Source organism: Mercenaria mercenaria, unplaced genomic scaffold, assembly GCF_021730395.1.
Source record: "Mercenaria mercenaria strain notata unplaced genomic scaffold, MADL_Memer_1 contig_3714, whole genome shotgun sequence".
NCBI classification, from domain to species: Eukaryota; Metazoa; Mollusca; class Bivalvia; order Venerida; family Veneridae; genus Mercenaria; species Mercenaria mercenaria.
In genome coordinates this window covers 1-61,684 of record NW_026461880.1, presented here as the reverse complement: position 1 = coordinate 61,684, position 61,684 = coordinate 1, and the positions used below count along the sequence as shown (strand labels likewise).

The 61,684-nt window shown below is 35.4% G+C and overlaps 1 protein-coding gene across 1 annotated transcript; it reads left to right on the top strand.

Moving 5' to 3' along the window:
• Positions 1 to 2,964: 2,964 nt before the first annotated feature.
• LOC123535869 (interferon-induced very large GTPase 1-like) lies at positions 2,965 to 40,574 on the top strand (the record flags this gene model as incomplete). The annotated part of the gene is made up of 6 exons (XM_053534473.1): positions 2,965 to 3,147; positions 3,379 to 3,603; positions 14,893 to 15,027; positions 35,301 to 38,486; positions 39,414 to 39,675; positions 40,133 to 40,574. Coding segments are annotated over 6 exons (4,433 nt in total), but the record flags the coding sequence as incomplete, so codon positions are not given.
• Between the last annotated feature and the right edge of the window lie 21,110 nt (positions 40,575 to 61,684).

Genomic DNA, 61,684 nt, shown 5'->3' with positions numbered 1-61,684 from the left:
AATCAAATCCAGGGCCAACTACTTTAGGTATTGTCGGTTGAATTTTGCAAAATGTTGAATCATAAAAACAAGCTGACATAGCTATTTTATTTTATTGAGATGAATTCAATACTGATGCATTCCTTTGAAATTATCAAAGCCGCAAACATGATGCCGCGAACATACTCATTCGTGGGATATTTGTTGCTAGCCGCGAACATGGCGCGATTGATTTCATACTAGTTCGTGGGATATTCGAGGTAAGACCAATGATTGCGTAATATTCGCCAGAAGAACATGGAAGATTGTTCTTTTGGTAAACTGTTCACAACATATTAGCGAGCTTTGATTTTATTAGATCAATTAATCCGTAACGTTATCTGTAGGTGTAGTAGATGTTTTGACACATATGTACAGGCAAAACTACTTGTTAAAGACTTTTATACTTCAAATGTGCACGACATTGCTTTATGGTTGGAGGACGATGTTCCATTATGGTGGTACGTAAGGAAATTTTTAAATTATGTATTGTGGTAAACGCCTGGATAAACATAAACAATAGACAGTTGCTTTGGTTGATAAAATAATTCAGAGCATTTTAAAATGGAATAGGTGTACCTGTTATTTTGCAATGAGATCAAACAGAAATGCAAAAATATATGTTTGGTAATTAAGATGTAAAACTTGACTTTATAAAGATTTGTCAGAATTTTACAATACTTTTTTTTTCAGTTGGCATAAGAACTTTATTGCATTATAACATATACCAATTACTATTACATAGAAACTTTGAATTTTTTACTTTGGGTTTAACACAGTTGCACAAACAAAATTATAGGTCATATGGCAATATTCCAGCTTTGATGGTGGAGGAAGACACCAGGGGCCCCTCCGTGTATTATTTCATCACGGGCGGGCACCTTGGTAGAACCCCTGACCTTCCGTAAGCCAGCTGCAAGGCTTCATCACATGAAGAATTCAACGCCGCCCTGAATGAGGCTCAAACCCAAATCGGTGAGGAACAAGTGATTTGAAGTCAGAGACCTTAACCACTCGGCCACGGAAGTCTCCCTAGTGAGGCTGTAGAATAAATTTATGTTCATAATTCTTATAGATCTATTTCCTTCGTCTACACTCTTTTACAAGCTAAATTGTTGGTAATTCCTTTCAGAGTTTCTGTATGTAATCGTTGTAATTAGCTTGTTCGCAGGATCTTCAAAGCAACCTTTTTATAGAATGTCCGCAACAACATGTTCGCAGGATTTTCGTGGCAACTTGTTCGCGAGATGTTCATAGCAACTTGTTTATGTTCATGTGATGATAACGGTTTGCAAATCTGTTCGTAGGAAGTTTCAGCTCTGTTCGTGGGAAAATTATTTGCATATGAAAAGTGAACACCAAACGAATATTTCACGATTAGTTTATGTAATTCATCAAACGAGTTACTGCATGTTCAACTGTTCATTGATTCGCGGCATGACTGCGACAAGTGTTAGCGGCAAAATATAACATTTCCGTAAAGATAGATAATTCAAGTAATTTCTGTTACTAAACATGAAGTTTTAAACAATAAAACATTAAGTATCTACGAGGGTCATTCAACAAATAATGCACCTGTCTAAAATCCGTTCACAGTGTATTGATAAATTTCATACAAAATATTTTTACTAGTTTTCTGGTTGAATAATATGCAATGAAAGGCGTTTTTGGGTCACAAATATGGACATTTTGTCAGAGACGACGAAATAAAAATATTTATAACAATTCAAATTTGTTATTCTTGTTGTCAGTGACTTTATAGTTACTTGTTTTAAAAAGTGTTCGCCTACTCAGTTTGAAAAACTTATCTATCAAAACTTTATTGGGGCTTCCCACGTAGGCCCATAAATGTCACGCCGCTAGAAAGGATTAAGAGGCATTCTTTCGTTGCTAGGCAACCTAAAACCCTTTCAAAAGTACTTGTTAACTATCAAAGGAAAATCTAATAAGGATATACATTTAATCAAAGCTTTATCTAAGACTGTAAAGAATTTGTAAGTATAAGGTCAGTAATTCGGTCGAAAATATGCTTTCCATACTGTAGTCGAAAAAAAAGTCAAAGGATCCTAATATTTCCATGTTTGCACAAATTCGTGTAGAACGAGTGCTTTCATCACAAGTTTTCACTGCTAGAATACAATCTACATGAAATGACATGATTTTCATGTTTATACACCCCATGTGGCAAGTTTTACAGATCGAAACCGAAAGTAGGGGTTTATTGTGCGAACTAGAGCAAAAAAGCACCATTTTAGGTCGGCAGGCCACAGCTGACTAGCATTTTACTAGGAACTATTCAACCCCCTATTTTTCCGTTAATTTATGATGGAACTTTCATGAAAAATAGGCGTAGGAAAATGTGATATTCTATAAAGATACGTAAACACGACCTGAAGTTGTCGATTTTTATATGAAAGAAAGAAGGATTTCAATTACTGACCTTCAACCTTTAAGCAATGATTGCATTATGTATTGAATGTCCAGAAAAACTGTGATAAAATAATTTCAAGTTGGGATTGAATTTAAAATGTAAGAAAATATCAGTCTAAAGAAGGCCCTGTTTTTTTACATACTCGTTTTTATATTCCGTTAAGTTACAATGGAACCGGATCCAGCTAACGTTTGAATTTTGATATCGGGAGTATGACGTCATTTTAATGAATCATTGCGTTATTTTTTTTTATCTAAGTCATTACTGCCAATTTTTCAGACCATTGTACAAATTCACAAGATTAATAATTATAATAATATTATCTGTAGCTATGTATTTAACAAAAATATTTTAGCTTTTCGTCAAGAAATATGCATCCTTACGTCGCGCAATATTTCCGCTGCTGAACTCTGGGATATTTTTGATAGATTGCGTATAAATATTAAACACACTTCGCATGTGTGCATAATGAAACTTGTATTTGGAAGTTTAACGGGTATAAATTACTTTTGCAGGTTCGTGTACCTGTTCTTCTCGGCCTACAAAAATAAAGGTTACCGGGTTACCAGAAAACATAGATGAAGAAGATCTCCAAAATATCTTTGAAAACAAACGAAGGCAGGGCGGTGGAGATGTAAGACATGTCCAAGTTTTTGAGAGCCAAGGAACAGCAATTATTGAATTTGAAGAGAGTGAAGGTAAGTGATTTCTATGAATGTTAGCAGAGTGTTCGTAGTTTACTGCAGCATGTGCCACGGAAAATGAAAAGAAATATTTTGATGCGGAGGATGTTAAAATGACTACACTACTGTTCAGCCCATTTGTTTTATTAGTATTTGTTCTTGCAATGTTTTTACCAAGTTACAGTACAATTTATCAAAATAAAATATTGTGTATCTCTCATAATTCCATTTTTATTTTGTTTAAAGCTGTTGAAATAGTTCTTAAAAAGAGACCTATTTCTATCAAGAAAACAAAAGTCAGTGTGTACATGTTTCATTCATCTAATACTGTGGAAGTCAGGAACATTCCAACAGACGTATCAATTGAAAGTCTCAAAAAGTATTTCGAAGAACAAGCCTCTGATGAGGACAGTATTACCTGCATCGTTATGGAAGCTGACGTTGCCTTCGTGACATTCAAAAATGAACAAAGTACGTCTTCAATTATATTTTCATTTAAGTTGTGTGAGCCATCAGTTTTTAAAGAAAAATGCTTTGGTAGTTGAGTCTCTAATATGTATGACAGGCTGATAATATTTTAATATTGCATCTTCCTCACCGTGACAGCCATCGTAAATAAACGTATAGAAAATTTAAAACCTTTGTTTTTATAATAAATGTACAATGTACGTTTGTAAAAGCTATTTTTATAAACAAATGGTGACAAATCCAAAATGCTAAAAAGTCTATTCATGTGACTGGGTAGTCTATATTCTAGGCCAAGAGAACAAAAAACCGTCATTTTCTTGAAAGTTTACTGAGACAATATCAAAAAACAGGTATGATTATATTTTCCATAGTTATTTCTGTCACTTAATTCAAACTTCAGCTTCATGAAGACTATAAAATAGAATGCATGCTTACACTTGAAAAGATACTATTAATAGCGTAAAATAAAAACTAAAGACGGGAATGTGGAATATTGCGACCAAGCTTATTATATATATTGTAGCTTTCTTAGAGACTAAAAGAGTAAACTAGAGTATGTAAGCTTCTTGCATGACGTCACTTCAGGGACCCATTTTTTGAATATTATCTAAATACAGCAGAAATATTTTATAAAAATTTTGCACATTTACACATTGTGTCTTTTTGCATAGGTTTATCTGAAGTTCCGATTCTAATGATTTTAGCAACGGTGACTTTGAGAAACAAGTTTAAACCTCTCTTGAGAAATTTCGAATTTCCCTGGCGGACAATACACTCATTGTCTTTGGATGTACTAGCAGTGTACATGTACTGCTTATATAGAGTATTGTTCGCTTATTGAGCAGTATTTAAGTCTTTAGAATACATTTTGATTCTTACTCAATGGAAATCTAATGTACAAGCTGAAGTCGCAGTATTTCTAGCAACAATAATTGTCCGGAAAATATTTAAAAATACAAAACAAGACAAAGCTCCGCCTGGGTAGCCTAGTGGTAGAGCGTCCGCTTCGAGAGCGGGAGGTTGTGGGTTCGATCCCCGGCCGCGTCATACCAAAGACGTAAAAATGGTACTAGAAGCTTCCTCGCTTGGCGCTCAGCATTAAGAGAGCAGTGTTAGGACTGCTAGGACTGGTCAGTATAATGTGACTGGGTGGGGTATCATGTCCCGTTTCTACGGCGTGATATTGCAGTGATGCAGCACTATAAAGTTGGGCATTGTGCTCACTGCTACAGGTAGACACCGTCGTTTATATGACCGAAAACTTGTAGAAAAAGACGTTTAACCCCCCCCCCCCCCACACACACACACACGCACGCAGGCACGCACGCACACACACACACACACACAAAACAAGACAAGTAATAACTTCTGTCGTCTATGACAAAAAACACGAAACCTCGCAAAATACCTTATTTTTCGAGTTTTCGTGTTTGTGGCTATGAATATGGCACCATTTATTAGTCCTCTACTCACTGTATGGTAACTACACCGGTATCCGGGTGTTTGGATCTGTCCAATATGGCCTCTCCCAAGCACAAAATGTCAAAAACATCATGTAAGTTTTGATGTTTTCTACGATTAAATACATATACATAAAGATTTCTTCCGTTTTCAGTTTTCATTCTAAGGTTTAAGTTATTCGTTATAAAAAGATCAGATTAATCCAGTTTTAATTACTAAGTGATAAAAAACGTGCAGATTCTGGGAATCAAGAAGCGAAAACGAAACTTTTAAATGATATTATCAAACCCCTTGCAATTGTATAATCAGAAAAATCAGTTAATAAGAAGAAACATTTTCACATATCTTGTCATCGGTCTCTTAACTGAAAGTTTGCGAAAAAAATACCATCTTTAGTCAATCATATGTATCAAGTGTGTAACGGTTTGGATACTAGTAATTGAAAAGCAGTTAACGGTTTTGATTAAGTATATGCACCGGTTTGGATAGCAACTTATTTCACATTCCTGCACAAAAAAATCGGTATCAAAATTGATAAAACTATATATAACCGCATCTATCTATGGTAAGCTGGTACCTCACATACTACTATTCGAATGAAATGAAACTTCAAACAATTATCCGACATGCAATGCACAGGCTCAAAGATTCTCATGTTTCTTCAAAAATATTATATCGCTATTTTGACTTGTCTTAGCAAGTTATGGTTAAGTTCATGTATGTGGGTAGGTATCATAGTGTTATTTAGCATCAGAAGAGGGGGGATTTTTATGACTAAAACATACGTCTTAACAGAATTCTTGGCCATTTTGTAAGTGTTTATGACATTGATCCATTCAGTTAGCTTTCTTTAGTGACATGGCATTTGTATAGTCGATATTTATTGCCCCCGGTTAAACTTGATATTTGACCTTTTTCATCGAAATGTATATATAAACAGTCATTGAAATCAAAACAGAAGTCAATATATTATTAAATTAGCTAGTGAATCATTTCCGTTTAAAAACTCTGTTTAGAAATTTGAGATCGGGAAACACGAAACAAAGCTTTTAATGCTATCCTACTATTCAATTAACAATCGTGCATAATCAAAAATAGTATGTATTCTTGCACTTGCGGTCTATCTTACTTAGTAATAGGCCTGTGCGTCTGAATTTCTTACTAAGATGAATTGTGCTAACCATTGCTTTTCGTGGCTATTCCTCTCCCACTGGTGTTTTATATTGGAAAATTTCACTGCTACGTTTGAGAAAAGAAATTATAAAAAGAAAAACATATCCAATAGGAGAAAAACACAAAAGCCTACAGCAGTATATGCATAGATGTGAAAATTATTTGACTATTCTCAAAATATATAGACATACTATAACGTATATTTAACGTAGAAGAAAGAAACAAAGAAACATCTGGGCGTTGCCTTGGCACTGTCAGTAGCAAAGCCACCACTGGGGTATAAACCTGTTAGTACATACTGAAAGGTGATAATGTGCACCAGTCATGTGTTAACCCTGTATAGCAAACACTATCCGGTCGCTTAACGTATTTCCGGCAGATCATGGAGCTATATCTTTCAAGGGGATGTTCATTTGGGCAATTGCTAAAACAAGTATTACCTGTGAGGTGTGCGTCAATATGTAACGAATTGAGGCAATCTTCAGTATGCATTGACAATTTGCTCAGTTTTAACACATTTTTCTGGTCATTAGCAAGGATATGTGTATACTCATTTCAAAAATTCTTGAATGAAAAGTGTGGTTTCAACATTGTTAGCAGTAACATCAGTTTGATTAAACACACTAGAAAAATGAGCGTTCATATTGATCAACATATGAGTGTATTTCTTTAAATTATACATTCCTATTTTATAAGCATATACATTTAAAATAATCTAAAATAAATGCTTGATGACCATGCTTGGTTTGCCGGAAGACATGTGTAAAATACGAAAGCATTACTTAGAAACAAACATTATTTTAAAATTGTGATAAGAAATTAAAAGTGTTAGTCCAAACCGCAAACATCCAAAGAGATTCAGTCATCCAAACCGGTGCACACTTGTTACCAAACCGTTACATTCATGATTTCACGACACTATACGTTTCGTGTCCTTTTGAAGCTTAGGTGCTATGTACACATCACAGCTTATGTATTCGTATACTAGAGGTTATCATATAGTATATTTACATCCATCTAATCCAAATAGTTTGATTTTATAGATAATAAAAATTAAATTTTGGAACATCCGACGCAAAATTGAGCAATTTCCATGAGTTTATAAGATATATTTATGCTAAATACGATTCCGATTTTCATGTCAGTCCGGTGATTACTTCTTCGTACATTACCAGTGTTACTGAACTGAGTTTGGCAATGAAACGTAGCAAGACTTATTAAATATATGTATGAACTTACATGACGTTACGTTGTTTTTTTGCTTTGAGTGGCCATATTGGACAAATCCAAACACACGGCTACCGTTGTATTTACCATACAGTGCTATGGTTGAAAACCAGTTTCGCGGGACTATAGCAGTGCGCTTTTCCATCCGTCCGTCGGTCCGTCCGTTCACAGTTGTGTTTTGGTCTATAATTCTGTCGTTCATCAATATGGGTTCAAGCCTAACTCGGGGCGTTGAATCATTCATGTGAGGAAGCCATGCAGCTGGCTTACAAAAGGTCGGTGGTTCTACTAAGGTGTCTGCTCGTGATGAAATAATGCACGGAGGGGGACATTTGGTCTTCTGCCACCACCAAAGCTGGAAAGTCGCCATATGACCTATAATTGTGTCGGTGCGACGTTAAACCCATCACAAAAGATAAATAAGATAGACTGTTATTCATCAATGGATTTTATTATTACTTAGCACAAATGTTTCTCATGGTAATACAACGTGTGGTGTGCAAAACACGTTCCCTAGCTCATTTCAAGGTCACACACTAGGAGGTCAAAGGTCAACAGTGTTTTTTCCTGTCCGGTCTGTAACTCAACAATCAATAAAGGGATTTTAATATCACTAGTCACATATGTACCCCACAATAAGACAATGTGCTGTGCACACATTTCAGACCACTAGCTAAAAGGGCAAGGTCACACATGGCGGTTAAATGGCATGAACAGGGTCTGTTTCATTTCTGGTCCAGAACACTGTCATCCATCAAGGGATTGCAGTATTGTTTGGCATAAATGTTTCCCATAATAAGACAACATGTCATGGGCAACAAGATGAACCTTAGCGTTAAGGTTAAGGTCACATTTGGAAATCAAATCTAAATAGTTTTTTCCTGTCTGATCCATACCTTTGTCATGCCAAAAGGTTTAAATTAATAGTTGGTACAAATATTCCCCAGGACAAGACGTTGTGTCATGTGCAGAACCTAGACTCCAAGCTCAAATGTCAAGGTCAAATTCTGAAGTCAAAAACCGACATAGATTTTTTTTTTTCTGTTCAGTCTGTAGCTCAACAATCCTTAAAGGGATTTTAATATTACTTGGCACATAAGTTCTTCATAAGAAGACAACACGTCATGCTTAACACTCATACTCCTAGCTCAAAGGCCAAGGAGTTCGATCTGCTCGCAACACGTCTGTTTTCCTTGACTATTTAATAATAGACATTGTGTCTGAAATCATTCGTCCTCCATCGCTGATTCATGTGGGGAAGTTGGCGGAGAACAGGTTTGTACTGGTACTGAATCTAAAAACACTTGTTAGGTTAACTGCCCGCCGTTACATAACTGAAACATTACCAATTTAAGTGAATCTCTCGGTACTGAACACTAGCTGGGATATAAGCAGCGACCGGGAATCGAGGCCTGTCCAGCCTGCTAACCACTGCACAACTGACTACATTTATACAATATATTTATCTTCATAACTGCTATCAATTTATTCATCATGTTTTGCATTATTTCTGTACACACTAGTTTGTTGGCAGTAATTACTGGTTAGGTTATGCTTGGTAATCAAGGTTCTTAGCCTTTATGCGGCATGTTCACAATAACTTGTTCGCGGTAAATCTAATTTACATGTGAATATTGAACATTAAACGAATGCCCTTCATTCAGTTATCTTTTTCATCAAAAGTGTTTGTAGCATGTTCCTCTTATATTAGCAGCACAGTCACGAAAAACTAGACTTACTATTTCCTTAAGGGCTGACACAATTAATAGAAAAAACTAATTAGGTAAATATGCCCTTTTCTCGTTATTCCGAGCCCCTTAACTGGTATTTCAGTTCTGGTCAGTAACAGATTCAAGTTTCAAAAGAATATTTTCAATAGTTTGATACTCCGACATCTAAACTTAAAAAATCCCCACAGGGAAAAATTCTAAGGATTGTTGTCAATGAATAATCCAGGCTTTCACATGATGACCCTTACTCTCTGAATCAGCCAGATGCTTTCTCGTTGAACCGAGACTTGTGATCATTTGTACTAGCTCTCAAAAACTAAGGCTTTTTCTGAAAAAATTCTTTTTTAAAATTAAGGGCAGATATATAACTGTGTTTTCAGACAATTGTTTTTTACAATAAGTGGTATCTTTTTCCTACAAGAAGGTTAAATATTACCCCAGTGATTTTAGATAAGCAAATTTTGTGCCAAAATTTTCTGTTGTGTATATTTCTATTTAATGTAAGTAATACTATTTTATTTTTATTCTTGTTTAACTGTCATATAATTTGCCACAACATGCATAAAATTTAGAAACAGGAAATAGCTGCAAGTGCAAATTTCCCAAAGGCTCGGATCAATGAGAAGGCTCGGAATTACGAGAAGGAGGCATACAAGTAAGCTATGTTTTTGAAAGATTTATCTTAACGCTTCAATTTGATGTGCCATTGGCTAAAACGTTGATGTCATACTCATTCAAAATAATTGGAAAAGAAAGGTACAGATTTTCCTTTCAAATAAAAAGCGTCTAATTATGCACCCCTTCGAGGAACGAGGGATGCATTGTTTTGCTGTTGTCGGTCGGTTCATAGACCAATCGGTTTCCGAATGATTACTCAAGAAAACTTAAGCCTAGGATCATGAAAGTTAAGATGGAGGTTGGTTATAACCAGAAAATGACCCCTATGGATTTGGAGGTCAGTAGGTCAAAGGTCAAGGTCACAGTGACGCAGAAAAGCGAAACCGTTTCCGGACGATAACGTGAGAACGTTTGAGCCTAGGATCACAAAACTTAATAGGGAGGTTGATCAGAACCAACAGATTACCCCTATTTATATATTTAGGTCAAAGGTCAAGATCACAATGACCCAGAACAGTAGAACATTTTCTGCCAAATAACTAGAATACTTCGGACTAAGATCACATTTGATACGGTGATCACTTATGACTGTGTACATAATTATTGATTTGAGGTCAGTACGTCAGACGTCCAGTGCACAGTGACCAAATAGTTTCTGTTCCTTGTGCAGTTACTGAATGCATCAATGGGGCATTCCGTGTTCTACGAGTTCTTGTTTCATATTATATTCACTGTAGTACACTCCCTTCTATAATATATACTTCAGTGATATAGTAACAGACATCATAGTAAGGGTCCTAGCCACTTCCAAGAGATACATTAAATTGGAGTAACAGTAGCCAGTAAAGATGAAAAAATACATCTGGTATCATACTAAAAATTACTTATATAAGTAAACCACTGATCTATCAGATTTTCTCACAGGACTTCGCCCAGGCTGGTCGATCATCAATTAAATAAGATTATCAACATGCACAATCATTTTATCCTCCATGAAGGTATTACGAACTATTTTTTTAATACTATTCCACTTACCTTATGAACACATCTGCGGATGTCTCTAAATTGTTTTGATACTTGTATTGTCCGTTTTAATCGACCTGGCGGGGCGGAGTTAATCTCCGAAGTATGCAAATAATGGTAATCTCAAAGAAATCGAGCTAAATAGGTAGTCTAAGAGCAATATAATTGTTTAATCCCGTAACCAGCGACTAATATTCAGCGCTACATTGGTTACAATGTAAAGTAGATGGCCACTGAATAAGAAATAAGGTTGCCGATATACTACATATCCTGCACAATATACTGTGGACCGTCGCAAAACTCCGCAACGCCAGATCGATTAAAATGGACAATTACATGTGTAAATGTTTAGATCTGCTCAACCCGGGGCTAGAGAATGTGTACGGTAGCATGCATGCCCGCTACCATCCATGAGCAGGCTCTATCAAACCGAGCTTGCAACAATTTCAATTTTGTGCTGAGCGGTCTGTGGAGTTTCCATTTTTTTAATTCTACCAAAGACAAGCGATTTTCAGCATGACATTGCCAGTCTCTTACCGACCATGTAGTATCAAAAACATATTTTGAGTTGACAGTTACTAATTCGGTATCCATTGTTTACCCATTCCATTTATCGGAATTAATCGCGTATTTCATGATGTTTTATAATGTGAAGAACAATCAGAAAAAAAAGAAACATAAATGTAAAAAATACACAACTATTTGATTGTTATATTAATATAATAAAGAAGTCAAAGCATTAATCAGAATAATATCGAGTTTCACTTTCAAGATTTATTTTCACTTTCAATTGGCATCAGCGTTGATTAAATATAATTCCAGCAATTGCATAAACAATAGAGCATTAACAACAAAATTAATAGATTCTGCTTGACATATCTATTCCAAATTTTTGATGGCCGCCTTTTTAGTTGATGTTGTTGAGACGAGCCCTCTGATTGGTTAAATGAAAATAGCTGTTTGAAATTGGTCAGATGATCAAACAAGCCTTGTCATGTGATTATATTCTTCCGCATAACTGTTATTATTTTACCTGTTATGCTTTTGAAGTTTCTTTAGTTGCTGAATTCAAGACAGAAATGTATACAGCTCTACAAATAATTCTTGCAATTATAATATATTAGCAAAATGTGAAAACTGGTGTTCTGTGAAAGCTATGGAAATTTGTGTGTTGTCAGGATGGTCAATAGTTTGACGCAGCCTAAAAATTGACACACTGTTTGCTTTGGGGGCATTGCCCTAAAACCATTCAAGTCATTGACATTAAACTTGGCATATAGGTAGACGGCGATGCAACTATGCGCAGAGTTCAAACTTCAGGTCGATATGTCAAAGGTCAATGCAATAAAAATGGGCTCAAGGGTCGAATTTGACATTATATTTCGTGTCTGGAGTAGATATAATACACCGTGAAAATATTTACTTCATATTTGGTATATGTGTAGATGGTGATGATGAGATCTGCAGAGAGCATACATTGATTTCGGTGGGTGAAAGGTTAAGGTAACCTATTGACTTCAATGGTCTAATCGGACCGTCATACTATATGTCTGAACCATAACTTAAAAACCATTCAGGGTAATGACTTGAAACTTGAAACCGAAGTATATCTTTTTTGGCTCACCCTAAACTAAGCTCATCCTGAGCTTTGTTCAGGGTAAGCCTTAAAATGATGGATGGTCCGGCGTTCATCTCAAATTGGTTCGAATACTAGTAAAGCCCTTTATCCCTTGAGTGGCCGCTAGAGCTATAAATAGAAAACCTTGAAAAGACTTATCTTATTGAATCACTCAATAGGTCTTCATCAAACTTGGTCTGTTGCATCATTACAAGGTAAGTTGTGATATTGCTTTATATGGGGACACTTGAGGCCGCTTTAGGGGCCACTAGTTTTAAAGCTTGAAAAAAAAAACATTTAAACAATTTTTTTCGAAGGACCCCTTCACAGATCTTCATTAAACTTTGCCTGTAACATTATTGTAAAGTGCTTATAAATTGCAATAAGCGGGAGCACTTAACTCCTTTTAGGGGCCGCTAGAGCTAAAATAGAAAGACATTTAAAAGACTTATTCTCATGAACTGCTTGATGGATCATCATCAAACTTGGTTTCTAGCATCATTGTAAGGACCCTCTGATCTTTGTTGACATGGGAGGGAGCACTTGTTCACTTTAGGAGGCACTAGAGCTGAAATGTAAATACCTTCAAATGACTTCTTCTCGAGAACTACTACAACATGGATCTTCATCAAACTTGGTAAGTATCATCATTTTGTGCAAATGGGGATACTTTGCCACTTTAAGGAGACACTGGAGTTAAAAATAGAAAAACCATCAAACGACTTCTTCCCATGAACCGTCTGATGGATCTTCATTAAACTTTGTCTTTAGCTTCATTGTAAATTTCTCACTCAAATGGGGACATTTTGCCTATTTTAGGGACCGCTGTAGATAAACATAGCTACGGGTCCTCAACAAATGTCGTCTGTAGTATCATTTTAAGTTTCACTCCTTTTCTTTTGTAAGGGGTCAGTTTTCCTGTTTTAGGTGCCGCTAGAGCTAAGAGTAGAAAAACAAAACTGTCAACAAGTTCTAGTTCTGAATCATTTAATGGATCTTTTTAAACTGCCACATCATTGTAAGTTTTACATCAACCTAAAATAGGATAATCTGTAAATGACTTCTCATGAACCGCATGCTGGATCATCATCAAACTTTGTAAATGTAACCTCATTAAAGGATCTTCTCTTGCTATTCAAATAAGGAAACTCTGCCTCTTTTAGGGGCCATTAGAGCTAAAAAAAACCCTGTTATTTCTAATGAACGGATTGAGCTTCATCAAAGTTGGTATGTAGAGTCACTTTAAAACATTTCCTCAGTTTTGTTTAAATAGGCGCATATGACCTGTTTTTGTGTTTTTGAAAAGCGCAGATGTTACCATTCATGATGTGTCAATTATATATTGTGGTTCAAAATGTCGAAGTCGGGTGAGCGACTTGGGGCCACTTGGCTCTCTTGAAATGTTACTTCTTGGTGTACATATTACACAGATCATAAGGTGTGATGAATTGTCTGGGAATTAACAGCCGTAAAATTCAATATGAATATTTATCTGATGAGATATATTATGTGTTTAACTGATTCGTCAAATAAGTTCTAAGTTCATGGTTGAACTAAGCTTGGATATAAAAATTATATGGCTAGTTAATCTCCTGAGATTGAAATGGTCGGGCGTATTCTGGTCTTTTCTGGTTAGCTTTTCTTAAAAGGACTAAAACACTGAATTATTAACAATTACTTAACATACAATATACCTGCCGAAACATTCTACTAACAATGAAAAAAATTGCATTCCATGTGCTAAAAAATCAAGGAAGTTATTTTTGCCTTTTACATTTCAGTCATATATTTCAGTCATATACACAATGTATAGTGAACAGTAACAGAAACTATCCAGATGTATAACTGAGGTATTTTGTAATAAAACACTTGAATTTATAAATTTGATTTGTGTTCTTCATACCATTTTACACTTGAAGAACTTCACGTGTTTTGAAAAAAATAAAAATCGATTAATCGTGAAGTCAGTAGTCCTACAGTAGCCGTTGTGCACGAAATTCACGTGTCTAATTAACGATTTTCATTGTGAAATTTTATTGTCATTGGAAACATTGAGGACTGACTCACTCGAAAAACAGCATAAAGTTAAAAAAATACTGCTGGTTGCATGAATCAAATCCAGCGCGAGCGCGCAATTGGGATGCAACAATGCAACAGACGCACAGAAGATACAGCCAGCATTTGCAAAACAGTTATTGAGGGCATCACTACTGACTTCGCAATTGATCGATTTTTTTTAATTCAAAACGTTAAGTTCTTCAAGTGTAATGTGGTATGAAGAAAAATAATCAAATTCAAAAATTTAAGTGTTTTATTAAAAGATACCCCAGTATACATCTGGATAGTTTCTTTTGCTGTTCAGTATATTTTATCTTAAGTTATGCACAATGTTTTTTTGTGTGTGTTTTTGTTTTTTTTCATAATATACACGTCTCATTTCAGTAACAAAACAGATTGCAAACAAGGATCGTCACACTCTCGAAAACCATCGGCAACCCATAGTGGTAAACTTCCATGATCCAGAACTGGTGCATACAGATCAAATGAATGTTACAGGTTCTTCAGATCTAAATATTGGTAAGACACATTATGATGTACCTTATTATTCTTGCTTGAAACAAAGCCGGCTTTGACACAAAAGACTGTACAAATGAGAGTAGTACAATTGATACAAAATTTGTGAAAACTGTCTATATTACAGACTACATTGTACTATTACTGACTACATTGTACCTTAAAGCTACAAACTGAGATTCGTTATTGACTGTCAGGTGAAACTTTGCAAGTCCCCCCATACAATGTAATCTGACCTACTGACCTCGAAACTGATAGAAGTCATCTGCTCTTGTCCAATCTGCATATCGTATTGATACGTAAGATAACCTAGGTGGTCATGACAATAAATATGTGTTAAGGAAAAAACTACAACACAAACGTGCGTGTGTACAGCGTCTGGCATTTCATTCTAGTACACACTGAAAAATGTGACGGTAGTCTAGAACAGGCATGTAGTGAAGATAACAAAGATGTCAGTGTTAACAACGTTTCGATAATTACAGAACCACTTGTGCCAGATGCTGATGATGAGGTTGTCTCATCTGATGTTCAGTTTCAGAGCAATGCTACGACTGACATATTTTCTACCGACAGCAGTGACAGTCCAGCGGAAACTCAGCCAGTCAAAGAGACAGTCGGAGAATGCTCCATTGCGCTCAAATATACCTAATGCTCAATCAGAATGTTCAGACAATGATTATGATACAGAATCTCAGTGTATAGATGAACAGAGCTTACCAAGTTCTGTTCATAGCCATGATGAATATTCTCACTAAAAAGCAACCCACCTATCCGTGTCCAGTTAAGTCCACCCCAGATTGTTACTCCTTTGAATAGTGTTAATGATAGTACTGTGTCTGGCACTGACCATTTACCGTCAGCATGACGACATGACGACAATCCTGTAGGTGACCAACTTGCAGCCTTACCAGCTATCACATTACTTGACATGACTGTAGAACGCATACGCATTGACCAAGATCGTGACGAATCTTTAAAACCCATGAAATAATACTTAACCACGGGTGATCCTCCAGAATCTCAGAAACTAGCTCGTTCTGTTCATTTTCAATGCTCAGAATATGTGTTAGTTGATAATTTGTTGTTTCATTCTAGGGTTTCTCATGCCAAATGCAGTAAACGTTTGACTCTAGTTCATTATCAGTTGATCTTGGCAGAATCTGATATTTCCGTAGCTTTGTCATCGTTTATAACTCCCCTTTGCCAGCACATAGTAGTATACAGGACCAAGGAGCACTATTACTTTTTCTGATATGGCTAATCGGGTCTCTGACTTTATTTTGCCTCCTACAAGTTTCTTGCATTTCTATTGGTCAATAGACGTCACGTGGAGACAGGATATATTCCATATCCTGCTAGTACATTTCAGATATGAATTTTGATTAAAAAAATGGCTGTCGCTTTGTTTATTTACAAAATATTAGATTATAGCATGTAAGTAAAGGGTAGTCGGCAAGATAAAATCAGTGCTCTCGCCTGATATGGATTTCCTCGACAGCGTATATCCCGTATCCTGTCACCAACAAGCAGTGTAACTAATAATGTTCATTTTTGCCACGCCTGTCAACTTTGAAAGGACACACGACTACAACAGAAGAATGCCATTATAGCTTACCCTATACGCAGTGCCCCATTTTCTGTTTGGCAGATTGATTTATACGGTCCTTTGCCCATTACACCACGGGCCAGTGTATATGTATTCATAGCAGTGTGTATGTTTTTAAGTTCCTTTATGAAGAGCAGTATCTCAGCTCCAAGATGCACAAATTAGGGAGCATGTTCATAATAACCTTGAGCAGTACCATGACAAAATGACGGCATGTACAAATTCCAAACGCCGTATGCTCCGACTGGCCGCTGGGAACTGTGTGTATATTACTGGTGAATCTGGTGGTGCAGCCAAGAAGCTTAGACATTCTATCATTTCAAGGATTCCTATATAGTTCATGTGGTTTTTAGTCCACACATGGTTACATTTAGGGATATGTCCAATGATAAAGTATCCCTACAACCCATACACATTGGCCGTCTCAAAATGGCATACGTTCGCCACCCACATCCGCTGAAGTATTACCAAGTGAGCCTTAAAATAGTATGTCATCTCTTTGTTTTTAATCCCCCGCCACGAGTGGTGGGGGTTATAGGAATGGTCTCTGTCCTTCCGTCCTTTCGTCCGTCCGTAACACTATTTCATACTTAATTGCCTTCAAATGTGTACATGTTCTTCATTATGATACATGTTAGAAATTTTGTGAAATACCATTTCCTAAATATCATTCTTTTCTATCTATTTTTTCTATAATTCATAACTGAAGTTTATTCATTAACTCTTTTGTATTTCATTATATTAACTGAGAACTCTTCAGGTCACATTTAAGTAGATTATTTCTTGCCCTGATATGGTCTTTTGACCTTGTAACATCTAAAATTGTAAACTCTATACTGTCAGAGTTGTTAAAAATGCATATTAATGCATTACATGTCTTTACTCTTGTACATAGTATTTGATTGCAAACTGTCTTTCCAGTACATTTACAATGTAGGCACGCATCATTTTTATGTTATTGTATGCCTTTATATCTAGAAAGTAGGAGACTGCTTGCGGATTTTAGGGTCTGCAAGATGGCGCAGCCACGAGAAAAAATGTAAATTATGTTCACGAGTGAAACATATTTCGATCTTACACTGAAACAAACAAATTTTCTATTTATTTTCTGTATTTTCAATGGCTTTAACAAAATTATATCCAATTTGTCTGCGCAACGTCACACGCATCGCATCATGACGTCATAATGGCTGTTAATAGTTTTGTTACGTTTTCTGATATCTTTTACTTTTTATTATGATAGAATGTATATATTTATGATCATGTTAGGATTTTATACATTTATATCATTATTGGAGTATGTTTTGCGAGGAATTTGCAGTTATTTATAATTCATATTCTTACGCATTCAAGTGTAGTTCCGTTCCAGTTAAAAATAAAAATGATATTTTCGAATCTATTTCACTCATAAATTTCAGTATTTCACTGAAGGGCATAAAATAGATAATAATTACGCGTTACAGATCTAGTTTCAAGTTAGACATGTTGTGTAAGTTCATTTATATTCACTATTGTTACTCATTATAGCTGTTATTGTTAGACATTTCTATAGAATACCATGTTATTTTCTGACTATTGTCTTTGATATAGTTTCATTGGTATGTTTTGTTGTAAACGTTTTTCCTTACCAGGAGAGGTAACTCGTTTGATCTTATTAATTTTCTTACAAAATTCAAGATTCCTTAAGCTAGCTCTTAGGAGTTGTTTCCCTTCTTTGTAAAGGAAATGTACATAGAATCTTGATGCTATTGCTCATAGAGTACTTATACAAATTTCTTGTTAAGCGTGCGATTTAACATATATTTCCCCATAATCTGTGTGAAAGCAATAATTTAACAGGTATGTCTTGGTCAATTGAATTCGGTTGAAGTATGGTTCCATGTTGGAATACATTTGTTTGTAACTGCAATTTTGGCAGTTATTTCTTGCAAACTTGTGTTAAAAGACTACGAGTACTTTGGTAATATCTTAAGCCTGTATGGATTTTGCAGCAGATGATTCACCGTTTATGGCAAGCCAATTGTCCAATAATTACGTGAACCATAGTTCACGCTCGTAAATGTAGGTTCATGATTGTAAACCCAAGTTCACGGTCGTAAACATAAGTTACGTTCGTTCACGGTCGTAAACATAGGTTCACGTTCGTAAACTATGGTTTACGAGCGTGAACCGGGGTTTACAAGCGTAAACATAGGATAACGATCGTAAACATAGGATAACGACCGAAACTCATACTTTTTATTAGTTCAATCGAGAAACCTAGTTTATCAAACGTAAACCATGGTTTACAATCGATATATTAGGATTATAGAACCAACAATGAATTTCGGGCGTGAACATGGGTTTACGGCCATGAACCTATGTTTAGGACGTGAACCTATATTTTCGAACGTGAACCTATGTTTACGAACGTGAACTTGGGTATACGAACGTGTATGGCACGCCAATTGTCCAATTATTACGTGAACCCTAGTTCACGGTCGAAATACTAGGATTAACAATCGGTAAAACAGGTTTTTCGAACGTAAAACCATGTTTTTCGAATAATAACCTATATTCTTAAGCGAAAACATAGGATAACGCCGTGAACCATAGTTCACGCTCGTAAATGTAGGTTCACGATTGTAAACCCAAGTTCACGGTCGTAAACATAGGTTCATGGTCTTAAACTATGGTTTACGAGCGTGAACCGGGGTTTACGAGCGTAAACATAGGATAACGATCGTAAACATAGGATAACGACCGAAACTCATAGTTCAATCGAGAAACCTAGTTTATCAAACGTAAACCATGGTTTACGGTCGATATATTAGGATTATAGAATCAACAATGAATTTCGGGCGTGAACATGGGTTTACGGCAATGAACCTATGTTTACGGACGTGAACCTATGTTTACGGCCGTGAACCATAGTTTAAGGACGTGAACCTATATTTTCGAACGTAAACCTATGTTTACGAACGTGAACTTGGGTATACGAGCGTGAACTTAGGTTTACGTTCGATAAACCAGGCCTTTTCGAACGTAAAACCAGGTTTTTCGAATACTAACCTATTTTTTTCGAGCGAAAACACAGGATAACGTCGTAAACCATAGTCCAAACTCGTAAACATAGGTTCACGTTCGTAAACCCCAGTTTACGGTCGTAAACATAGGATGACGACCGAAATTCATAGTTCAATTGAGAAGCCTAGTTTATCGAACGTAAACCATTGTTTACAATTGATATACTAGGATTATCAAATCAACTATCAATTTCGGCCGTAAACCTATGTTTACGGTCGTGAACCTATGTTTACGAGCGTGAACCTAGGTTTACGGCCGTGACCGTAAACCATAATTAACGGACATGAACCTACATTTACGTGCGTGAACGTAGGTTTACGTGCGTGAACCTATGTTTACGAGCGTGAAACTAGATTTCTGGAACAAACCTATGATTTTCGGCCGTAAACCTAGGTTCACGTTCGTAAACTATGGTTCACGCTCGTAAACTTAGGATAACGACCGAAATTTATTGTTCAATCGAGAAACCTAGTTTATCGAACGTAAATATGGGTAAACTATGGTTTACGACCGTTATCCTGTCTTTTCGCTCGTAAATATAGGTTGATATTTGATAATCCTAGTTCTTCGACCAAGAAAGTAATTATTGGATAATTGGCTTGCCGTGAACCATAGTTTACGGACGTGAACCTATGTTTACGAGCGAGAACCTATGTTTTCGACCGTTAACTTCGGTTTACGAGCGTGAACCATAGTTTACGAACGTGAACCCAGGTTTACGTTTGATAAACTAGGTTTTTCGATTGAACTATGAATTTCGGTCGTTATCGTAAAATTACAAGCGTTAACCTGTATTTACGAGCGTAAACCTGGGTTCACGAGCGTGAACCATGATTTACGAACGTGAACCTATGTTAACGACCGTAAACTTGGGTTTATGACGTGAACATGGGTTCACGCTCGTGAACATAGAATAACGACCGAAATTCATAGTTCAATCGAAAAACCTATGCCAAAAAAATGTTTGTTTCGAGTAACCCGATCCTACATAGTGAAACCCGCCGATCCTAGCGTTTTATTTCACGATTCTGTCAGTATAATCATGAACATATTTAACTAATTCAGTGCTTTAGCTTCAAAATGATACAAAAAAAAATCAAAACGATTATAATTTAGACCGTCGCAATTTTATCTCAAAATAGCAGGTCGTCGAGAATATCGCGTTATGATCACATTACGCCGGTATTAAAAGAACTGCACTGGATACCAGTTACTCATAGGGTGGACTTTAAGATTCTAGTTCACACATACAAAGCATTGCATGACCAATCACCGATCTATGTTAAAGACTTGCTGGAACTCTATCAACCAGCAAGAAATTTGAGATCCAAGAACTACTCAAAACAACTAGCTGTTCCAAAAAGCAAAACTGTGAGGTACGGTGATCGTAGTTTTTCATCACTGCACCGAAGTTATGGAATGTTCTTCCGGCTACCATTAGAGAGGCTAAAAGCTTGGATGCTTTCAAACGATCATTGAAAACACACTTTTTCTTCAAGATCTATTGAAACTCACTTTGCACTGAAAATTATTTCCTATTGTTAATTGTTCTTTAAAATATCTAGGACAATTAAAATGTAGAGCAAAACCTGATTCAGGCTAAATACCTTTTATTGTTGATATATTTTTGGTGTTGTATTGTATGTCCATATCATTCTGTGATATGTAGTTTGTACAGCGCTTTTGAACGTTTATTTTATAGATGAAAAGAGCGCTATAAAAATCTAGTAAATAATAATAATAATAATATAAACACGTGACGCGTTGTTGTATTACAGTCGCTATTTTGAAAAATTTCAATCGGCGTGTAAAAATCGTCGTGTAAAATGCAAGTAAGGCAGACTTAAACCTCCTGCAACATGAACTTGTGCATCAATCATACGTTTTTCTTGATTTTATTATTAACTACTTCAAAATTTAATTCGAATACGGCCGATTGCGGATGAAAACCGATTCTGTGGATGGTCTGAAACGTCGTACAAAATATTGTGAAAAGATCGAAAATTTCTACAAGTTTGGTATTGTTTTCGAAAAAAAAATCTACAACTTGTTACATAAAACAGGCGCCAAAAAAATGAACAAAAGATAAAAAGATATCATATTTACGCCTAATACAAACTGTTAATCCGTAGCGATGACCCCAGGTAATTATGCATTGCAATTTTCTTGTTAATTGGACATCTTTTGACATGCATCTGACACATTGACGCCTGTTGCAAACTGTTATACGTAACGATGGCCCCTGCCAATTATGCATTGCTATTTTCTTGTTAATTTGACATCTTTTGATACGTGATAAATTAACATGACATTGTTTTATTCTGTATGTCTGGTTCATATTGCCCAAAATCAATGAAACTTATTTTGAACAAAAAAAATACAATAATTTACGAATATTCGAATTTGATTTTCATATTCGAATATTCGACCGATTTTCGAATATTCGAATATTCGAACATTCGTTCCAATCCCTAGTATCTAACATCATTTATTTATGATTCTAACACGAACCGATTTGTTTTCCTATTAAACATAGAAGGCTGAAAACTGTATGTTATTATTGAACAATTCATTTCTCTGACGTCACAATAATTACGTCATAGTGTTAGACGGCATAACGACGCGCTGGAAAAGAAATCAACAGAAATCAGGCACATATTTGATAGATATCGTCAGGGGCGTACATGATAGTCCTGATAACGTGTTAGAATCGAAATTATATATCTCAAACAGTGATTTGCTTATGAATAAAATCATTGTTTGTCGTTCAGACGCCCTCGTGATATAATTCCTTCGCACCTAAACACCAAACAATGATTTTATTCAATCACTGTTTTGGATATATTAGATCTATTTCTTAAACAGAATTATCAAATCCAAATCATGAAGGCACTTTATCATACAGATGAATTTCACATTTCAAACAAGTATAACAACTGACCGAGTATTGCAGTGGCAATACAGAAGTCCATACCAGTGTATATGGCAAGCCAATTGTCCAATAATTACGTGAACCCCGGTTCACGGTCGAAAAACTATGATTAACGATCGATAAACTAGGTTTTTCGAACGTAAAACTGTTTTTCAAATACTAACCTACATTTTCGAGCAAAAACATAAAATACCGGGCGTAAACCATAGTTTACGCTCGTGAACCCAGGTTTACGTTCGATAAACTAGGTTTTTCGATTGAACTATGAATTTCGGTCGTTATCCTAAGTTTACAAGCGTGAACCTATATTTACGAGCGTAAACCTGGGTTCACGAGCGTGAACCATGATTTACGAACGTGAACCTATGTTAACGACCGTAAACTTGGGTTTTTGACCGTGAACATGGAATAACGACCGAAATTCATAGTTCAGTGGAGAAACCTCGTTTATCGAACGTAAACCTGGGTTCACGAGCGTTAACTATAGTTTACGCCCGGTATCTTATGTTTTCGCTCGAAAATGTAGGTTAGTATTTAAAAAACATAGTTTTACGTTCGAAAAACCTAGTTTATCGATCGTTAATCCTAGTTTTTCGACTGTGAACTGAGGTTCACTTTATTATTTGATAATTGGCTTGCCATAACCGTAAACCATAGTTTACGAAAATGAACCTATATTTACGTGCGTGAACGGAGGTTTACGGGCGTGAACCTATGTTTGTGAGCGTGAAACTAGATTTCTCGAACAAAACTATGATTTTCGGTCGTAAACCTAGGTTCATGTTCGTAAACTATGGACCACGCTCGTGAACCCAGGTTCACGCCCGTAAACCTAGGTTCACACTCGTAAACTTAGGATAACGACCGAAATTTATTGTTCAATCGAGAAACCTAGTTTATCGAACGTAAATATGGGTTCAAGAACGTAAACTATGCTTTACGACCGTTATCCTGTGTTTTCGCTCGTAAATATAGGTTAATATTTGATAATCCAAGTTTTTCGACCAAGAACGTAATTATTGGATAATTGGCTTGCCGTGAACCATAGTTTACGGACATGAACCTATGTTTACGAGCGAGGACCTATGTTTTCGAGCGTGAACTTTGGTTTACGAGCGAGAACCATAGTTTACGAACGTGAACCCAAGTTTACGTTCGATAAACTAGGTTTTTCGATTGAACTATGAATTTCAGTCGTTATTCTATGTTCACGAGCGTGAACCCATGTTCACGGTCATAAACCCAAGTTTACGGTCGTTAACATAGGTTCACGTTCGTAAATCATGGTTCACGCTCGTGAACCCAGGTTTTCGCTCGTAAATATAGGTTCACGCTTGTAAACTTAGGATAACGACCGAAATTCATAGTTCAATCGAAAAACCTAGTTTATCGAACGTAAACCTGGGTTCACGAGCGTAAACTATGGTTTACGCCCGGTATTCTATGTTTTTGCTCGAAAATGTAGGTTAGTATTTGAAAAACATAGTTTTACGTTCGAAAAACCTAGTTTATCGATCGTTAATCCTAGTTTTTCGACTGTGAACTGAGGTTCACGTAATTATTTGATAATTGGCTTGCCATAACCGTAAACCATAGTTTACGAAAATGAACCTATATTTACGTGCGTGAACGGAGGTTTACGGGCGTGAACCTATGTTTGCGAGCGTGAAACAAGATTTCTCGAACAAAACTATGATTTTCGGTCGTAAACCTAGGTTCACGTTCGTAAACTATGGATCACGCTCGTGAACCCAGGTTCACGCCCGTAAACCTAGGTTCACACTCGTAAACTTAGGATAACGACCGAAATTTATTGTTCAATCGAGAAACCTAGTTTATCGAACGTAAATATGGGTTCAAGAACGTAAACTATGCTTTACGACCGTTATCCTGTGTTTTCGCTCGTAAATATAGGTTAATATTTGATAATCCAAGTTTTTCGACCAAGAACGTAATTATTGGATAATTGGCTTGCCGTGAACCATAGTTTACGGACGTGAACCTATGTTTACGAGCGAGGACCTATGTTTTCGAGCGTGAACTTTGGTTTACGAGCGTGAACCATAGTTTACGAACGTGAACCCAAGTTTACGTTCGATAAACTAGGTTTTTCGATTGAACTATGAATTTCAGTCGTTATTCTATGTTCACGAGCGTGAACCCATGTTCACGGTCATAAACCCAAGTTTACGGTCGTTAACATAGGTTCACGTTCGTAAATCATGGTTCACGCTCGTGAACCCAGGTTTTCGCTCGTAAATATAGGTTCACGCTTGTAAACTTAGGATAACGACCGAAATTCATAGTTCAATCGAAAAACCTAGTTTATCGAACGTAAACCTGGGTTCACGAGCGTAAACTATGGTTTACGCCCGGTATTTAATGTTTTTGCTCGAAAATGTAGGTTAGTATTTGAAAAACAGTTTTACGTTCGAAAAACCTAGTTTATCGATCGTTAATCATAGTTTTTCGACCGTGAACCGTGGTTCACTTAATTATTGGACAATTGGCTTGCCATATACACTGGTATGGACTTCTGTATTGCCACTGCAATACTCGGTCAGTTGTTATACTTGTTTGAAATGTGAAATTCATCTGTATGATAAAGTGCCTTCATGATTTGGATTTGATAATTCTGTTTAAGAAATAGATCTAATATATCCAAAACAGTGATTGAATAAAATCATTGTTTGGAGTTTAGATGCGAAGGAATTATATCACGAGGGCGTCTAAACGACAAACAATGATTTTATTCATGAGCAAATCACTGTTTGAGATATATTATTTCGATTCTAACACGTTATCAGGACTATCATGTACGCCCTTGACGATATCTATCAAATATGTGCCTGATTTCTGTTGATTTCTTTTCCAGCGCGTCGTTATGCCGTCTAACACTATGACGTAATTATTGTGACGTCAGATAAATGAATTGTTCAATAATAACACACAGTTTTCAGCCTCATATGTTTAATAGGAAAACAAATCGGTTCGTGTTAGAAACATAAATAAATGATGTTAGATACTAGGGATTGGAACGAATGTTCGAATATTCGAATATTCGAAAATCGGTCGAATATTCGAATATGAAAATCAAATTCGAATATTCGTAAATTATTGTATTTTTTTTTTTTTTTTGTTCAAAATAAGTTTCATTGATTTTGGGCAATATGAACCAGACATACAGAATAAAACCATGTCATGTTAGTTTATCACGTATCAAAAGATGTCAAATTAACAAGAAAATAGCAATGCATAATTGGCAGGGGCCATCGTTACTTATAACAGTTTGCAACAGGCGTCAGTGTGTCAGATGCATGTCAAAAGATGTCCAATTAACAAGAAAATTGCAATGCATAATTACCTGGGGTCATCGCTACGGATTAACAGTTTGTATTAGGCGTAAATATGATATCTTTTTATCTTTTGTTCATTTTTATTGGCGACTGTTTTATGTAACAAGTTGTAGATTTTTTTTTCGAAAACAATACCAAACTTGTAGAAATTTTCGATCTTTTCACAATATTTTGTACGACGTTTCAGACCATCCGCAGAATCGGTTTTCATCCGCAATCGGCCGTATTCGAATTAAATTTTGAAGTAGTTAATAATAAAATCAAGAAAAACGTATGATTGATGCACAAGTTCATGTTGCAGGAGGTTTAAGTCTGCCTTACTTGCATTTTACACGACGATTTTTACACGCCGATTGAAATTTTTCAAAATGGCGACTGTAATACAACAACGCGTCACGTGTTTATATTATTATTATTATTATCTACCAGATTTTTATAGCGCTCTTTTCATCTATAAAATAAACGTTCAAAAGCGCTGTACAAACTACATATCACAGAATGATATGGACATACAATACAACACAAAAAATATATCAACAATAAAAGGTATTTAGCCTGAATCAGGTTTTACTCTACATTTTAATTGTCCTAGATATTTTAAAGAACAATTAACAATAGGAAATAATTTTCAGTGCAAAGTGAGTTTCAATAGATCTTGAAGAAAAAGTGTGTTTTCAATGATCGTTTGAAAGCATCCAAGCTTTTAGCCTCTCTAATGGTAGCCGGAAGAACATTCCATAACTTCGGTGCAGTGATGAAAAACTACGATCACCGTACCTCACAGTTTTTCTTTTTGGAACAACTAGTTGTTTTGAGTAGTTCTTGGATCTCAGATTTCTTGCTGGCTGATAGAGTTCCAGCAAGTCTTTAACATAGATCGGTGATTGGTCATGCAACGCTTTGTATATGTGAACTAGAATCTGAAAGTCCACCCTATGAGTAACTGGTATCCAGTGCAGTTCTTTTAATACCGGCATAATGTGATCATAACGCGATATTCTCGACGACCTGCTATTTTTAGATAAAATTGCGACGGTCTAAATTATAATCGTTTTGATTTTTTTTGTATCATTTTGAAGCTAAAGCACTGAATTAGTTAAATATGTTCATGATTATACTGACAGAATCGTGAAATAAAACGCTAGGATCGGCGGGTTTCGCTATGTAGGATCGGGTTACCCGAAACAAACATTTTTATGGCCTTATTTACGATGATCCACGCTTTAAACAAATGAATACGTTGTATATAACGTATGCCAATCACTAAATAAGAGTTTAAAGATTCCATTAAAACTAACCGAATATTCGAATTTATCTAGCCTCCTACAAGTTTCTTGCATTTCTATTGATCAATAGGCGTCACGTGGAGACAGGATATATTCCATATCCTGCTAGTACATTACAGATATGAATAAATGAAAAAAATGGCTGCCGCGTCGCTTTTGTAATATTATCGTGTCTGATTATTACAGCTCTGGTAGCTACAAAATTTTAGTGTTCTGTCACCACAGTTATCAACCCGCTGCGCGTGTTTATAGTCGTATGACGTCATTCTGTTATTGTGTGAGAAAATGGCGTTCCCAAACAAAAAACGGTTCGTCCAAACGACCAAAGTTGAAGCGAATTCCAAAAGATTGAAGCTGAACTCGGACAATACTTTACGTTCTAATAAAAAAGCAGCAAAGATTTTAAATGATTATTTAAAAGAATCTGGAAAAGATACGGAGTTTGAGCTTTTAAGTGCTACTGAATTGAACTTGGTGTTGATGCAATTTTACATGGACATTAGAAAACACGACGGGGAAATGTACAAGACAAAATTCATTTGAAGCTGTTAGAAATGGACTAAAGAGGTACTTGCAAATGCCTCCTTTCAACAAAGGATTTGATATCGTGAAAGACTCTGAATTTAAAGAGGCAAATTTAAACTTTCAAGCAACATTGGCAGAATTAAAACGTTTGGGATTAGGAAATACCACTCATCATCCAGTTATTAAGGAAGAAGACAGGAAAAAACTTTACACATCTATATATATGTCGCCAGATACACCTACGGGCCTTGCTAACAAGGTCCAATTTGATATCCGACTGGCATGAAATTTATATAAAAACTCTGTATAATCTAAAACAGTCTCTTGATCTATTTTGATTAAATTGTACTAAAATTGATGATTTTCTTTTTCTTTTATATCATTTCATGCTCACCATACTGTCCGGTGGCATCTTTTGAGAAATATGTAAGCCTTCTACATCCAGGAAATGACAGGTTATGGCAGAAACCTCTTGAAAGCTTCCAAGAAGATAGTACAGTGTGGTACTGTAATTCACAAATTGGAGAAAGAAAATTGACTTCATTTATGTCAGGGTTGAGTACAAAATGTGAATTATCTGAGGTGTACACAAATCACTCCTGTCGTGACACTGGGGCAACTATTCTTTCCAAAAATATGTATAATGCAGCTCAGATCATGGCTGTTACAGGCCACAAGTCGGTTCAGTCTTTAACTACGTATCAGAGGGTTGATACGGATGAGAAAATTAAAATTGGACAGACTATTTCAGCAAACGTGCTTCCTCTAAATCAGTGTAATAAACAACTATCAGTACAGGCCCCGGCTCGTGCGGCTTTAACATACCAATCGTCTGATCTAGTTCCAGCTGTTACATCATCTAGTAGTAATAATGTAGCCGTGGGTTCTGCTCTAGACTGTTTAGATGGACTTGATCTAAATGATATATTTAGTGAATTTTCACCAAATGTCCAAACAAATGTACAAACCAAGTCGGCTTCAGCCTGTATGCAGACAAACCCTCAAGTCTTCTATGGAAATGTCACAATAATTCAAAACCTTTCTATTAACAAATAGTTTTTCTCCTCATTTCTGAGGTTGTTTGTGTTGTTACAGTTGTTTAATAATTTTAATTGTAAAGTATTCATCATATTTTTCAATTTAATCACAATTTACTGTAAGTTTGATGCAGTAAGTGTAATTAACATTGTTTGAAAATTTACATGCCGCACATGTAGCAACAATTTTATTGTGCTGACAGTTGAAGTATTTCGTTTTAGGAGCAACAAACATGATATATGTCATATCTGCAATTGCATATCACTCACTTTGGGTGGAAAGACTCTATCCGTCTTTTTTATTGTTTATTATTAAATTGCTAGTTTTTTTAAGGGTATGTTCTTGCTTTTTTCATTGTGAATGTACATTTAACCTTGAAGTCGAACGCCATTTTTTTCACATAATAACAGGATATATCTGAATTTGTGGATTTATAAAACCCCATTTATAGTAAATCATAGTAAATTTCCATTATGAATATTGCTCACAAGATATTCAATATCCAGTATAAATATGGAAAATATCCTATTTCACATGGTACGCAATACAATTAACCTTGAAGTCGAACGCCATATTTTCACACAATAACAGAATGGATGTGGATTTGTAATAACTCATTCATAGTAAATCTTAGTAAATTTCCATTATGAATATTACTGACAAGATATTCAATATCCAGTATAAATACGGAAAACATCCTGTTTCTAATGGTACAAAATACATTTAATTAAGTCGAGCGCCATTTTTTTTACACAATAACAAAATGTATGTGGATTTATAGAAATCCATTCAACGTAAATCATAGTAAATTTACATTATGAATATTGCTTACAAGATATTAATTTCCAGTATAAATATGGAAAATATCCTGTTTCACTTAGTACAAAATACATTAAACCTTCAAGTCGAACGCCATTTTTTCACACAATAACAGAATGTATGTTGATTTATAAAAATCCATTCATAGTAATCATAAAAAATTTCCATCCATATTCATAGTATGAATATTGCTGACAAGATATTCAACATCCAGTATAAATATGGAAAATATCCTGTTTTATATGTTCTTAATGTTTTTTTTTAACATATGTGTTTTTGTTTTCTTTAAACAATATTGTTTGTTTACAATTGTTGAAACTCCTGCAGATGGATTATTCTTGAAACTTTGATTAAATTTAAAAAAAATGTGTGTTTTTGTATTTATTTTGAATACTGACTCTTAGATTTTGTAATTTCATCAGGTATTCCTGGTAATTCAGAAAATAATGGAAGTAAAGGGTAGCCGAAAGTAATGTAGCTGTTAAAAAGTAACTATTAATTTGTGATCACTAACAGTTTGCTTGTATTCAGTTGACACTGCAGTGGAAATTTGTTGACAAGATATGCATTTTGTGTCTTTGTCACTTGAAGGGTGCCAGTGAAAAATGTTATTGTTCAAAATTTGGTTGTCCAGATATAGATATACAATAAGTCTTCATGTACAGAGCAGTCAGAAATAAAATACACTGGTAAAGTCCTGGACTCGTACTGCAATAAAACTGCATTATTAATCTGCAAATTCTGAAGATATGAAAGGAAACGTTAGTCAGAAAGATGAAACCATTGTTGGTGATTGGATATGAAAGTAGAAGCCTAGGTGGCAATATATGGATTTTTTTCAAAAACAACATTATTACTTTCCAGAGAGGAATTTAAAAGGTAGTCGGCTAGATAAAATCGTTACACTGCTTGTTGGTGACAGGATACGGGATATACGCTGTCTCGAAAATGGATTTCCTCGACAGCGTATATCCCGTATCCTGTCACCAACAAGCAGTGTAACTAATAATATATTCAAATATTGATTTCAGTATTCGTTCCCATCCCCATTAGATACACATTAAAATTCCGCTTTGCAAGTCTTAAATTGTAACAGACTATGGATCGAATGCTGAAATATAGTTCGACAGTAAGTGAGAATTTATTTGTGTAGTAAGGAAAAAAAATAAACGTGTTCAGAACACAAAAATGCAAGTGATAGTTTGGTTCAGAATGATTACGTTATCGTGCAACATTTGAAATTCAATTTTAAATGTTCAAATGTAAAGCCAGCTTGATATATGACATTCGATATTTGTTGAAAAATGTAAAACTTTAAATGTCGAATTTCGTTTATCGAGTTTGCTTGACATTCAAAATATTTATGTGAAAGCTCGAACGTGAAATGTAATATGTGGTGTTAACTAACCATTCAAAACAGCTTAGTTTCAATGTCGTATGTCCAACAACTTTTCCATTCAAACAGTATACCAATGAATTTGAAAAATGAAGATTGACATTCCAAAAAGTGTTACAATTATGAATATTATATGCCGGGTTGCTTATCATCAGCTCAAACAAACAACTATTAGAAATAATCCTTAAGTAATTCAGACGTAACGTCAGATCTTACAGGTAATTATAGTAACATACAAAACGTCTAACAAGTGTAGGAAAGACATATATGCATGATTGTTGAGCGAAAAATCAATTTTATCCGATAAATTACAGATCACAAATGTCTGAATTACATTTCTATTATATCTTATGTTCTATTATCTATAACACACGGCTTAATGATTTCTTCTTCTGTAATGTTTTTCTTTATTTGTTGGGTTAAACGTCGCACCGACACATTTATAGGCCATATGGCGACTTTCAAGCTTTCCGGTGCCCCTTCCGTAGTTCTTGTAATGGCTTTACTGTTCGATACTTTGTTACATTGTGAACTGTAATATTGAACATTATAAATAAAGTAGTTTCTTTAAGATAAAATCAACCAATCATTTAAGCCACCCTGTCTTTACGACAGGACAAAAATTGATGCTTATATGATGTTGAAAGAAATGTTCTCATTTTCCAAACTCATTCCGTGTAGATATCTATCCAATATTGTGATTTTTATGCGAAAACTGAATGACAGTATATGGCAACATTGTTCTATTTTATTTAAGTTTATTAACCTCGATAAAATATATGCATTTGAAAAAAAAAATTACTAGTAACTCTAAAGACATTGACAAAATTCTGTATTGCGTCATATGGTTTGTTAAACATGCATGTACATGATAACCGTATTTTTCAGTGAGAAACATTCTATAGATTTAAATGTATCATTCTTACCTCTACCAGTGTTGGATATTTTGACATTGTACAGTAGTGAAAAATTCGTTTCGGCCACACTTGGTAAAATTTGAAAACTGGTCATAATATCAAGCGCGTATTAATTTAAATGCACTGACCTCCAAAATGATCTTTCTATATAACTGAAGTTTGGTCATGATATGAACAATTGGATATGAATTTGAATTTCTAAACTATCTTTAAAAAAAGAGAAATTAAGAAGAAAAAAAGACGCCCGCGTCGGAAATCAAACCCAGACCGCCGCGGCAATACAAAAGAGCTATTCCGCTGCCGTTACCAACATCAGTATGGTGTATTTTGTTGTTAGTGCGCGTTAAATACAGATATATATAATAAGGCAGTTTGCCTCAAGTAAACGCTTTTCCATTTTTTACTGTAAGAATTAGGAAAAGTAACTATTTTTATGCGTTTCTTTAACATAGTGTCTGTTAGTAATTAAGTTTTAAAGCATTCTTTAGAAATACAGTATTAATTTCCAGATGTTTATAAGTAGTGGAAGACGGCACTCTAGACCATTTTTCCCCTTCTTTGTCTATATAAAGTCGCCATCTTGGATTGGAAGGAGTCAATTTTCGGGATGAGACTAGCAACCCCATTCAACATCAAAAGCTCGCTAGAGTATTGCCCTTCGATCACTGGGCAGTTGCGATTTAATAATGTTGGGTACAAACAGTTAATCTATCATAGTTTTAATTGCAGTGTTTTATACTGATTCAACTCAGGTTCTTATATTATGTTATCGTGCTGTCCGGAGACGTCCATGAAAATCTCGGGCCTGATTCTAAGTCATCATCTGCAAATTCTGATTCAGAATACATTGATTTATCTAAGAATCTCTCCTTTGTACACTACAACGTTCATAGTCTAGCTCCAAAATTGGACCATCTCTACTCCGATTGAAAGAACTTACTGTGTTTTACAGAGACATGGCTCGGTCCAAATATCCTAACTTCTGATTTACTTTTTAATTCCTTTGCAAATCCGGAGAGAAAAGATCGTGCCGACAACTATGGAGGAGTAAAACTGTATGTTAAGGACTACATTCATTATAAAAGACGGCGTGAACTTGGAATAATCGACGTTGACTGCATCTGAATCGAATTAGGAATTTCACATAAACTATTTTGTTGGAGTCTTTTACAGACCTCCTAATATAAATCCTGTTCACCACTCTTTAATTCTTGATTCAATCCATCTTGCATCTGATACGGGAATTGAAAACATCATAATTACTGGAGATTTTAATTTAAATGTATCTGATGCCACTTCATTCACATGATATGTACCCAGTTTTCCTTGCATCAAATACAAATGTACTTGATTCTCCACAAATTATACCGAAACATCTTCTTCAATAATTTATCTGATATTCACTCACAATAGAAATCTTATTTATTCAAGTGGATTTGGTGATCCCTCTCTCGAACAGGACGTCATATATCATTGTCCCATTTACGGTATTCTTAATTTAAAAAAGCCAAAGCGAGCACTTTTTATCGCCATGTTTGGATATTTGATAAAGAAAATTATGATCTGCTAAGACAAATGGCATCGGACTGCGATTGAGAATCTTTGAAAAGAGATGATATAAATGCCTATGCCAAAAATTTAATTGATAAAATCAAAGAAATTTCTAAAAAATGTATCCCAAATAGAAAAGTTTTAATAAGAGAGAACGACCATCATGGTTTAAAAATGAAATAAGACAACTTATTAGAAAACGAAGACGACTTTCTCGGAAAGCGAAGCGGACAAATTTTCAACATCACTGGGAACGATTTCTTGCTGTCAGAAACCAGGTCACATCCAAACTTCGGGAGGCGAAGCAGCAACACTTTGATAACTTAGCAGAACAGATAAAGTCCGGAAGCGCAAATTCTAAGAGCTGGTGGACATGCCTGAAATCATTCATCAAACCCCTTTTTATTTCCCCGCCGATGAAATCGGGAGTGGGTATTGAAATGGCGTTGTCCGTCCGTCAGTCCGTCAGTTAGTCCGTCCGTCTGTCCGCAACCATTTCTCAGTAACTACCTGGTAGAATTTCATGAAACTTGAAATAAACATGAACCAACATACTGCGATGATGCCCGTCAATTTTTTTTTGGATTGGTCAATTTCCCATAGATTTATTGCTCTTGATTTAATGAAAAATGTCCGTCCGCAACCATTTCTCAGTAACTAGTAGGTAGAATTTCATCAAACTTGAAATAGACATGAACCAAGATATTGCGATGATGCCCTTCATGTTTTTTTATTCGATTGGTCAATTTCCCTTAGAGTTATTGCCCTTGATTTAATGAAAAATGCACAAAAATGTCCGTCCGCAGACATTTCTCAGTAACTAGCAGGTAAAATCTTATCAAACTTGAAATAAACATGAGCCAACATACTGCAATGATGCCCGTCAAGTTTTTTTTTTTTTTTTTTTTTTGATTGGTCAATTTCCCTTAGAGTTATTGCCCTTGATTTAATGAAAAATACACGTCTGCAGTCATTTCTCAGTAGCAAGATTGTAGACTTACCTGAAACTTGAAATAAAAATGAACCAACATACTTTGAGGATGCCCGTCATTTTCTTTTTCTATTGGGCAATTTTCCATACATTTATTGCCCTTTAATTGTTTAAAAATCCACAGATTTGTACATAAGAAACCAGTCAATTGGAATAATTTCATTAAACTTCTTTTATTCTTTTCCATGAACATTTATTACAAACATGTGACGTTGCGTACCTTCACCTGGTCGCCACCTTGCCTTGGTCACACTCCCTCCCCTGGTCGCCACCTTGCCTTGGTCACACTCCCTCCCCCCCTTCCCCCCCCCCCCCCCACGCCGCAATTTTTTTTTTTCATTTCTTTTTTTTCAAACCTTCCATGAATATTTATCAACATGCAAAGTTGTACCATTCTCTCACCTCACTCCTCCACCCAGTCATGCTCACCACCCCGATCATGCATTCCTACCCCCACCCCCCAATTTTTATTTTTCATTTTCCATCAATATTTGTTTGTTCTAACAGAAAATGACTCAAATGTTTATATATAAGATAGGTTAAATATCTCTCTTTATTTTGATATGTAATATTGCATATTGTTAACAGTCTGTTATGAAAAACATTTTAAGTAACGAAATGATTCAAATCAGAATGATCTAACGTTACGTTACAAGCTAAAAACAATTTGGTTTACAATATATTTAAAGTGACTCAAAACTAATGGTTTAGAAATTAGGAGAAAAACATTTTTGTGCATACATATGTAAACAACTCAATAACAAATAATTTCATATCATTGTTATTTTAGACCACGGATTGCAGACATTCGATGAAAAGAAACATCACTTCAAAAATCTTCTTGAAAGAATGGGTTTATTATCCAGAGTTGACAAGCTAATAGCCGTGACGGAAGTTCTTTCGGTTCACATAGTTTCCACAGAGACACAAGAAGTAGATGAAAGAGTTTATCCCTGGACTTTTCTTCATAAACTCTGCACAGGAAATTACAAAGCTAGGGACATGTGTTTTGCCTTATCAGATCGTGATCAGTCATCAAACACATCTCCGTTAGATAATTTGGATAAAGAATCAGAGGAGCGAATAAGTCCACTGGATTTATTTCTAGCCATTTATAGTTGTTGTGATCCTATGTTGAAACAGTTAATATTCAAAAACTTGTATCTTTGCAAACTAGCAGTACCTTTCATTTTTGACCAACTCTGTTCTTCTGACCAGTGCCCAAGTGTGTCTGTCTGGCCTCTTCGCGCTTTGCTTATAGAAAGTAAAATAGCTCAAGATGGTAACACTGAGTCTGAAGTTTTAGATTTACAATCAGCAAGAGTAACATTTGCTCGATTTGGCCGACCATCCTTTTCGAAGTCAAAAGTATTGAATTCTTTGTTGAGTCAGGGCGCTTACAACACATTTTACAATTTTGACTGTACATATGGGACAACAAAAAGAAACGTTAGTGATGGGTATGTCGAAATGTTCTGGTTACCAATAGTAAAAAATGAAAAAAGCAATATTAGTTCTCCGCTTACATTTTTTAATGTCCGCGGTGATCTGCAAATGTATTTTTGCGAACACGTATTACCATTTCTATCACAAATTACTGATATCTTTGTTCTGGTAATTGAAGTTCAATCTCTTTTACAGAGGTTTGACGAAGTTCAAGGTATTGTAAAAAGTTACCGTTATGTATTACTAATTATTTGTGGTCGTTTGGATCCAAAAGATGTACATAAAGTAAATAGTTTAAAGGAATTCGAAGCTAGCCTTAAAGAAAACAATCCAAAGTCGATCATACATATTGTTCTTACACATGAATGCGGCATCGAAAAAAATATGAAACAAGTGGCAAATGTTATATCAGAAAGGATAGAAACTTTTGAGAAAGATATTGTCAAGACCACCCTCAAAGACCGTCTGTCAAATATAGAAAATAAAAGTGTTATAATAGATGAAACAGAACAGTCTTGTGTGGAAGGAAAACGTATTGCTACAGATATTATAGAAGCTATGGGTACGCAAAAAGATGCTCCACTACTGTGGAAGAAGAGAGTCACACCGGTACATTCTCTATATTCCAGATGTCTTGGCGAAAATAATATGAAAATCCGCAGAGAACAAGACCTAGCACGGATTGAACAGTTAAAGTACGAGATGGATAATCTGAGAAAGGAGCAGATTAACAACATTACTCCAGCTATCAAGCTTTTTGCAAGATACCTTGTTTCAAAAGCAGAGTCGCCGTCTTGTCTGAGATTTATTTTAGCATGGCTGAACATTTTTATTCAATTGGAAAAGCAAAAATTACTGCCACAATTAATAAAAGAAAATAGAACTGCATGGAAGAAAATGGGCGACATAAAAAGCCAGAGCAATCCGAATTCGGAATATATTGAAGTACAAAGAGAAACTATTAAAAGGACGGAAAACCAATTACAAGAAGCCTCATTCAACATAGAACTATTGTTCCATGAGATAGGAAACATTTATGATACTATTATCATTCTGAGGAAAGATAGTACAAGCTTAGAGCTTCCATCTATCAGAGCTATAGTGGAAGTTTGTGCATCACTTTTTGTAGAAGGCAACACACTAGAATTAATTGACAGTGAAGCGTTTTATATGCCTCAGCACTGGATCGGAAAGGTTTTTGAAAGGGTTTCTGAAATAATGGGATCTCCGAAAGTTTTGACAGTGTCGATTTTAGGCATTCAGAGCTCTGGCAAATCTACCTTATTAAATACAATGTTTGGCTCTCAATTCCCAACAAGTGTTGGTAGATGTACAAAAGGTATACAAATGAAATTATTACCCTTACATATAGATAATGTATTTCAAAATATTTTAGTTTTGGATACAGAAGGATTAAGAGCTCCAGACGTCAGTGACGAAAAGTATACATTTGACAATCAGATGGCCACAATGATTACCGGGCTCGGTGATATAACAGTTATGAACGTTATGGGGGAAAACCCTATGCCCATCAGGGATATATTACAAGTAGTGATTCATGCTTTTCTACGTCTTAAATTAGCAGATCCAGATATCGACTTAAGAAAAATGTGTACTTTCATCCATCACAACGTTTCAAGTGTAATGGCTCTTGATAAGATGAGGCCATCCGTAAGCAAACTGATGGAGATACTTGATAGTGTCACGAAACATGCGGCTGAAATGGAGAGCATTCCAGGTGTTGTGGAATTCAATCAAATGATACAATTTGATATGACATCACAAGTTTGGTTTCTACCAAATTTATTGGAAGGGTGTCCGCCGAGAATTACATGCGAATACAGTTCTCAAGCTGCTGACATAAAAAGTAAACTGTTACAGTTGGCCATTAGTGACACAGAAAAGTCATACGGATCACTTAATGACGTACTAATACATGCAAGAGATTTATGGAAAGGAGTTTTAACAGAAGACTTTGTTTTCTACTTTCGAAATAGTGAAGAAATTCGGGCATACAATTTTCTAGAAAGTAAAATTATGCACTGGTTGTCTGAAATGCAATGCTTCTGTCGGAAAAAGTGCATCGAAACTTCACAGGAAGTGGTCCAAAAATGCAATGAGCAGCAAGAACTTGAAGAAGCAGCGGAAGCAGCTAATAAATTAGTATTCGACGATCTTCACAATAAAGAAATTAAAGTTAAGGAAGAAATTGATAAATGTTTCAATGAAAATGAATTCAAAAATACAATTTGTCGATGGAAAGACGAAACAACAAGAAGATTTGAGTATACATGCATGGATTTACGCAATAGCATCAAGAAGGAAACCGAAAGATTTCGCCAAAAAAGGAGTATTGAGATATTTCAAAATTCCAATCGCGCTGAGCACGAAGATAAGCTTCATGAGAAGTCAGTGAAACTTGCAAAACTCGCTAAAGATATGTCAGTTGAAAATGTAAACAAACAATTTGAAAACATATGGCAGGAATTTGTAAAGGAAATAGAAAACAAGTCCCAAGTTCCAACAAGTTGTATATTTAAAAAAAGGCTTCACGAAATGTATAAAAATGATGCATCGTTACTTGGTTTATTTGATGCGCAAACACTTAAATTCAACACGTCTGATCTCGCTTCAGATAATTTATCAAATCTCCTATCGGAAAAATTAAATTTTTTATTAAAGGATGTCTTGCAAGTAAGAAATACCCTTACAAATATTGAAAAAATAATTCAGAACTATATCACCCGTCCTTACAGCATAAAATATGAAAATATTACATTGTTTCTGAAAGAGGTTAAAAAAGAAATCAAATGTAAAAGCATATGGAAAAATGAAAGTTTAAAAACGAAAACTAAGGCAGAAATACTAGTTATCATTTGTTGCTACTCATCCCGTCTTTTTGATAAACATAATTTGGATCCAAGAACCAATCAAAGTGAACCATTATCGGAAAAACATGTCCACAATTACCTTTACAGGTTATTTGCTACTGATAAAAATACAGTATGCCAAATGATAAATAAAAGAACTCCATTTGAAACCTTAAAGTTAAGCAACATAGAAGGATGTGCTGACGATATAAGAATATCCCGCCACTTCAGCACTGTAAGTAAAGTAAGCGATAAGAAAAAAATATCGCTAGTTCGTCCTCATGTTGACAAAATTATTTCAGAAACTGGTTTTCAAATAGATGAGTTTTGCAACACAGATACAGAAATGTCGGAATTTAATATCAAAACAGTTTTATACAATGTCAAAAAGGACATTGAAAATTTGAAAACACATAGAAATGAATTTACTTTGACGAACAGATTTACGATTCGAATTTGTGTCCATGTGGGTGAATACGCCTATAGTAAATTTCAGAAGCATAACGAATTATATCATGAAAAAATTACAAGACGTTTAACCAACTACAAACAATCAGTGAGAGCTCAGTTCGATGCATATTTGTCAGACAGAAAGCAAGAAGACACGGCAGCTTTATTGATAAGTAGTGAAATAGAAACAATTGCTCGAGAAGCTATTAGATTGTGCTTGCCTAGTAAAGTATTGCATGAATTACTAGATACGACAATAGCCTCAACAAAATTGGATTTAATCATAGACATGTTAACTGATATGGCTGAAGGAGAGAAGTTTTTTCCATTTACGGTTTATATTGAAAGCCCAAGTGAATATGCAGAGACGTGGATAACAGAACAATCAAAGAATCATTTGTTTGCAGAAAACCCAACGGGTTACTTTAAAATTGCTTCAAGGAACATTTCTAAGATTTTCGAAGATATTTATAATGCTATCGATGCTACAACTGATTTTTTTAATAATCACCCACCTACTTTAGAAATGTGGATGAAACAACTAAACAAAACTCTTAAACATTGCCAAATTCGAGATGAGAATATCCGTAATGCTAAACGAGAAATTATGAAAATCCAAAATGTAACTAATTTTAATAGAATTCTTTTGGATAACTTAAAAGAATCAGAAAAAAAAAATGAAATCCGAAGCAGAGAACGAGACAGAGGACACAGTTGTGTGGGATTCATTAAATCCTTATAAGGAGATCTTTAGAATGTACTGGGGGTGTGAGGAACAATGTAGATATTGCGGAGAACCATGTTTTAAAAGTTATCATAACGAAAAGAGTTATAAACATAGATGTGTACAACATAGGCCAGGATGCTGTTCTGGAATCCAGGATAGTGAGTCCAAGAAAGCAATGCTAGAAACATGTAACTTCAACGTCCAAAAGCCGGGCCAAATTCACAACTGCCTTGCATTCAATTTTGCTTGTAATCGCGTAGAAGGAAAGTCATGCGATGATAGTACAATGCATTTGTTCAGTGAGTACCGGAAATATCTTCCTGACTGGGATATCGAACCAGACATGGATATGTCTGAGAACTCTGAGTTTTGGATGTGGTTTGTTGCTACATATAAACAGCAGTTAGCCGATTATTATGGTTATAATGTTTCTAATATTCCTGAATCGTGGTCGTATATTTCAAAATCACTTGCTCTCATAAACTTACGTAATAAGTACAGTTTAACCTGTCTTAAGCAGCCAACCAAGAGAAGCAGACAAGGTTGTTTACCAACGTCGCCATTTTGGTAAGGGAAGCTACTCTCCGCGCTTATTGTCTACGCTAAATCTAAGATTGCCGTTACGTTCCGTAAAAGATAGAGTGGTTTATATTTTTTTTTCAAACACAATTAATTTCGTATGAATTTAATAGTATTCTGATGACAGAAGTATAAAAAAAATCACAAATATTATGCTACTAATTAGTTATCGAGTATTATCTTTAACCGAGGTCAAACTGTGAACAACAAAATTGACACGAGTCACGCTAATTGCCGATAATTACTGGCCATTTGATCATAACAAAAGGGGATTACACCTTTGGTTATCAGTTTTAATTGAGAAGCTCATGTCATTCCGTCGTTCTTGTGGTGAAGTCACGCGAAACTTAGCAATCACGTGCTTCTCAAAAATCGGATATCTTCGGCGATTATTGCCTAAAAATAATTGGTTTTGGAAGAAAAATGGCCGCTGAAAGGAGTCAAATACGGCGGTCGGGAGGCAATTTCGTTGGCCGCTGGCCGCGGACGGCAGGTGACCGCTGAATAAAGTAATAAAATAGAGGAAAATCCGTCGGGGGCATCATAAAATAGCCGCTGAACGGAGTTGACCGCTGATCGGAGGTGACCGTTAGTACAGGTTAGACTGTATTGTCTGTTGTTTTGTTACCTGAAAGGGTGGAGTAAATCTCTGACATATGCAAATAATGGTAATCTAAAAAAAAAAAGAGCAAAACAGGTAGAGCAATATAATTGTTTCATTCCGTAATCTTCGGTAACCAACGACTAAAATTCAACGCTACATTGGTTACATGTACTACATACCCTGCACAAAAATGTACAAAAATGTAGTCGACCACGCCCCGCCATGTAAAATAAAATGCACTATATGATTAGAAGACAAGTATTAAAATTTTAAGAGGTTCTATGTGATATACAACAAATCGACATTTTCCTGAAATGAGGGATTAATTTATGTCCTAAACTTTTTAAAGTTGAGTATCGTAGAACATAACAGTATGTCAGGCGTTAAGGTTGGCGGAATAAACTTAAATATTGGTAAATGTCAATTGTTCAAAATCTTACTTATTGAAATTATATTTTCATTTTTATTGTTGATGGTTTTTTTAAGTTCGTTATAGGGTGTAGCCTAAGAAATAGTCCTGCTTGTATTTAATTTCATAAAAGATAACCTGGTGTTTATACAGAATGCATTATATCTTTCACGACTCTATACATGTAATATATCATGTCCATTTGTCAGCATTTGGTTTAACATTCGATTACTTACTGAAACGCAAACTGTTAGGACCAAAATGGCCGCTTTTCCGAGCAGTGGAAATATCATTCTTTCTCCAACACAATTTCTCTGGGCGAGTGCATCATTGGTTGTGTTATACTAATCTGTAGTTGTTGGTTTCTTGTGAGTGCAAACATTTGCTCGTTTGTTGTACTTTCGATTTTCTTTTGATATTATTAGTGAATGCCCATACTAAGATATTGATAAGACTTACGTTCCTATTAAACGGAGGACAATAGTAGTAATTGTGATGTTAGGACTTTTTGACTGAGGTATTTTCGTTACTTTCTTGTCAACCCTGAACAAAATTGGATGTCTCTTTTTACAGTTAACATTAAAAATGACGGTTGTCTCCATTAAGTTCTTGCTACTCTGACTTCAGACTAGTTGCTGTGTACATTGATGTTTTTATACCTTAGATTGACCCTATTTCCATGTTTTACTTAATACATTCTAGTATATTGTCTCCAATGTTAGAGTCTTTCTCAGTGGGAGTTATTTCATTTACGCTTTTTTTTGTCTTACTCGTTGAAGAGAAGGTGCGAGGTTTGCCCCAAACGCGTTACAATCCCCAGTTTCTTTTATATAGGTTACTGACCGTTCCATAGAGGTGTCAATATTTTCACCTGCATTTTGTCCATTTCATATTGCAGGTTATACTGTCTTTTATGATGATGGTGTTACTTTTCAAGTCCCCCAATCCCATTCCTCACTTCTCGTTTTTACTTTCCGTATATATACTGACTCTAGGGAGACTGCGTTTTGGATTGTGCCATACATTCCATTCCTTTTTCTACCCCATCACCATTTTTGTATCTTGCATATAATTAAATTGTATTTATTATTGTAATTTTTAAGCAATAGTTTCTACTACGATTCGATTTGTGGTGATGTATGGCTCTAACTGTATTTGCTATGTTACGTGCATACGTGAAATCTGCCGTTACCTGTTAATTGTAACATAGATAAAGCTCTAGCAACTGTACAGGCAAGCAGTGTTTATCAGCTTTTTCAAATTTGATTAGATGTGAATATATTATTTGTTACGTTCTGTGTCTTCAAAGATCTAAATAGATTGTATCAGCATATTTTAGTTTGACGTAGGTCTAATACTTTCCTTTCTGGTATCTTGATATCTGTTTAAGGGATTATTTTCACCATTTTAATACTGTTTGGCGTTTCACTATAGATGTTGCAATGTGTATTTTAAGAATATGAATTATATTGTTTGTACTAGGGATGATTTATCATTCTTCCTCTAACAATGCATAGGAAAATGATTATTTGTATTAATTCGATTGTAATACGTCTTTGATTATGTTCTTAGATCAGTCGATGTTTCGCTATTCGCCACTACCTGCTTCCCCTATATGAACATTATGACATATATATTTTATAATACATTGATAAAGAAAACTTACCACGTTCGTTTTGCTGCTGTTGTGGGTTTTTGTTTCTATTCAAAGGGAGGTAATTTAACGACTTCTTCATTTTGAAGAGGGAATATAGGTGCAGTAACGTGACATGTTATAATTTCTTACCAGTGTTTTGTTATGTATTGTAATTTCTAATCATTTACACAGTTTATTTAACTAGACAAAAGTATTTTTATTTGACGACGTAATAGTTTGTAAAAGTCCATTCAAAATACCGTTTACTTTATGAACCAGTTCACCAGTACTCACTGCATATGAAATACAGATTTTAAACAAGTTTCCGTGATTGTATATTTAGTACTGAGATAACACTTTAAATTTGGCAAAAACGCTATTTTAAATATTTTGATTTCCAGCATTCCTGCTTGCGGTATTTACAAGTTGAATATGTCCACCAGTTTTGTTGAATGTTTGCGCATTAGTCCTTGTACTTTACAAAAAATGCTTAGCTGCCCTAAGCAAATTGTATAATTATATTACTTTTTTGACTTCGATTGATTCTTAGGTAGCGTGTAAGCATTATTGGTACACTCATAGTAACTATTATTTGCATTGAACGCGCAATGCTGGAAAATTCTGGAACGCTAATTTTATCATTTTATCTAACGGAAAAGACTGTATCATGTTTCTTTTTTAATCTTTTTTTTTTTTCTTTTTTGCAAATGCCCTTACCATTTGAAGTGCAAATATCAGCAGAATCATCCCACGTTATATTTAACGTGATTACACTGACAGTGACGTGTTGTGTCATGGGTTTTAACCAGCATCCCGTCCAGCATTGCGTCCCTTATAAAATGATACATTTTCTGGATAAGTTTCAATAATGGCAACAGAATATCTATGGATATTTTCATTAATGATTTATCTTCACTATTATTCAAACGTACAATTTAAGAATACTAATTAGCAAAATAGGCTTTACTACTATTACTATATTTTAGAATTATGATATCATTATATCAAATCAGATTTTAGTTGAACTCAAATATAAACCAAATGACTGAATGTAGTTCGATGCAACAGGTTCATTGCGGTGTTTGTTTTTAAATGTCATTCATGCTTAGTTATACAAATCGAAACTCCTACCGCCACCTTGATCATTTTGGCGATAACTTTTTGAATCTAAAAAGTCTATTTGTCAAATTTCTTATACATTTTGATAAATATATTCGCTATAACCTAATACAATTTCATTAATATTAGGTAGTGGAAAGACATCATTTCGTCAATTTTACGACATCTACTCATATTCAAAAATTCAATAAAAACCGCCATACTAGTATAAGTAGCGATTTTGTTCAACGACGGAATATCATTTATAAGTATGCAGAGGTATTCTATAATATTTTATAATATATGGTCAGGTCCCGTGTTCACAAAACTTGTTTCAGTCTCAGCTGAGTTTAAGTTTGAAATGTAAGTATCAATTTTACTAAAATTTCAAGGTTAAAGTCAAACTGAGAGTGACCATCAATACTAAATAGCCACTTGGAAGTAGGTATTAAAAACTTTAGTTTTAAACGTACTACTTAGATATAAATGACAACGTTTCATTATCAAACTCAGCTGAGACTGAAAATGATTTGTGAACACGTGGCCAGATTTAGACCAAATTGAGATTTATTCCCAAGAAATGACAGGATAAAGAAGGTTTTTCTTTTCTTTATTTTTTGTGATTGTTGTGTTTTGTTTTGGGTTTTTTGTCAAAATTTATTTGTCTTATAACGTAATGTGATCGTTTGGTAATTCTAGACATTTTTAAAATCGGGTAAATTATGTACGCCTACTTTTAGTTTAAACCTAGGGGCCATTATGAAACTAACGGTGCCATTATGGCTAGAAAGCACTAACAAACAATTTATTGACCTTTTTATTACATTTATTTCGCTTATTTTTGGTGTTTTCATTGTACATAATTTCCACAAATTACAAAACATAATTTGTATTGTTTTTTTATATCAACAATGCCATCATTATTTGACAATCGATCTGAAAATAATTAAGCACCATTTCACCCGCCGTAATGACGTTGCTCCATGACGTCAACGTTAGAACGTGCTGACGTTCCAATTACTTGGGGTCATTATTATTATGGAGCGTGAGGCACTCTGCGCCATTATCGACCCGTCAATGGCGGTCATAATATATATAATGACTTCTAACGGGTGTTTTTTTCACTAGATCTAATTATAGTAAGGTATATAATAAAAATATGATATTATAACATCATACGATTTTGTTGACGTTTTCTTGATTTTTGATCGATTTTTTTTTCAACATGTTATTTTTTTTGAAAATTTGCTTTTAGTTATATGAAAATATTTAACCACATAAGTTTCGTTTAGTGTATATATCAACATTACTTTATGCACTGAATAATAAATCGTTACTAATATATACCATGATTTTGTTAGATTTGCATTAAAGAACATAAAATAAACACTATTGTTGTTATGTTTTCTTTCAAGTATAGGCTAAGGTTACTTTTTCCATTATAGTCCATATGTCAGTAAAGCTAATGTATGCATGTAAAACTAATGCACAATCCATCGTTTAAAGGCTCCTCACACATATGCGAATCAATAAACGCAGCCTGGGAACTGGGTAAATTTTTAAATTCAGTCATGTAACGGCGGACAGTTAACCTAACCAGTGTTCCTGCATTCTGTACCAGTACAAACCTGTTCTCCGCAAGTAACTGCCAAATTCCCCACATGAATCAGAGGTTGAGGACTAATGATTTCAGACACAATGTTGTTTATCAAATAGTCACGGAGAACATACGCCCCGCCCGAGGATCGAACTCACGACCCCGCGATCCGTAGACCAACGCTCTTACCTACTGAGCTAAGCGGGCGGGCTTCGACCGGAACTATTTAGACATTTGTTCCATTGTTTGAAATATAACGAAACTTTTTTAAGGTAAACATAGGGGAACTATTTGTGGCGAATGATTTACTAAGTGTAACGTTTGGTTACTGATATTCCCTAGAATGCGTTGGGTTGCGCAAACAATTTTTGTTCTTTCCATTAGCGATTAGGAACGCAAACATGCGAACCTAAACGCACCTTTGCGCATGTTTGCGCATGCTTCCGAAACCGTCCTAAGTTTTCCGAAAGGTTATTTCCGCATCCAACCGTCAGTAAAAACTATATTTTATTTTCATTACACTTTGAGTTAGCAAGTGTATTTTCATATACATGTACAAAAATACTTTATTAATTTTCAATTTATTTCCACTAAATTACACTTAATTTCAACCTCTAATATGACACCATCCTGTCTTGCCATGGCACACTTCCCGCTGGAGAGTTGACCTGGTGCTTGAGAGTATTTCTCACAATCTTCCCTTTTTTGGTATCTTTGTTGTGGCCCCTGATATTGACAGTCCTGGTATCCTCCAAGTTGCGACCTCTCCTCCATTCTCCAAGAATCAGGTCGCCTCTTCTATCCTCATGGTCAGCCAGTGCATTATGCATGGTGGTGTACCTCATCCTCATCAAGTTGTGGAGTATGCAGCATGTCTTAACAATCAGCCTCACTGTGCATGGACTGTGGTTCATCTTTGTGAGGAGTATCTGAAATGACAGAAGACAAGTATTGCCATGCGTAAAGATTTAACGTGAACAAATTTTTTTTATAAATGAAATTATGTTTGGCCGAATGATAGATAATTACATGAAATCGGTTGGCCAAAATCCCAAAAGCGTTTTCTGAAACCCTCTTAGCCCTGGAATACCGGTAGTTTAGAATTCTTTCCTCCCTTGCCAGGGCTCTATGTCCATATGGTTATGGTGTCTGCATGTGATCACTGACGTTGAAGGTGTCATCCCCCACCAAGAAAAAGGGCGTGTCGACGGTGTCACGGGGAAAAGGTTGTGGGTCTGGAAATCCAGTGGAACCATCCTGCACCATCTCCAGGAATTCTGATGCATTATAGATTTTGGCATCTCCACTTGAATCATTTCCTGAAAATACAGAAGGATAAGAAATTGTCAGTATATATTAAAAATAGCAATAAATATATTTAATTTAAATAATTACATATGTAGAACAATTTATGTGGACTAATACTCACCACCCAGGTCACACCACACGAACTTGTACTCTGAGTCGACAATGGCGAGTGAGATGATGCTGAAGAAACCCTTATAATTATAATATACGGAACCAGATCTTGCAGGCTTCCTGATGACTATGTGTTTGCCATCAATGGCAGCAACACAATTAGGAAAGTTCCACTTCTTGAGGAAACAAACAGCCAGTTGTTTCCATTCTTCAGGTGTGGAGGGGGCTGTCATAACCTGATCAACATATTCCTCACATAAAGCATGACAAACTTCTCTGACTACTACAGAGAGGGTATTCTAAGCGACCCGCCAGGAGTACTGCATGTCTGAGAACTTGGCATCAGAAACCAGTTGGCGTAGAGTGGCAGCTAACTTGAGGCCTGGATACAAGGACTCCCTGTACTTGGTGTGTTGTTTCCAGAGGCGATAATGGACCTTCTCGAATATTTCATCATACATTTCAGTTGGCGTGCAGAGTAATTTATTGAAGGTTCTAGGGTCTTCTCTTCTGAGCTCAACCATGAGCTGATCATAGATGCAAAATTGGCGCCGTCTTTTGGGATGTAGCCATGGTCTTCTCCAGATGCGACGTGCTCTGGCTCCTATTCTCCGCCTAAATCGGCCTGTGATAAACAGGTGAATGTAAGTTGTTGCTGGAAGACTTCTCGGTGGGCCATAGTAGCCACATACTGCAGCATCAGGCGTTGTATATCTTCCATTTTTTATGAAGGAATAACTAATAATCTTGAAATTAGCCTCCTCCTTTTATATATGAAATTTAAAAAATCACGACAGACATATGTCCACACAAAACCGTTGAGGTACTCAAAACTACTCAAGAAATTTAGATGCGTTATGATTCGCGTGAATTCAAATGTCGTAGTTACCCTTCGTAATGATTCGTATACAAGCGCATGCCGTTCGTTTTCTGAACGTCTATTAATCGTTGCAATTCGCTTTCATTCGACATGAAATTAGGATTCAGTTAGCTACAATACGTAATTATACACTATTTGTTTCGTACAAGTTCGCAAACTATCGTAACGATTGGTCATGGGATCGTCCTCAATCGCTTGATATGCAAATTAGCTGATCACGACCTGATAACCCGGACCTCTAACGCCAGTTGACGAACGCTATGCGAAGACTTCCCCATTGGATTAACATATTGAAACGAATTTTAACGAATGATAGACGAACCTTTTAATCGCTACAACTTTTTCAACACGCTAAAAATTATCCGACAAACAAAACTATTCGCAACGGACGCAAAAGCTCACAAACGCATCCATACGAACACCACCAACGTTGTACTTACATATACTAATCGGAACGAATTTTGCTCAAGTCCTAGTCGCCAGTACACGCAAGTTGACGTCGGTTTTTTTTTCGCCTATGTGTGAGGAGGCTTTTACAGACGTAAAACGTAAAATTGTCTTTTTAATCACAAAGAGGCTCAGCACAACACATAGCCCACTCTGTCCCCTTTACCACCAGACCAGGTCAATTGAAATAACTGAAACTGATTAATTTGATCAAACGCCTATTTCTATACAATAACGTATTTAGTGACGCTGTACATTTAATTAAACAAACCTTAAAATGTTGATGCCATGAAGCCTTTAAAATACAGTGTCTTATGATTTTTTTCTGATTGTTTCAAGTGGTTCACATTTTCGTAATCCTAATAGAAGTTCATTCCACAGTTTTGGACCAGTAGTACAGAAACTTCTGCCATTAAATGTTTTACAGTTGATGTAAGGAACAACATAACGACATTTGGAATTTTCTGATGATCTCAAACCTTGGCTGCTAGGAATTTACTCTGTAAGCAGCTCTGTTTAATACATAGGTGCTTTGCCAATGTGACAGCTATACGTGAAGATATGTATCCTAAACTCAATCCTTGCTTTCCACGGCAACCAATATACAATGTACTTTCATAATACGTGTTGGCAAAATATCTAGCTCTGAAGACGTACTTCATCTTGAGTCAATTCAAGAAAGTTGTCTAAATTTTGTACATCCCTATCTTGAGGTGCAAAGTTTTAGTAATCATTTGGGGATTGGCGTATTTTTGAGATTTTAGCCATGAAAATGTCCCAATGAATTATTTGACTCTCCTTAAAATAACCAGATTCATTAAATATTTTTAGGCCAAACGTGTACATATTATAGTTAATCCGAAGCCCGGTGCCTACAATTTATGGTGTCAGGAGCGTGGTATGTAAGTGCAAAAAAAAACACAACAGACCCGAATGATCGAACTTAAAGACGTACACGTATACGTCTTTTATTCATTGATACATATACCAGCAATTGATAAGTAAATGTATATGCAAAATGTAGTGAACATATTTTCAATAGATATATCAAAATGGCGTCAATTGATCCCCGAGTTCATTTGATCAGCCGTTAGTGGGAGTATGTTTCTGTACAAAGTCATTATGTGGTGATCAGTGTTCTGTCCTCTACAATATTGTATAATGTTCTCTCTAGATTAGAACAGGTTTTATTTCATGACGTTTAGAGTAATTTCTTGGGCTTTTTTTGCCACATTTACTGGTACTTTGTGTCTTGAGTAAAGCGGAAAGTTACATTTTCAAGTCTAAAAGCTTTTGAATAGGACATTTTGCCGAGATGTATAACAACAATCACGTTACGCTTTTTCAAATTTGTTTTATGATTCAAAATTGTGGATACTACAAAGTCTTCCCAATACTAATGCAAAAATCGCTGTTTTAAAGTACATTTATTTTTAACTTTAGGACCTTGAAACGTGTTCTTTATATTTGATAATTCGCTATAACTGTTAAGGTTAAGTTTCTTGTATTAACTCAGGTTATCGACAGAAGTTCCCATTTTGCAACGGTGGATATATACCTCCTCTAGTCTAGGCCAATACTGCTGGAAACAGTACCAATTATAGTCAATCTCCAAGCTCTGAACACTAGTCGGTGTATCAGCCGCGACCGAGAATCTAACTGCGCCATTGACTCTCCCTATGTTCGCATACAACATAGAAGGACAAATGGTATGACATTTTAACCTCAAGGGGCCTCCGTAGCCAAGTTAAGGTAGCTGACTTCAAATCACTTGCCCCTCATCGATGTGAGTTCGAGCCTTACTCGGAACGTTGAATTCTTCAAGTGAAGAAGCCATCCATCTGGATCAAGGAAGGTCGGTAGTTCTACCCGAGTGACCGCTCATGATGAAATAATACACGGAGGGGCACCTGGGGTGTTCCTCTACCATCAAAACTGAAAATTCGCCCTTTGACCTATAATTGTGTCAGTGCGACGTTAAACCTAACAAAATGAAATAAATTATAATCGCAAATTCGTTGTAACCGTATTCGTTATAGACGAAGTTTACCGTTATATATTCTGTTCTGTTCATATTTACGCTTAAATGGTTCATCTTCCACCTCTGATTCACATGGAGAAGTTGTCTCTTTCTTGTGGAGATAAAGTTAATACTAATATAGAATCTAGGAAAATGATTGTTTTACATAAATGAAAGATTGCTTAACTAACGGCATAAGACCACCAAAAAAAAAAAAAAAAAAAAAAAAAAAAAAAAAAAAAAAAAAAAAAAAAACGAAAAAAAATGTACAGCCAAATAAATGTAATAATTTCTAAAGGCATATATTTGTTCATATATTTACATTAATTTGATATCAATATTCGGCAAAGTCCTGAAGAAAACTTTTTAAGAAAACGAGGAATTTATTTTGTCAAATCCCAAACCCATCACTACTTAAGAGCTTTCTATCTTTAAAATGGGTTGAAATAGTGGGCTCAAGTTTTTTTTTTCTGACAAGCCCGAAAACGATATTTATAATAGATATATATCCTGAATGGTAAAATGGGCCTTTCCAAAAATACCCGTTTGACATTTATGTTCCATGTAAATTGTACGGAAAATCCTATCGATTTTCATAATTGGATTAATAATGAATTCAGAGGATTGTTTATGTTTGTTTTTGCGATTTTATCATTTGGCATTATTATTTCTGTTAGTGTTCATGTTTCACGAACCATTTTTCTGATAGAGCCTATACTTCGACGGAAGTTGTCTCAGGGGTATTTTACTGAGTAGGTCTGTTTTAACGACGCTTGACCTGTCGTCAACACACATTTGAAATATTTGAAATCAGATGCATGTACACTGTTTTGCATACAAAGTGTGCGTCCTTGGACCCTAAGTCCTTGCGACGTTTGACCTGTTGTCAACACACATTTAAAATGAGATGCATGTACACATGATTCTTTTGTGTAAAACTACAGACTATATCATATCTGTTTATATCATTAGATATCGAGAAATCATAGAAAACCTAATTATGTATAAGGTTGTACATAACAACTATTGATTTGTTTTTAATGATCATTACAATAAACTAGAGTAACTAGAAAAGTATTGGTAATTTCCAGGAAACTATGGTAGTTGGTTAGTACTGGTACTAAATTGCCAGGAAATATGTTTAATCATTAAGATGGAAGTGAACTGTGTAGACTACCACTGGAACAAATGTTATGACTTGTGATGGAACTTGTTGTCAAAGATCAAGTCGACAACTTCTGCAATTGTGAACAAAAGGAAGTATTTTCTCCAATACTATGGGTATATAACCTGATAAAATTGCTATTGAAAGATGGTGTAAAAATGGCCTAAAATGCAGGAAATCGCGCACTCGACACAAAGTAAATTTTGAATAAATTTCGAGATACTAAATGAAAATCTAGATTTAAAACATACTTTTGTGAAACAGCCGATAGTTTTATTTACTTTGTTACTCGCTCACGGACAGAAGGGCTTGCATTTAATGATATGCACGAATTTCTCGAGCCTTTATGGAATTCTTAACAATAAAAGGTCTAGTAGTTATTACAGGGAATCGATCCTACTGATTTTCTTCGAATTAAAAAATGTGTTCTTCCGGCACGTGCACATAGAGCGTCTGACTTCGGAATTTTTGGAAGAATGCATTTTTCAGTACAAATATTGGCAGTATTATTTTTATTCCAAATTATACGGAATCGATCCCTCTACGGTAACATGCGATATACCGTATCGCATTAAAAATATTTTCAAATCTAATGGAATGATCATGAGTTGAAGTCGGATCGATTCTCGATTGAGGCAGTGCCTTAATTCATATTAGGGAACAATGCTATCGATTTTCGTCGCGAAGCCACGAAATTCGGGATCGATCCCTTTACGATATACCGAATAAGATATATATTATCGAATTAAAAAATGTGTACTTCCGGCACGTGCACAGAGCGTCAGACTTCGGATTTTTTGGAAGAATACGCTTTTTCCTTGTGCCTTATAAGCGTTCAAATTACTTGTCCGAACTGCAACATCTTGCACATCAGTACAAATTATAGACACGTAGTGTTCACTTATAAGTAAAACCACCTAGTGGCGAAAATTGCCTGTTTTTCTTCCAAAATCTACCTTTAAATTGATAGGGAATCGATCCTTCGCGTAGCGACAGAAATCGGGATCGATCCCTCTACTGTAACATGCGATATACCGAATGAGATATTTAATATCGAATAAAAAATGTGTCCTTCCGTGCTGTCATTAGACAGTTCTTATAGAATGTTATGGGATGTGTTGAAGTGAATTGAGGCAGTGCCTTGTTTCTTATTAGATCTCTTAAGCGGTCTGTAATAGTGGCTGTAATTTGCAACATCCCGACATAGGTTATACATTATTCAAAATGTCCTCAGAGGTGATAGAAGAATGTTTTAAAATGTCCTCAGATGTGATAGTAGGAAATGAATTTTTAAAAAACTCTTCAAATATTTCAATTTTATGTGTAGATCTGGCACATGACAAAATTTGATAAATGAATCATTTTCGAACTTTAGCTTTTTTGACATGTTATATTTTCTGGTCCTTTGGGATCCATTACCTCTCATGAAAGACTCAATCAAACCAATTCTTCTGTTGTTCTTCTTGGTTGCATTCTTTGCTGCTTCCAAAGGATCATTTTACATTTTTTTTGGTAAATGTTGTTAGTCAAATATATCCTGACTAAATCGTGAATAAGCTTCTGACTGGTTGGGGGAAAACACCGTGTTTAACAAGGGACACCACCATATACTATTGGAACTCTGCCTTTAACTAGATATTATGTCATTGTTGTATCCCTGTCAGAAGCTTATGTGGACGTACACTTACATCTGTTAGTGCACCTAAATATTTTGCATCTGCATGTATATATATACTTTCAGGTCTAAATTTACAAGAGAACTCGTAATTATGGGTGCACGTAGATATCCTTGTGAACACGCCCATGTATGACTCCACCTACATATGTACCCCTTTAAAATCGACGATGTTCAGATACTTGTACGTGTATTTTAGAATGTGTACGCACGAAATGTAGACTTTCGCATGGTGGTCTATTTAGGGCATCTCGTAATGTCGCGTTTGCTTGTTGGGAGCATTATGTAGCACATGGTAAATATTTCGTCCTGACGCGCCATTAATGCAATTTTGGGAGTTCCGTGTGCAGTGCGACAAGATTACCCTATAAACGCGCTACAACATTGAATGCAACAGAACGAAACGTTTTATATCGTGCTGGCGCTTGTGCCACCGACAACAATTTTGTGTTGGCCTGTGCGCCAAAATTTCGATGTTTGCAAGAAAATTCAGACCAAAAGCTTGATTCGAAAATATGATTTTAAGATGCTTATTGTACGAGGGATGTTCAAAAATAACGTCTTTTGCTCTGAAAAGCCGCATATTGTGTAAAAAGTAAAGAGAAGTATATCATTGCAATTTGCAACATTTTTGCTGATAAGCGAAGCGGATAGAACGTTTTTATTACCCTAGCTACGCATTACCGGCGCAGTCACTTTTTCATTTGTCATGCTTTGAATTTTATCACTAGTGATAGAACATTTGTTTGCCAGAGTGCAGCAACAAGTCAGGACAACATGCACCGAGAGTATGACAACATTCGGACGTAGGAGGTAGGGAAGTAAAGTTTGACAATGTTTAAACGTTAATTACTATTATGTAGTCATCGACTCGCAGTTGGTAAGTTATGTAGAATTTTTGGCGAACATCAGCTGAAATTCATAAACTAATGAAGCAGACGCCACATCAATGTTCGGTCATCTGTGTCTTGATCTTCAAGTGGCACAAACTATTCGCAAATGGCCCACATCTATTAAAAGGCAGCAACAAAAAATCCGTGGTTCGACGTGAACGGCAATATTTGACGCCTTGGATAAAGACCAAATACTCCCATTGAGCAGCCTATCTGAGATGCTTTGCATAAGTGTTCATACATTTTCAGTATTCTAACCAAAAAAAAACAACGTATTATGGCTAAGGTATTTATAATCAAAATTAATAAAAGAAATGTATAAATATTGATTAATGCAAATTTAATGTAACGTAACTCCTGACTGTATGATCATGATCACATCACATTTACAGTGAATTTAGTAGACAGATTGCGAATTACGATGGTTTATTTTTTGTTTGGCTTCATTAAAGTATATCAAAGCTAGAGAAAAAGTCTACGTTATTTTTGAACAGCCCTCCTATAAAATGCCATCTCAGAATATCGATATGAACACGAATCCTTATATAAATCGCCGGTCCATAGATTGTGCTATTTTCCGGTCTATAGTACATCATTAAAGCTAGATGTGATGAAGGTTAGCCGTAACAAGTCAGAGTATAGCATTCCATAACGGAAATTCCCAACTGCCTGTTGTGAGATTCGAACCCGGGTCGCTCAGGTGCTAGTCCATTGCTTTAACCACTGAGCAAAAGAGCCGACTCTACTTGTCGTCCATGAAACCGATGTTTACAGGAATGACTTTATTTTCTCTCCGTATTGTCAGTAGTTCCAAACTTCACAGATAGGACTTTTTTTCCTGCTTGCAGTGCAGCAGCGCTTTATCTTTCTTCGGTATTGTCAGTGGTTCCGATCTTCACAGACAAAACTTTATTTTCCCTACTTGTAGTCCGGAAGCGCTTTACCTTTCCTCAGTGCTACTTGTAGTCCGGCAGCGCTTATCTTTCCTCGGTGCTATCAGTGGTTCCGATCTTCACAAACAGGGGACGTTATTTTCCCTTCTTGTAGTCCGGCAGTGCTTTATCTTTCCTTGGTGTTGTCAGTGGTTCCGATCTTCACAGACAGGACTTTATTTTCCCTGTTTGTAGTCCGGCAGCGCTTTATCTTTCTTCGGTGTTGTCAGTGGTTCCGATCTTCACATACAGGACTTTATTTTCCCTACTTGTAGTCCGGCAGCGCACGTATTATTTATGGGAGCCTACGGAGGTATGGTGTACCCAAAGGAGCAGTTTTATGCCCTTACTTATTTGTTTTACTATGGTGTTATATATTTTAGCTTCTTCCACCAGACGACTTTTACCTGGTGATGCTGTCACGACCCTGAAGTACAATACCCGAGGTTCATTTGTCTTCACTCGCCTGGATGTGATTTTCACAGCGCAGAGCTTTTGTCCCATGGTTGTGCCGTAAACCGCAAAGACGATGATTTTTGTGATCCACTGAAGTCAGCTCAGGGATGCAATCACCTACCATCATAGTGAGCCAAAACGGAGTCAACGTATTCACGGTTTAAAGGGACTTTACTTGAAGATATGTTGTATTTTTGTGCTACTTAAAGTTCAAAGTTAACGGAAACATCTGTGTCAACGAACAGTCAGTGTTAGAACTTTATACTTCATAAAAGAGTTACTGAGCTCACATTTTTTTCTTTCTTTCTAATAATAAGATTTTTTTCACTTTTCATTTATTCATTGTAAATAATCATTTTCTGTAAATAAATTTGTAAATATTGTAATGGGTGTTGATTTGTTCTGATAGTTATTGTCCATCCTGTCACAACATGTACTATCATAAAATACGAATTAGAAACTGAAAGTATAAACAGGGTCCCTACTATTTCATGCAAGAAATCAACCGTCGATTCCCTATGGAAATCACGGTTACCTGACGATTTTAAAATAAATATGAGACGAGACAGGAGGGGACTATAGGTTGACCCCGTCTGTCTGTAACAAAATGATCCTCCGATTTTTAAAAAAAAACTATTTCACCCGCTAGTATCCTGCGAATAAACGTATAAATAGAAAAGAATAACGAAAACATTACCGGAAAAGTCGATTAAGTCCTTATTAGTAAATTCAGAGTTTACTTCATGGAAAACCAGTCAACATGTTTCAAAAGTAGTACAACTATTTTGTCACGAATGGCCTAATGGTTTAACTACCCGATTCCCCCTTCCTCAATAATAACATAAACATGTTATCGTTACAAATACGGTGCGCGAGTAGTACAGCCGTCGTTATAACTACCTGTCAAGATTTACTGCTATTTCTCAGGTTAGAAATAATTTACATTTGATAGTGATAACACGTCAGGAATCTGTCCTTGCGGATTTGACCTGGTGACCTAGTTTTTGAGCCCAGATGAAACCATTATCAAACTCGTCCAAGATTCTATTGATGGTAACATTATGACCAAGTTTCATTAAGATTGGACCAAAAGTGTGACCTCTCAGTGTTAACAATTAAATTGTTGACGACGGACGAGGACGACGGACGACGGACACAGAGTGATCACAAAAGCTCACCTTGAGCACTTCTTGCTCAGGTGAGGTAATAAACCCTCATTGTTTCCTCTAATGGCACTTCTGCTTGTAAAATGCGAACTTATTTCATTCGCAGAATGTATTTTCAGTAAAATAAGACAAGTTTCATGTTAAAGTTCGTGTGTTCGTGGCAAATACAAAGACAAAACTAAAATAATACTGTTTACTGTGCGACGCTGTCAAGAAAGCGATCCACAAAGGATTCCTGGATTCAGTCTGGCGCCGTTTTACTCCAGATCACCCCATTCACTGTTCATATTTTCACACCTTATAAATTGTAGTTGCGATTATATACTGGTTTCAATGGTTTGAAATTCTAGAAAGTATAGAACTGTATGCAACACATCGTCTAATTATGGTCTCATGATGCTGAACATTTGTGCCAAGTTATTTCAAAATCACTTAATCCATAAAGAAGTTACTGCACTGACACAAAATAAGCAGATCATGTTTCACCTTCAAGTGTTACTTTAAAAAGAAAAAGGAAAATAAAATGTTGGACATTAAGTACATATTGCCGATGTTTGAACGTAATCTTTGAGAGAGGTAGCTTTAATAGAATTGAAGTCATTGCACAACCAAATATATGAGGACACATAGATAAACAGACCGAACAGACAAACCGCATGTTGACTGCTATATTCCACCCTCCTTCAAACTTTGTTTGCCGGTTATAGTTATGAAGAGGTACTACAGGAGCATAGGAAACGCCGATATTTTATAAAGAAGTCACTCACAAACAGGCATACAGTCTTTTTAAGAAACTCGCAAGGAATTGTACAGTATTTAAGCAAGCATGCATACAATCAGGAAATAACACCGAATCTTCTTTCATTGACGATTGTAAACAAATTGGAGAATTTATCAATGATTTGATTTGAAACAGTGAAATTTACATGTAGGTCATTCTTCAAGCAAAAAAAAAAGTACTTTTGACGCCGACAATGTACAATTCTGGACAAAATCAGTGATCAATCGAGTTTTTTGCTATAATTCTACTTGTCATCAGACTAACACATTATATATAGAAACAAATCATGTTCAGCTTCCAATAAAATGTAAATATACATACCTTCAAAGTAAATCAGTCACTTTAAAATGTTATTTTTTTAACTTTTAGCTGTCAGTTTATTGTTTTGATCACTCGCAAGAGGAAGAGTGGGCTACAGTCGTTTATAGGGTGTGATACTGTGTTATATGACAAGTGTTAAGGTCAACACCGAATTCAAAATTTGAAGAAGAAAAAATAACTAAGTGAAATCTAGTTTTGTTGTCATGTAATAAACACTTGTTGAATGACTTTGCCGGTTAACAGTAAAACCTGTTGACCCGAGGTCCGATGTTAGTCTGAGAAATGACGTTGACACTTTTTTTATTGCTAAATAGGAGAAATTTTTTCAAAACAGCTGTTTAAATAAACGGTTATGTCAAAGTTCAAATAACTCATAGTTAGAGAAGATTTTCAAAAGTGAATATTTGTATTAGCTCCTTCTACTTTTATGAAAGCAAATATTTCTATATATTATTTGAAAAGCCCTTTTTATACTTAACATTGGATCGATCGATTATAGAAGTCACTGTTAAAAACTCATACTTTTTAAAGGATCATTAAAAACATTATTTTACAAAACATTAATTTGGGTTGTAATAAAACGTATAGAATCTAATAATGTTATCTCAGTCTGGGTTAAACTGTTAACAATGTCTTTGTTCAGTTTTCTGTCTACACTGACTGACTGAGATTTAAAGTTTAGATTTTATGACATCAGTTACTTATATATTATATCTACATATATATAGTAAGATAAAATGGAGTAACAAGTGAAAATCATGCCACAAAATTGTACTTTTGCAAGATCTAAACTGTTTGCTATGTAATTAAACACATTATGCACTAAACACAATCATCTGATCAGTTATACATCCGACATAGACCTCATGTTGATCATGGTTATAGCAAATAGATGATGGGTAGGACAGAACATCTAGCATTGTGTGAAATTGCTTCAGGTCACCCGAGATACGTTGTATGCTGCCATTTCCCCTACTACAGCACACCAGCAAAGATCCATCGTCTAGCATCACCATCTTCCTTAAGTATTCAAAATATTTGTTTTTGTATTCAGCAGATATATTACCTTGTAATGTTATACTGCAGCTACCAGAGTCACTGATGAAGATATGTCTCAGATCCTTACTTAGCAGTAAGTAGTTTGGTCGGACAAATCTCTTATTATCCAGTTTAACTGTGTTCTGGACGTTACCTTGTGTATCTTTGATAAATACACACTTCGGATCACTGCAAACTATGTAGAGATGACCATGATGACAAGCTATACCTCTACATTCTCCTTTAATTGGAAACTTGCGGACAGTTGACAGTTTATCAGCTGTTGTCATTATAAGGATCTCTTTCTTCTCTGGCACTGTCACAGCAATATGGTCCTGAGGCATTACTACAATGCCCCATAGTCTTGAAGATAGTATTGTCTCTTCTATTACAATTTTATTTTTTATGTCAACAATTTTCAGTTTATCATTGTTATAGTCAGCCGCCAAAAGTTTGTTAGAAGACAGGACAACACATCCTGAGATCCAGCATACAGTACGATTTTGTCTTCATATTTATGTTTTCTTTGTGAGTTAATTTTTCAATTGGTTTCCTTTCTTTTGTTGTTACAAGAGAAGAAGAGAGTGTGAGCTTTTTCCAACGGCATTTTTTCTTGAAAGTATGTCTTTGATATCTTGGTTTTGCTCAAATGTGTATTGCATGTTTGTCCTTTCTAACCTTTTGTCTGCCTCCTTTATTTCGTCTGACTTAAGTTTGGATTTAGCTTGTTTCATTGTAATGTAAAGTTGTCCATTCTGCTGTGAGGCTTTGTAATCTTGTAGTCTTGACTGTAGTTGTTTGATATCTGAAGAAATGTTTGTACATGTTTCAAGCACATTCTTTACTGCTTGTTTATCTTTGGATTTCTTTCTGTCAGCATCTATCTGAATTTGCTTTTGTAGTTGGTCTAAGCGATCATTTATCTCTTTGCGAAACATTGTAATTTCTTTGAGTAGTCTCTCATGGCATGAATCTAATTCATTTTCTCTACATGAGGCCAGCTTTATAACATCCTCGACCTCATTCACCTTCTGGTCCAGCTCCTTTAGTACTTCTCTGAAGTCTGAAGTGTCCCCAATACCTGCACATTTATCAGGTATGTAGTCAATCTCACATGCTCTGTGATTCAGGACGATACAATCGTTGCAGCCGAGAGCTTCGTGTTAAGGACAGAAAAAATTAATCACTTCATTTTGTGCACTTGACACTTCTCGGTGCATTCGTTTGACTCCTTCTTGATAACAGCATTTTTAGCCATATTATCTTTGCTTACCAGGTGGTGATATTTGGTCGCCTTTATCCTTTAATGATAAGCAAAACAATTCTTACACAAGTATTCTTGACAGTCCACACAAAATCCATGAGCTTCTATTTGCTGTCCAATCGCCAAACATGGTTCACATCTATGGTCAAAGTCCTCTGCTGAACCTCTGGATATGGAACATTGAAAATCAGCAACCTTTCAACCCGATACCGCCATATTTGCAGTTCAATTTTTAAAATTAAATTGAATTCTACAAATCTGATTTCGTTTGTTCCTTAGTTTTCCACAATATGACAAATATCCTATTGAAAAAAAATGTAATCTTTCATTAGTAATAGAATTTTCAAGGGTACATATTTTCTGTCCGATTTTTACTTCATTTTTCTAATTTAATTGAACTTTGCTGTAGTCAAGGGTCAATAATACTACAAGTCTCTACGTAATTCAACAGCTCTCTCACATAATGGATAGTTTGAGGTTTTTCTCTGACTTAAAACACGGTCCTCACGAAAAAAAATCAATATTGTCGTGAAAATGATATATATAATTTCTTTAATGTTGTCATTTTTGGGGGCAAATGCAATTCATTGATTTGTGTCTCTGTGCTAAGTAAAAATACCAAGTCAAATGTAGTTTAAATTAAATTGCATATAAAATTTTTTTTGCAATTAAACGTTTTTCAAACATTAATGATATTCAGTGCTGATTCTTAGGAGTTTCAAACATATCTCGATTTGTCATATTTATGAATAATTTGAAGTATCGTTACAAAAAGTAAACTTTCACTTGGCCGAATGATGTATGCATCAATAGTTGCCCACGCTTTGTTCGTGCTGAGTTTGCAGTTTTATATAAATCAAGTAATTTAATAAATGACGGTTCCATGTGAAGACATTCTAAAATGTATGTATGTATGTTTGTATGTATGTATGTATCGTTATTACATGACAATACGAAGTATTCTATCAGTTTTATTAAAAGAAAATTACCCGTATAACATGAGATCTACTCGTATTGACTCAAATCTCGTTTTTACGAGACAATATTTCGTTATTACAAAAAATAGCATCGTTATTGCAAGAAAATTGTATTGTGAAATTAAGATTCACGTTTTTTGGTCTTTTTGTCTTTGTAGTAGAAAGGTGAAATTGCACATTTCTGGGTAGAACTGCAACAAATGTCAGATATGGCAAAAGTTAAATTAATTTTACATGAACACTGCATGGGAAAGATAGGTCTGCAGCATTTGAAAAAGAACGAAAAAATATCTTTGTTTAGCTCGACTATTCAAAGAATAGGTG